At 37.0% G+C, this 67,213-nt stretch overlaps 12 protein-coding genes and 1 long non-coding RNA gene across 19 annotated transcripts; 8 read left to right on the top strand and 5 right to left on the bottom strand.

The window, feature by feature from the left end:
* The first annotated feature begins 4,058 nt into the window (after positions 1-4,058).
* Positions 4,059-8,122, top strand: LOC117624368 (gamma-soluble NSF attachment protein). The gene is made up of 9 exons (XM_034355565.1): positions 4,059-4,189; positions 4,680-4,747; positions 4,828-4,912; positions 5,021-5,179; positions 5,864-6,001; positions 6,395-6,473; positions 7,129-7,208; positions 7,316-7,445; positions 7,802-8,122. The coding sequence occupies exons 1-9, from the start codon at positions 4,143-4,145 to the stop codon at positions 7,901-7,903; spliced, it is 888 nt and encodes a 295-aa protein (XP_034211456.1). The 5' UTR covers positions 4,059-4,142; the 3' UTR covers positions 7,904-8,122.
* A 208-nt stretch (positions 8,123-8,330) lies between these two features.
* On the bottom strand, positions 8,331-9,012 carry LOC117624373 (60S ribosomal protein L27a-2-like). Its single transcript, XM_034355573.1, has one exon. The coding sequence runs from the start codon at positions 8,985-8,987 to the stop codon at positions 8,538-8,540; it is 450 nt and encodes a 149-aa protein (XP_034211464.1). The 5' UTR covers positions 8,988-9,012; the 3' UTR covers positions 8,331-8,537.
* Positions 9,013-9,267: 255 nt separating this feature from the next.
* LOC117624369 (putative proline-rich receptor-like protein kinase PERK11) lies at positions 9,268-10,282 on the top strand. Its single transcript, XM_034355566.1, has one exon. The coding sequence runs from the start codon at positions 9,336-9,338 to the stop codon at positions 10,188-10,190; it is 855 nt and encodes a 284-aa protein (XP_034211457.1). The 5' UTR covers positions 9,268-9,335; the 3' UTR covers positions 10,191-10,282.
* On the bottom strand, positions 10,239-18,280 carry LOC117624358 (lysine-specific demethylase JMJ18-like). 2 transcript variants are annotated; one of them, XM_034355555.1, is made up of 13 exons: positions 17,788-18,109; positions 17,207-17,288; positions 16,597-16,668; positions 16,145-16,222; positions 15,544-16,038; positions 15,218-15,442; positions 14,916-15,077; positions 13,803-14,171; positions 12,542-13,613; positions 12,318-12,421; positions 11,792-11,983; positions 11,062-11,471; positions 10,239-10,688 (listed from the first exon to the last, which is right to left on the bottom strand). In XM_034355555.1, the coding sequence occupies exons 2-12, from the start codon at positions 17,270-17,272 to the stop codon at positions 11,103-11,105; spliced, it is 3,204 nt and encodes a 1,067-aa protein (XP_034211446.1). In that variant the 5' UTR covers positions 17,273-17,288; positions 17,788-18,109; the 3' UTR covers positions 10,239-10,688; positions 11,062-11,102. The 2 variants fall into 2 exon arrangements, with proteins under 2 accessions (XP_034211446.1, XP_034211447.1); XM_034355556.1 differs by lacking the exon at positions 10,239-10,688 and having other exon boundaries at positions 10,752-11,471; positions 17,788-18,280.
* Positions 18,281-21,039: 2,759 nt separating this feature from the next.
* LOC117624372 (protein LSD1) lies at positions 21,040-27,634 on the top strand. 4 transcript variants are annotated; one of them, XM_034355569.1, is made up of 8 exons: positions 21,040-21,493; positions 21,583-21,655; positions 24,517-24,630; positions 25,663-25,773; positions 26,568-26,680; positions 26,902-26,982; positions 27,094-27,165; positions 27,289-27,634. In XM_034355569.1, the coding sequence occupies exons 3-8, from the start codon at positions 24,519-24,521 to the stop codon at positions 27,328-27,330; spliced, it is 531 nt and encodes a 176-aa protein (XP_034211460.1). In that variant the 5' UTR covers positions 21,040-21,493; positions 21,583-21,655; positions 24,517-24,518; the 3' UTR covers positions 27,331-27,634. The 4 variants fall into 4 exon arrangements, with proteins under 4 accessions (XP_034211460.1, XP_034211461.1, XP_034211463.1 ...); XM_034355570.1 differs by having other exon boundaries at positions 21,102-21,493; positions 21,586-21,655; XM_034355572.1 differs by having other exon boundaries at positions 21,102-21,493; positions 21,579-21,655.
* LOC117624365 (protein ROOT PRIMORDIUM DEFECTIVE 1) lies at positions 21,686-23,439 on the top strand. The gene has a single exon (XM_034355563.1). It carries the CDS (start codon positions 22,024-22,026, stop codon positions 23,227-23,229), a length of 1,206 nt encoding a protein of 401 aa, XP_034211454.1. The 5' UTR covers positions 21,686-22,023; the 3' UTR covers positions 23,230-23,439.
* Positions 27,635-29,106: 1,472 nt separating the features above from the next.
* On the top strand, positions 29,107-29,971 carry LOC117624323 (CASP-like protein 1B1). The gene is made up of 3 exons (XM_034355491.1): positions 29,107-29,345; positions 29,491-29,614; positions 29,753-29,971. Exons 1-3 carry the CDS (start codon positions 29,113-29,115, stop codon positions 29,969-29,971), a joined length of 576 nt encoding a protein of 191 aa, XP_034211382.1. The 5' UTR covers positions 29,107-29,112.
* A 789-nt stretch (positions 29,972-30,760) lies between these two features.
* LOC117626275 (coatomer subunit epsilon-1-like) lies at positions 30,761-33,536 on the top strand. The gene is made up of 6 exons (XM_034357948.1): positions 30,761-31,204; positions 31,345-31,496; positions 32,116-32,251; positions 32,341-32,496; positions 32,918-32,997; positions 33,164-33,536. Exons 1-6 carry the CDS (start codon positions 30,941-30,943, stop codon positions 33,255-33,257), a joined length of 882 nt encoding a protein of 293 aa, XP_034213839.1. The 5' UTR covers positions 30,761-30,940; the 3' UTR covers positions 33,258-33,536.
* Positions 33,537-34,198: 662 nt separating this feature from the next.
* Positions 34,199-40,727, bottom strand: LOC117624554 (UDP-arabinose 4-epimerase 1). Of its 3 annotated transcripts, none has more exons than XM_034355866.1 (11): positions 40,504-40,680; positions 39,453-39,615; positions 38,954-39,078; positions 37,863-37,976; positions 37,665-37,772; positions 37,480-37,571; positions 36,307-36,448; positions 36,106-36,200; positions 35,360-35,489; positions 34,879-35,023; positions 34,199-34,766 (listed from the first exon to the last, which is right to left on the bottom strand). In XM_034355866.1, the coding sequence occupies exons 2-11, from the start codon at positions 39,511-39,513 to the stop codon at positions 34,525-34,527; spliced, it is 1,254 nt and encodes a 417-aa protein (XP_034211757.1). In that variant the 5' UTR covers positions 39,514-39,615; positions 40,504-40,680; the 3' UTR covers positions 34,199-34,524. The 3 variants fall into 3 exon arrangements, with proteins under 3 accessions (XP_034211757.1, XP_034211758.1, XP_034211756.1); XM_034355867.1 differs by lacking the exon at positions 40,504-40,680 and adding an exon at positions 40,102-40,270; XM_034355865.1 differs by lacking the exon at positions 39,453-39,615 and having other exon boundaries at positions 40,504-40,727.
* A 6,168-nt stretch (positions 40,728-46,895) lies between these two features.
* Positions 46,896-48,619, top strand: LOC117625125 (60S ribosomal protein L8-3-like). The gene is made up of 2 exons (XM_034356722.1): positions 46,896-47,399; positions 48,046-48,619. Exons 1-2 carry the CDS (start codon positions 46,960-46,962, stop codon positions 48,386-48,388), a joined length of 783 nt encoding a protein of 260 aa, XP_034212613.1. The 5' UTR covers positions 46,896-46,959; the 3' UTR covers positions 48,389-48,619.
* Positions 48,620-49,201: 582 nt separating this feature from the next.
* Positions 49,202-55,290, bottom strand: LOC117625121 (pentatricopeptide repeat-containing protein At1g30610, chloroplastic-like). The gene is made up of 9 exons (XM_034356718.1): positions 53,987-55,290; positions 53,096-53,287; positions 52,501-52,582; positions 52,185-52,376; positions 51,512-51,625; positions 51,321-51,411; positions 51,077-51,234; positions 50,083-50,514; positions 49,202-49,637 (listed from the first exon to the last, which is right to left on the bottom strand). The coding sequence occupies exons 1-9, from the start codon at positions 55,006-55,008 to the stop codon at positions 49,212-49,214; spliced, it is 2,709 nt and encodes a 902-aa protein (XP_034212609.1). The 5' UTR covers positions 55,009-55,290; the 3' UTR covers positions 49,202-49,211.
* Positions 55,291-60,248: 4,958 nt separating this feature from the next.
* On the top strand, positions 60,249-64,182 carry LOC117625122 (protein CHUP1, chloroplastic-like). The gene is made up of 7 exons (XM_034356719.1): positions 60,249-61,408; positions 61,599-62,525; positions 62,774-62,905; positions 63,105-63,286; positions 63,369-63,480; positions 63,564-63,707; positions 63,805-64,182. Exons 1-7 carry the CDS (start codon positions 60,623-60,625, stop codon positions 63,883-63,885), a joined length of 2,364 nt encoding a protein of 787 aa, XP_034212610.1. The 5' UTR covers positions 60,249-60,622; the 3' UTR covers positions 63,886-64,182.
* Positions 64,183-64,258: 76 nt separating this feature from the next.
* On the bottom strand, positions 64,259-65,856 carry LOC117625128. Its single transcript, XR_004585417.1, has 3 exons — positions 65,741-65,856; positions 65,382-65,584; positions 64,259-64,458 (listed from the first exon to the last, which is right to left on the bottom strand). It is a non-coding gene; the product is annotated as an uncharacterized LOC117625128 (long non-coding RNA).
* Positions 65,857-67,213: the final 1,357 nt, after the last annotated feature.

Below are 67,213 nucleotides of genomic sequence, written 5' to 3'. Positions count from 1 at the left end.
GAGGGATGTGGATTCTTGGACATATCGTGACATAAATGAAATGTTTCGAATATAACAAAAGCTAATAACTCCGGTAAGATTAATGGCTTTGCACAAATACCATAGCCTTTTTTGGCATGCTACTCTAGACACATGCAATGAAGCATGCATGAAGAAAACCATTGTCTTCTTGCACCAGGATCTACGTAGTCAAACACCATAATGGCTTTCTTTTTTCTTTTTCCAGAGCAGAAATGTGTTCATTTTCAATTGGTTCGTTTGTGTATTGAGAGATGTAAAGTCATGTCACACATTTAATTATCAATAAGTGTTCATACGAGATTAGGCAGAGTTATGGCACTCATTTCAACCCATCCGCAGTTGCCGAATGCCGATTAGCACTTAATAAAATCCTGCCACTTTTGCCTTCAATTTCTAATGTTTCTGGTGCTTATAAATACTAAAGCTTTGAACTTCAAAACCCCATCTATCAATCTGTTTGTCATTTACCAAACTTCATTTCTTCTCCAAAGGTGACTTTCAAAATGGGTTTGGTTCAGTTTTGCATGTTGTTGAGTGTGTTGATAATGGCAGCCAATCTGGGGGTGCTTTTTGTTGAGGCACGCCAACACCCTGCAGGGATATCAAAATAGGCTCAAGAGCAAACTGGAAGAGCCACAGAAAGTGGGAATTATCTGAATGAAGGAGAGATGATGGAGCAGTTAAGCAAGGCCAAAATGGAGTTTGGTCAGATGAAGACTTTGTCACCTTTTCCTAATATTCCTGGAGTTCCAATTCCACAGTTACCATTTGCACCTCCATTTGGAATTCCTAAAATAACTTCAGTCCCACCACTTCCTGACTTTCCAGTCCCTCCTATCAACATTCCCAATATCCCTTTCCTTTTTCACCTCCTCCTGCATAAGTTTCTAAGTTAAACTATATACGCTTTATTATGTACTTTGGAAGTTTCAGCAATAAGTATGTTAAAAGTTCCTATGTATTTCCTTGTTAAGGGAACTTAATATGACGATAATTTGCTAGTAAAGTTAAATACAACGTTACTTTTGTCCAAACTAGAATTTCAATTCAACCATTTCATATTTGCACTTGAGTTGGGGCTAGCTAGTGTGCTTCTATTTGACTATGTTAAATTTGCAATGAATTAATATTGAAAAGTATTTCCCCCATCCAATTAGCCTTGCAACTTTTGCATTATTCCTTCCAAGTACACAATTATACCTTTCAGATCAGTTGTGGCCAAGTAGTTAAAAGATAACTTTTTCTTATGTCAACTTGTAGTAATTCATATGAGTGATTGAGGAACAATGACTGAATGAAAACAGCAAAAAAGATCATGACTGTATTTGTTATTGTTACAATGGCTACCAGCAACATGATGAAAGCTAAACATCATCAATAAAAACAGACTGCTAGCTATTTGAGACAACAGCATGAGCTAAGCTAACAAAAGGGCACTTCATGGGGAGGCTTTGGCCTCATTTCTTGAAATCATAGACTCTGAATTCTTAGGAACTGGTGGTTGAGGAAGAAAAGGATTAACTGAAGGCATGGTTGGGATAAATGGGAATTTGGGTATTGGAGGAATCTTGGGAATGGTTGGAAAGCCGGGAAATGGGAGCAATGTGTTCATGTTTTCAACTGGGTTTGGAAGATCTTGGAAAAATGGCAATGTTGGCTTCATTAGGTTGCTGAAGGGTGATGAAGGGTCAGATCCCAATTGCATGGTTGTCGATGGCTTCTTTAGCTCCATCATGAGGCGAGACGCCAAGCATAAATGAAAGCTGAAAAGTAGTGGACCAAGAAAGAGCAAGTACAAGAAAGTAGTGAGATTAGAGAAGGCCATATTAAGATCAACAGAGAAAAATGTGACCGATGGTGGAAGAAAAGGTTAGTGATATTGATGGTGACTGGAGGCTGGGGCTTTTAATATAAGGGCAGAACAGAGAGAGTGAGTTGTAGTTTGGTGTGTTCATGGCTTTCATGCTACTTCTACCTTCAACCTAATACTTGAGTCATGCAGAGAGTTTTGTTTTTGACTTTCACACCAGAAATAATAGGAACTGGCACTCTTGCATTGAGTTTTACTGGAGTGGGCTAGGTAGATTGCAGAGTCAATTGTGGTTTTATAACTTACTTTTACAGCCGGTAATGAACCAACAACAAAGCTACACCATCATAATTCATGTAAATCAAACTTGAGATCTTCTTCAACCAAGCCGAGACTAGTTGGTTCCAAATTTGGGACTTTTCAACAAGCAAAAAATGTGCTTCGCTTTGAGGTTTATAACCTTACTAGACTATTAGCCTTTTAATAATAAAGCAAATTAGAAGAAAAAAAAAACATGAAGCATATAAGTTGCAAAGCAGGAGTAGCGTAGGCATTGCCATATTGATCATGATGAAAGTCCTAAAAAACAACTAAAAGCTAACCCTCCTTTGGATGAGGGAAAATAACTCGAAATTTAGCTAAAAGTCGGGAATTTAAGAGGAGAAATTGACAATTCCCTTGTTTGGCAACTTAAGTGCGGAATTTACTAAATGACGATCGGAAAAAATCATGGAAATTGAGGCATCAAATTTCCGAGTTTGATTTCCAACAAAATAGGTGTCATTTCACAATTTCCGTAGTGCGGGAATTCATGTTTTCCAGTGTACCAAAACTTACATAAAAAAAAACCACCAAACTTTTCATGGAAAAAAAGAATAGCACCAAAAACCTATGAAACCCTGGACAATAGATTGCCTTGTTGCTTTACATGTCTCTCTGGACCAAGTTTGAAGGTTAGTCTTCAAGCCTTTCTCTCCTTCAATTTATATTTTTCTATTTTAGGGTTACCATGGTATCTGAATGGCTATCAAAATTGGGTGTTTATGACTAAATTTATGAATGTGTAGAACAGGTTTTGTGATCTTTCCAGCACTATGGCTAGATTTGGGGAAGTTTTAACAAAATACTCTATGCCCATAAGACTTAATCGTTTAACAAACTATTTTCGGTGGAATATAGCTATGGAACTTGAATTAGCTGATATACTTAGCGAGGAGCGCAACTTGGGTCACAAAGAAGATGGTGGATGGAAGGCACTGCTTACAATACTGTTGTAAATATATTAGCTGCACAATTTAATCTCCAAATAAGTGCTGATAACATTAGAAATCGTGTTAAGTCATGGAAAAAGTTCTATGGAGTAGTGAGTACAAGCAATACCAGGTCTTAGTGAAAATGAACAACTCAAAGCATGTGCTTGGCTAATAGAAAATGCAAACAATTTTAGATGCTGAAGGCACTCCCAATTTAGGAAAAAAAAAAAAAGAAGTATGTTGCTGATGTTTATTGCACGTGGTGAGTGATTTGGTTTGCTAATATGCTTTGTTTGTTTAAGTTGAGTTATTTAGTTCATCAAACGATATGTTATTTTATACTTCGAGGAATACCTTCTATGTCGGTTATCAGTTTTTTTGTTCTTTTGAAATATTTAATTTCTGTCATTTATAATTTACATAAGTTATCCAAACATTGAAATTTTCAATTCCTATCATTTATAAAATTTGACATACATAAATTCAAACACTGAAATCTTCAATTGCCAGAAATTAAAATGACGGAAATCTAAATTCCGTCATTTTAGAATTCTATGTAATTTGCAATTCCTTCATCCAAACGGAGCATAATTGTTTGAAAACATAAATAACCCAATATCATAAACAAAAATTGAAGACAATAGCATGCAGCCTAAAAATCTCAACATGTTTGCAGTTTAAATTAGGGGTGAATTTGAAGTTAGATAAGCTCTACTAAAAAAAGAATTGTTGATAGGCAAAATACATTTCAAATAATTAATCACTATCCTATACATTACAAAATACTCACAAATTCTTATTCAGAATTTTTTTTAAAAAAATAGGATCTTTCTTTAAATTAAAAATAAATAAATAAAGTTTCTTTGCATGTTTTTTAAGCTTGAAAAGGTAAAAAGATAAAATAAATAAAAGTAAAATAGTAAAGTAAAAATATAAACGGAGGCAGATTGGCTATTGCAGCGAGCTTAAAGGAAACGAAGGCCTAAAACAGCCCAAAAGGCCAATCAAACTGCGCTGTAAAACTAGAAGAGAAGAAAGATTACACCCAAAGTTCAGCCATGGCGGGTTCCGATCCAAACAAGTTGATGGCCAAAGCCGATAAATTGTCAGTATCTCTTTTCACATCCAATCATTTATTTATAAACATATATGGTATTATTATGAAGGTCTATGCATTTGATTCAGTTTAGAAGACCCAAAGTTTGTCAGTTAATTCTTAACACATAGAAACATTTTCCAATGATTTCGATTAGTTATGGTATTAATTGATTGGTAGAATGAAAAAGAGCATTCATTTACTTCAATTTTTGTTTTCTGGGTCAGTGTGAAATTGGATGAAGTTGTATAAATTTGGAATCTTTCAGTAATCTGCATATGAAGTTGGTATACTAACTCTAGAAGAGCATACTAAGAATTGAGTGATGAATAAATTATGGAATTCTGTAACCGACATTTTGATTTTGCTTAAGCTTTGTTTGTTTGTTCATTGGGAAGAGAAGAAGAAGAAGGCAAGCTTTGTCTTTTCTTTTTGAAAAGTAAATTTGATTACTTTCCTCTTCTGAATTACTGAATGCCTTTAATTTCTGTTATCTTAGAACGAGGCTCAGTCTTACAAGGTGGAGTGCAGATTGGAAAAGCGCTACTCTTCTGTATGAACAAGCTGGTATGTATGTTCTGTGCAACAGTAAGCCTTAATTACAATGGTTGATGGGGATTTCAGCCTAAAATCTGGTTTTGTTGTAGCTAATGGGTTTAGGATTGCCAAGGATTATGAGAAAGCAAAGGAAGCATTGGAAAAAGCATCAAAAGGACAAGAATTGATCTCTTCGTATCCTCATTCTCTTTTTCTAGTATGTTCTGTCCTTCGGGCGTTGTCTAATTTTGTCTGATGATCTCGATAACTGCACTCTTGCTATATCCTTTACAACCAACTCAGACCCTGGGATGCTGCAAAGCATATGGAGTCAGCTGCTGCTTTAGCAAAGGAGTTGGGCAAATGGAATGAAGTTGCTGATTTTTATAGAAGGGCATCTGAATTGTACGTTGTGTGTGGGAGATCACAACCTGCATCAGATGCTCTTGCGAAAGGGGCCCGGTAAGCACATGGTTCACAGTATTGCTTTTTGCAGCTACGAATCTTTCTTTTTTTCTTCTTAAAAGTTGCAATGTTTGGTGAAACTCTCTTGGCATTCACATGATCAAAATTCTTGTCAGTTCCCAGAGCTCCCATGAAAAATACATTCCTGTTCGGGTTAATAAATTCACCCATATTTGCAGTAAGCAATATAAAGTGTTTCATGTGAAGAATTTCATAAAATTCTACCCATTATTTTCAACGGCTCAATCTAAACGATGGTTTTTAATCTTCAAATGTTATGAAATATTCAAAAGTATTAATTTACCTGCAATTAATTGAATTGGTCATCCACATGCATGGAGTTGGGCAAATGGAATGAAGTTGCTAATTATTAAACTGTTAACCATAATTTACCTGCAATTAGCTTTGTTGTCTTATTTTTCTCATAAAGGAGTTTACAATTTTATTTTATGAAACTACACACACATGTAGAGGACGTTATCTGAACTTTTCTTTGCTAGTAAAAATTTTGATCGGTTAGAGTTTCCAGTGTGAAATGAAACTGTTTCTCTTCTTTTCTTTTCCTCTTTCCATGTGTTGTTTTTTTTAGTTGCTCTTTTAGTCTGTATATGCTTGAGGTGGGATTACAGCTTTAGAGAATATTTGAAATGCTAACCTTTTGAAATGATAACCTTATTACAGAGCTCTGGAAGATTCTGTTCCTGATGAAGCTATTCAACTTTACACTGATGCTTGTGTTCTTCTTGAAGATGATGACAAGGATCAAATGGCCTTTGATCTATATCGTGCTGCCACTAGTGTTTATATAAAACTTGAGAAGTAAGATCCCAAAATGCATTCCATATGTTATTTAAATTATGGCAATTTATCATTTTAGTTATTGGGAGGATGATGCAAATTATGATTATTATCATTTTAGTGGATTGAGAGGATGAAATACATTATTTAGGCAAACAGATCTGATTGTGTAGAATCCAGTTGTAGCTGTTTTCTGGCAGCATTTATAATCAGGCAATTAACTGTTATTCCTTATGGCTTAATTGAGGCTAATGTTTTGGAAGACTGTGGGTTGAGGTTTAAAATCTATTAGAAAAGAGTAGTGATTTGCGGTTTGAAAATAGTCATTTCTTTTCCCCAGTAAATACTAAATTGTGTGCCTTTGAGTGGCTTTTCGCTATATGTTTAATGATACCCTTTGAGCGGTTCTTACAGGTACACAGATGCTGCTGCTTTTCTGTTGAGATGGGGCTTAGCAGCTGATAAGTGCAATGCTACCAATAGCCAATGCAAGGTGTGAAAGGATTTCTTGTTGGATGTATTTAATGAGATATATTATCCTGGACTAGTGTAGAGGTATTGGTATTTGATATGAAGACAACATTGAAATGGTTTCCTTGTTGAAGTGCCCGTGCTACATGAGGTACTAAGCATGAAAATTCACTCGATATTTTTTTCTCTTTTTGAGCAAGAGCATCTTCAAACAAAGAACTTACAACTAGTAATATGTATTTTCTATCCCTTCCCCTTTCATTTCCCTGTGGCTGCATTAGATAAGGAGGCCTAGTTTTGGTTGCATCTGTAGTAATTAGCATTTCTCCTCTCATGAAAACTTATAATTATTCATCTTGTATCCTTGTTTTACAGAAACTCTCATCCTTGTGGCCCTTTTACATATTCCCCAAGTCCAGACTATTCCACTGTGAAAAGTAATTTTGTCACACTCTTTCATTTTAGTGTGCAAGTACATGTAAAACTTTGTTTGTTTGATTACTCTTGTAATGAATCTGTGCTTTTGTTTGTGTGCAACTAATCTTAAGTTCTTAACTAGCATCTGCATTTGGAAACATCTTTTGGTGTCCATCTTGCTTTTGTGCATTACTCACTCTTTTTAATCACTTTATGTTTCATGTTTAAGAGAAGTAATTTTACAACCATTGTTGATACAGGCATATCTTAGTGCAATAATTGTTTACCTCTATGTTCATGACATCAAACAAGCAGAAAAATGCTACAATGATTGCTCCCAGTAAGTAAAACTATTGAATTCTTCTGATTTTCCAAATTTGGATGGGGCTACTGCAACTCTGTTTGTAACTCACGTAATATTGGCCTTTTGCTTTTGGTTCTGTATAGGGTTGACACCTTTTCGAGAAGTGATCAATGCCGTTTTGCAAGTAAACTTTTTTCTGCTTACACAGAAGGTGACGTTGAAGAAATTAAACGGCTTTCTCAGTCAAGCACGGTTAATAATCTTGATCACATGGTATTATATATTTTGTTTGCCTCCTTTGTTTATTTGAATTTGTATTAACCTAGGTATGATTAAAAGATATAGGCATGTTATCAGTTAAATCTGTCTTTTATATACAATGGATCTTGGGCATGATTTTGCTTTTCTGATTATTGAATGCTTAAATAGATTAAATCTTAAGATACTGAAATTATTATCTGGCTTTGTCTCATGAATTTGGCATGACATAACATATTGAAAAACTCAGGAGACAAGTTGACCCTGTTGCTTGATTAACCCTAAAATATTGGACTGAAATATAAATATCTTGGATTTTTTTTATTCTGCCCTGTTTGACCATGCCATATCATAAACTGAAATGGGTGCAGGTCATCAGGCTCGCCAGGAAACTGCCCACAGGTGATGTGAGTGCACTGAAGACCCATGCTTCCGACGAGCAAGAACCACTGGACGAAGATGACCTTACATAGATTGCCCCATATACCTTATAATGTATTGATTTTGGTACATTAATATACAATGAAAGAGAGCTTGTTTTGTAAACATGTAAAAACAACACTCATCACTCTTTGGAACACTTTGTAATCTCAGTTCTTGATCTTTGCATTTCATGCTCCAAAATCTTTTGGATGATAAAAAACAGAACCAGAATATTATTAGGATCTTCCACTTGATCCAGAAATTGAATCCCTATGCCCCAAATATAGTTCAAATTATGATGAAAAAGGCAATTGCGTAGGATTGTTTTCTCTGCATCCAGAAAGGGGGCAGAAATCTCCTAGTTTTTTTATAATGATAGAATCATATAATAATGCTCACTGTGGCCTTAAAAACACCATGCAAAAATGCTTTGTAGGTTATCCATGAATCAAAAATGCACAACCAAAAACTTTTCAATTAAGTTTTGAAAGCAATCAAATTCTCATATTAATGTTGACAATAAAGCAACGCATTGCAACAAAAGTTTCAACCTTTAGCATTCAAGAAGCTCAATGACCCAAAATAACATGATGTTCGTATTAAAAAAAGGCGAAGAAAAAATCTACCAAAACCCCAATTCTCCGAAAATAAGCGAAAAACCCCCCAAATCTAAACCCTAAAATCCTAGGCGGTGAGAACAACAGCGCCACCAGCTTCCTTAATCTTCTTCTCAGCGGTCTTAGAAATGAGCTTGGCCTTCACCACAACAGGCTGGTTCTGAGGCAACGCCCCCTTCCCCAACACCTTAAAGTACCCAAACTGCGTCACGTCGATCAACGGCACGTCATTTCCTTTGTTCGCCGCCGCCTTGTGCTTCGCCTCCTGCGGCACCAAAGACCAGAGCTTGTCGACGTTGACGATGGGGCAGTAGAACTTGTTGCGGAGCTTGTGGAAGTAGCGCATGCCGACTTTACCAAAATACCCCGGGTGGTACTTGTCGAACAAGATCCGGTGGTGGTGCATGCCTCCGGCATTTCCACGACCACCGGGATGCTTCCTGTGCTTCCCGATTCGGCCGTGGCCGGCGCTGACGTGACCTCTCTTCTTCCGATTCTTCTTCAAACTGGTCGTCATTTTTGGCCTAGGGTTTCAGTGGCTCGAATTTTGGGGTATTTATATGAAGACGATGAAGGTTTTGGGGTTTCGGCCCAATTATCTGGTTTACTGGGCTTGGGATTGATTACTGAAGCAGCCCAACCCAATCAATAAACATCCCCAAAATACCCTCGTCTTGATCATTTAATTACAAGCATTATCCTTCTGTCTTCCTCCAAAGGGATTTTGGCGCTAAAGTTCGTTACTTTCTTCACTATTCTAACAGTATAACAAACCCATCAAACCCAGAAAGATTCTCAAAGTGCAAAACACAATAAACGAAGAAAACATTCTACCAAGATCTCAAAGCTTCTCTCTTTTTCTCCCATGGCGTCCAGCCACCATTCTTCTCTGCTCTTCATCTTTCTCACCACTCTCTTCACAGCCATCATTGCAGCCTCTCCCTCACCACCATCACCCCCACAACCCCCACAACCCCCATCGCCATCACCATCATCATCACCACCGCCACCGCCGCCATCATCACCACCGCCACCTCCGCCGCCATCATCATCGCAACCTCCATCTCCGCCATCCCCAACCTCCACACCCCAACAACTCAACAACATAATCGACGCTCTAATCGGAGCCGGCGACTTCGGGAACTGGGTCAACATCATCACCGGCGTGAACCCACTGGTCCTTCCTCTGAGCGCGACCCTCTTCATCCCTCAAGACGACGCCTTGAACCGCATGCCGACCACCGACCCCTTCATGTTCCCTTACCACGTGGTCCCTCAGCGCCTCATCTTCTCCGAGCTCCAGCTCTTCGAGCCCAAGTCTCGCCTTCCCACTCTGCTCCCCGGCAAGTCCATTCTCATCACCAACGCCTCCCGCTCCAACTTCTCCCTCGACGGCGCTCCTCTCACCCAGCCCGACCTCTACATCAGCGCCACCGTGGCTGTCCACGGCGTCGGAGCCATTCTTGAGTACTCTGTTTACGGTGACGGGCTTAACCTTTTGCCCAAGCCCAATTCGCAGCAGGGGCAGCAGCAGCCTCTACCGCCGCCTCCGCCGACGCCATCTCCAGGGTTGTTTTCCCCCGCGGGAGAAATCGTGGGCGGCGGGTGGAGGTCTGATGCAGCGCCGCCGTGCCATTGTGTTGAGTTTCCGGTTGGTTGGTTCTTGGTTGCTTGTGCGGTTTTGGGGTTCAAGATTCAGAGGAACTACTCGGCTTGGTAGTTGAAGATCGTCTCTGCTAATTCTCATTATCGGATGGGGTTCTCAAACATTTGGCACATCATCTTGATGAGGATGATCTTGACTTCTTTATCAAGATTAATTGGGATTTAGGATTCTTTTGCGGCTACTACAGTTTGTTAATTGTGTGAGTTTTGTGTTGATGTTCATCAATTTCTTGTTCCAAAATTGTGCATTTTGCTGTAATTCTGATCTCACCATGCAATGGTGTTCTTATTGTATTCTTTGCTTATGAATGCAACTTAGCTATGTCCTCAATGATACATACATTGTTTTTGTTTCCTCCTTCAATTAAATCAAGTGCGATTTCATCCCTCTGTTTTCTTCAAAGAAGATTCGGAATGTAATTATGGATTTTTGTTTTTTTCAGATCAGTAAGGGTTTTTTTAATAGAAAGAAAATCAGAGGGTTATATGATGAGAAATGTAGTTCTTTTTTAATGCTTCTATTGGCAATCCTTTTCAATCACCCTTCTCGTTTCTGCAAAACAAAACATAGGAAGAAAAAAAGAGTTGCATGTTATCAGTTAATTCAAGCATTCAATTGAAAGATATGAAACAACACTTTTATTGTGTACACTTATTTTTCAATGATTAATGAAATAAGATCAGAAAAATTAGCTGATTAAGACCAGATCCTATCACCAATCAAAATTTCTGATGAACCGAAAGACTTTCTGTGACCGATTGAAGGCATTGGCCTCACCAAATCAAAACTCTAGATTCAGTCACGAGTAGCCACATTACAAAATTTTGTGCCCAACTCAAGACCCAGAATCCCTCTCTTTCCCTGTTATGGATTTTTTTAAGCAAAGAATAGGCCTAAAGAATGACTAAATAGGAAAAGAAGCTACCTTGAATGAGAAAGAATGAGGGGACCTATCATAACTTTTCCTTAACTATCTACATTTCTCTGGATCTCTTCAATCAATGATGTGAATGCCACTCTCCATTTTGAACTTTGTGACTCACTGCACAATACTCTCTGTAATGTCCTCAACTCTTCGGAATCTGCCTTCTTTAATAGTCTTCGCAACACTAACTGCATCTCTTCGGTTGGATGATCTCCTTCCACCAATGGATTATCCCGGTCCTGCCTTGTCAAAGTAATACCAAAAATTTTCGTATCTGTTTCTCCTAGACTTCTACTTGATTCAAACGAATGCTGCTTGATTTCACTAACATTGCCAAACGCCAATGGGACAATACGCCTGTAATTCCAGTACTCCACACATTGATGGTCGGGATCGAGGGCCTCAATAGCCTGGGAGGAATAAAATCCGAATTAGATACTGGATTGAATTTTTATTTTTGAGAATGGAGCACAAATTCTTTATTGTTCATCATCAATCACACACCAAAACAGAGAATATAGTTTTGTGCCAAGGCAATTAGCATGCCCAGTAAAAGCTCAGCATTTAGGTTTTTCCTATGCATATTTCTCACCGTCTATCTCATGATCATACAATACTTTTTAAGTTGTATAATTTATTTTCTTAGGCACACAAAAAAAATAGTGACATAAACAACATAGCTTTCTGCTTGCTACAGGGAGAGAAGAGAAAATAATATAAGTTACTGTACCTCAATAATGGGTTGGGAGAGAAATCCAAACATTTGAAGGCCATTAATGCTAGGCTGCAAAGGGGGCAGTCCACTTTCCCCTAGACTACTCCGTCTCTTTATTTCTTGGTTTAGTCTCTGCAGTACCATATCCCAGCACTTCTCGGCCGATACATTAGCAAAAGCCACACCAGGGCATTCTTCCAAAGTAACCTGAAATTCATGAAAGGAAACCACTGAAAAATGCACAAGCTAAATAAAATGAATAATTTTATAGAGCCTTTCTTTTGAAATATAATCGTATTTTATGCTCACTAGTTTAGTACAGTAATAAACTGTGGAATTCAATGCAATTGCAAAGAAGAAATGGCTAAACATGTTGTGCAATAGAGAATAGTTTTAAAAAGAAAAGATGGTTTTACTGGACCCAAATCGTATAGAAATGATATGAAAAATATTCGAAGAAATAATAATCAGCTGTAGCTCTGAAATTTAGATTCCCCCAATCTTTGATTTTATTATATTTTGGAGGTTGAGAGAGACAAACCTTAAATAGGGGCCCGAGAAGCCCAGCAGCGAGAACTTCTGAAATATAGCTACAAACTTTTGTTGGGTCAAGCACACTACAGAATTTAACTCGGCTTTTATACCCTGCAAAAGGTAAGGTAACCATTATGTAGAGAAAAAAAAGTTAAAAGGATTCCACACAAGAAAGGAAAGGAGAGGAAAAAATTTAGAATCCAAGAAACCATTGCACTACAGCCAGTATACCTTTTGGATATATGGCCTGCTTACTGCACCACAACTTTCCAGACACAACAGCTCCAAAATCTATAGGCTCAACCGAAGGACTCAACTTCTGTAATTGACAGCTTTGGTCAGTCAAGGATATGTTTACACCTGAGTCCTTGACAATTTCAGTTTTTGAAAAGTTTATTGATTGTTTGTTTGAAGAAGGATGGGGTAAGCAAAGTTCAACACCAAACAGCTTATTGCCATCACTCGCACAACTATTCCTGATGTTCCTTGAACAGGCAGGGTAGCCATTATCAACTTTCATCATGTCTGGGTCTCTGGCTACATCTGAACTACAAACTTTCTCTTGATTAGACACGGAAGTAGATGCATCCTCCTCAATTGTGACAGCCTTGTTATCAAAGTCATCAGATATGTGCATCGTCCTGCTTTCACGTTCATCAGACATATAATTAAGATTTAAATCAAAACAGCACTCATTCCCCATCTTTTCCTCATCATTCATGGCCAGAGTTTCATCGTCATTTTGCCTATCCATAGTGATGCGAGATGCACTTAAACTAAAAGCTCCATGCTGTGACCCTGACTGGACAACCGCAGAAGAAACTTGACTAGACGAACTGCAAGATGCATTTATGTTGACCTTCTCTTCCGAAACAGGACAACAAGATGAAGTTTCCCTTGGATTACAAGACTTGACTCTCTTATGAGACATGCTACTTTCTTGATCCAACTTAGTGGTACGCCAATCAGTACCGTCTATAGAAACTACTACAGGGTCCTTGGATGCCCATACTTTCATGGCTTCTACTCTCCCTTCCAATGCTTCAACCAGCATATTTAATTCACTGATAGTATGGCGTTGAAGGACATATTTATGACTGATGTCACATGAACAAAAATGCTTTGCATGTTTGAGACATGAAAATCGATCAGGAGAGCATTTGCAGCTGGCAGCAGATAAGTGTAAGTCATAGAAGCAAGAAAAACATTCTCTCTCGTTCAAATCAAAGTCTCTTTCCATCTTTTGCAACTTCAAACAAATTGGAAGACGATCTAGTCTTTCCTCCTCCATTTGCACTCGTGTCTGTGAACAGTCATTGTCATACAAAATATGGTTTAGTTTATCTACTCGTAAGGGCACAAGCATGCCAGAGTTCATGTAGCTATTTCTAGGCTAAGTGGTAGAAAGGGAGAGGTAAAAGAGATAGAGATAGACAGACAGATAGATATTATATATATATATATATATATTTAGATAGAGAGAGAGATTTACCTTAACTGCTCTGGTGAGGACACCACCTTTGCCACAAACATTTTGCCAGCTCAAATTTCTTGTAGTTTTCTTTCCAAGAACTGATAGCTCCCAAAGAGCCTGTACAGCTTCCTGTGCTGATCCCAGTAACAATTTGTCGTGTGAGATTGATGTCTTGCGACACTGCTCACTGTATAGCTCAACTGCATTTTGCCCATGTTCTAACCAATCGACAGGGGCCACGTTCACTGCCTCGGCGCAGTTAAAGCCACAATTAAATCCAGAATGGTATGCCCTCGGAAAGGTAAGAATAAACTCCCCAGAATGTTGGACAGCTCGATACACAGGTACACCTTCAGACTTTAAAACTGAAGGAGATAGCTGAGTGACCTGACCCATGAAAGCTGAAATCTTAGTGTCTGAGATACCCACAAAAAATTTAAAAGCAAAGTTGAAACAAAGGATGTCAGAAGCCCAGTGACGTGGGCAGACATGTGCAGGGAAGTGATCGAAACTGATAAATGATATCACCAGGATAAAGACAGAACAAAAATAGGGAAGGAATGAGATCAGATATATCAATCCATGATAACATAATTCAGAGTCTTATCAGACTAGGACAATAATTAAATTTAACATTAGGCTGCTTTACAAAAGCAACTCTACACTTAATGTCCACTACCTTAACAAAAATGATAGGCTGTAGTAACTAGACTTTTGTTATATGTGTGTGTGTGTGTGTGTGTGTGTGTGTGTGTGTGTGTCTAGTGGTGCCAGAAAACCATTGGTCAGTACCTAAATATTCACAGATAGGTTTGACTCTTGCACCTATATACCAATTAGTGTGCTACAACCTGTTGGCCAAACAAATATATTCGCAGATTTCCTTATGACACTTCTTCTACTGCTTAGAAAGGACTTCACATTACTTTATTCTAATGCCTTAGCTAATTTTAACAACCATTTATTACCAAAAGTTAAATTGAAAACCAGAGTGAAGCCAAAAAAATATAACAACGTAAAATATTTATTTCATCACTTGGTGTGTGATTAAAAAAAATAACAAAACAACAATCACAATAAATTATTGCATAGGTTGACAAAAAAGTTTGTGGATAGAACCTTTCTTCTTACCAGTTCATTGAGTAAATCAGGTTGTTCCTCGAATAAATCCGGCAAATGCTTTCTCATTGCACGTTCCAAAGATTGAGCATGACTTCCAGACACTCCATACCATACTTTTGGGTCACCCCAGTGCAGATAATTTAGGGAATAGAGGTGGTGGTCCTCAACATGCTGTTACAAACCACCAAAAAAAAAAAAGAGCAATTAAGCATAACAGTAAGCCCAAAGATAATGCTTTCTTTTTGTCTAATATGGAAGCAATGACAAAAATTGGAGGGTCGTGTTTTGACCATGGTGATAGCATGACATACCCAACAAAATGAAGAAAAGCACATCCCAACATAAAGCCATGGGACTAGAACTCCTGAGATGTCGCTTGCTTCAAAAGACAGTACAGAACCAGGAAGGCGTGGGAAATTATTTAGATTCCAACCAGACATTGCATACTGATCCGAATCACTTTCGGTTACCATAGACGATGCCTTAGGAAACCCACTTCCAAATACTCCTGTTTCCAAGTCAGCTCCATAGTAAACCTGAAATATGAAAGAAAAAGGCATCCACCATTTATAAAGATAAGAGTGCATTCCATAATCATAAAGTCAGTTAAAGGCACTGAAAAACCATAGTTACATACCTCAACCTCGTCTGTTGGTTGCTCAACTATTCGCCAGTATTCACCTTCAATATCTTCCACAGAGGGTTTCCATATTTTGCTTCTAGTTTCAACAGAATTTGAACCCTCCTTAGCATCCTTTGATCTGAAGTAACTCTCCTTGAAAGTATAGGCATATCTCTGAAACTCTTCAAATGTAAAGTCTGATCCTGAATGGAACCCAAACTTCTCATCAGTCTCGGACGCAACATTAGCTTCTGAACGTCTTTTGGTTCCCATTCTTGAGTGCCTTCTTCGTTTTCGCTTCCGACCTCTACTTTTCTTTTTCATGGCTTCTCTGTTTTGAAGCAAGTCAACTTGCTGAATACGTGTGGAAAATTTAGCATGCTCCCACATCTCTTTATCCTTAAGAGGACAGGGAGGGGTCCAGGAAGGTGGCGGGACAATCCGACATATACCATAAGATTCAGCCACTAGGCGTATCTTTGCTATGTAACCAAGTGTATCTTCAAACTCCTAATAGACGAGGGCAACACATGAAATTGAATAAATAAATACAAAGAGTCCATTATTGTTTATAAAAAAAAATCCTACTATCCACAATATAAAAATGAATGAATACCTCAATAGTTGGATAAAATACAGGTGCTTCATCAATGGCAGGCCTGCATGGTTCATCCGGATCCCATCTAGCTGATATCTGTAACACAAAGGACCATATGTTCCATTTAAGCACATGAATCCATTTCTTACAAAAGCAATTCAAATGAGTGAACAAAGAAAATTAATATCCTAATTTGATGTTGGTCATTCTTAACACTCAAAATGCAGAAAATCTAGGATTTGATGACACAAGTGTTTCTTCCAATTTTATTTTCCAAGCAGAGGGAAAAAATTTATTCATATATGCATATGGGTCCACGGTATGAAGTGGTGTATTCCTTTTTAATTTGATAAAACAAATTGGATGTACTTCATAAAGCTATGAAAAGACTACCCTAACTGACTTTTAGTGAGTTATGCATAGTCCATCAATTACCCAACATAACAACTAATAATAAAAACGTTCGGTACCTTTCGACTTCGAGGACTGCCTGAGCACTCATGTGCGTCATCACTTCTCTGGTTGCCCTTAAAAGAATGATCCTGCAATGCATTGTCCGTAAGAATAAAAATACTTGAAGGTTTAAATTTAAATTCCTCAAAAGACCAAGGCATTCAGTTAAGAAAAATAACATTGTAATATGAATGATCCTTTAAGAGTCAAAATATCTATTTAAAATCTTTTCTACTCTAAATTTCTCTACCTAGAGTAGCATTCTCTAAGTTTCAAACTGATGCAACTTCCCATCATGCAGAAACCAAAGGGGTGGAAGCAGGATATTACGCAGAAGGCAAGGTTATAACAGAAGGTTGATTGACAACGTTCTCAAAGCAATCGATGATGGACAAAAGTTGGAAGAAAAAGAAAAAACAGAGTATGTATAGCTAAACATATTCTTTTACAATAGATAAGGAACGGATAACACAGATCTGCAATTTCTTGCGAGTCAACAAAACATATGGTTCAGAAAATATGAACAAAAACTATAAAATCTTTTCTTTTTGGCCTGAAATTGATAGTCACCACCACAGATAGATGACATAATGGAACAAATACAACAGAAGGGATTAGAAATCCAACCTCTTTTGGCTGAGATTCTGCCGCTAATTTCAACTGTTCCATTGACTGAAATTGTTGTGAAAGCATGTCTAACCAACGATATCTGCAAAAGAAAACCCTTTTACTAACCTATCAAAATCAATACAAAGCCAATCACCACAGGCAAATTTCCCACTTCTGCATAACCAAACAAACTTAACCAAAGAATGCAAATTATGTATACCTAATTCACCAAAGCAGCAAAGGCATTCCCCAGAAACATTTTCTTTCTACTTTCTGATCAAACCAAACCCAATTGCATTTAACCAAAAACGAAAACCCAATTGCATGTATCTAACCAGGCCTAAATTCTTACAATTTTGGTAAATTATTTTCCACACGCTAAAAAATTCAACCCTATTCAGTTTTGTTTCCTATTAAAGCCAAAGAATTGACTTGGTAAACAGAAAAATATTTGGAAATTCAATCAAAGTTAAAAAGAATTGCATAGTCTAACAACAATGAGGATGAAAGCAGACAAAAACCCAAGACATAGTTTTGCAGGAATTAAATATTGAATATTAAAATATGGCAAAAAGTGGATTGAAAATTCAGAAGGGTACCTTAAGAACACGCCTAAGATTCCAGGTAAGGTGATGACTTGATGTGTAGGCAATAGGTGAACTTAAATATATGCAACCCTCTCCTCTCCTCTCCCCTCCTCTAAATACTAATATTCACAATAAAATGTTGGTATTTTAGATATTTATTTGGCCTCTTTATTATGGTTAATAATAGGAAGAAATATATATAATATAAGAGAACAAGGAAATGAGGTGGAAATTGGAATTAAGTTTTCCTGCTTGAACGAGGAAATTGGATCTAATGATACTAGGAAATGGAAAAGGAAAAGAACAAGGAAATTTCTTATTTTTCTTAATTTATGAAATAAATATTTAGAAGGAGAAGAAGAGAGAGAGGGTCAACCCGCTCAAACGCACGCAGTTTTAACGGAAAGCGGTGAGTCCAGCGCTCCATAGCTCAACCAACCGCACAATAACTTGTTTGTAAGTTATACAAGCTAAGTGGGCCCATCTCACAATTCTCTTCTCTTTTGCTTCTTTCTAAATTTTTTTATTTATAATTTTTAAGTATGTCTTTGAAAAAAATAATAATAATTAGTCTCTTGACACACGCTTTAGGCATGATTAGGACTTTTTTGTTATTTCATATCTTGTTTACGTTTCATATGGTCTCTCATATAAAATCTTTTAACATTTGTAATTTTTATTTATGGAAATACAATTGTACGCAATATTTGCGACATAAGTCTCTCTGTCGTTGATAAAAATAAGAGACCCAAGTTCTTTTTTTTTGTAAATTTTTTAGAATGAAAGATTGGATTTATGAAAGTTTTGGCATTCTTATATAAGTGAGGGTTAAGATGTATGAATTTTATGATAGAATCAGGATGCTCTTTTTGTACATTTGTGTCAGTTTTTTTTTTTCTTTTTTTCTTTTTAGGTCAAAGATCAGGATGCTTTGTGTTCAATACAAAAACACCAATTCACATATTTGGGTCCAAAAATGGTGGCCCAAATTCTCTCCAATGCACATTTTTGGGTTTTGAGTCTAAATTCCATTGGAAATGGTTGGGTCGAAACTTAAATTTGGGTTTTGCACACTCTCTCATCTTTTTCTTCTAGGCCCACAATTTGAGTTTTGACTTGAAAACAAACTCGAATCAGAGACCGACTGTTTAGGTCAGTTGAGATGTTTTGCAATACACACAGATTCTAGTAAAATCCGCTAATTAGCAAAATTTCTATGTAATGCAAAAAAAACTCTGTGAGAAAACTTTTACATACTGGGAGCAATCGATGTATCATTTTTATGCTTCTTTCACATCATGAATATAAAAGGTAAACAATTGCAAAAATTTAGATATGTCTAATTCAGAAATTGTTGATTTACATAGTTACAAAATAAGCTCACCTTCTCTTTTTTTCTTTTCTTTTTAAACACAAACTCTCTTTCATTCAATAAAATGCAAAAATATCACATTCTAAAGACGAAATGTTTTTCACGTATTTTAATGTATCAAAATCAACACATTATATAAGTTATAGAGTCTTTTACAAGATTAAAAATAACTTAGTATCCTGACTAAATCGAAAACACACCTCTCTCACTTGATATTTGTATTCACAAGCCTATGACCAAACTAGTTATACTAAATGAATACTAAATGCAGCTTAAGCTCATTGATTCCAATTTTTACCATGAACCATCCTTAAATATGAATTGATCAATGACAACATAAAATAAAACTAACATAAGTAATATATAACTCGTGAAATCAACAAGCTATAAGAATTATAATTGTCACTAGTATGGTATAGGCTAGTTTCAGTGAATAAAAATTGTGCCATGTGACACATTCTCAACAAATCAGCTACATTCATCTCCTATTTGATCTTATTCAAACTTTGTACAGTGGTTTTCACACTACAATTGGTGGGTAGCCCTCTCCATTGGAAGTTAATTAGGCACATACTGTAATGGTAGCTTACATTGCAGTCACAGAGAAAAATTTCCAATATTTTTAATTTCCTCCAATATCTTGTGTTTTTGTGTGTCTGTGTTTATGTCTATATAATTCACTATCATATATAATTAGAGACCGACAAATTCATGTTAATTTTATTTTAACGATCATGCAAAACTACAAGTTTTGATTTTTAGTTATTAATTTATTTCAATCATATTGGAAGGTATGAATCAAACAACATTTACCTAAATAATGAATCAGATATCTTGTGACTAAAAACGCATGACCACACTGCAATCTGTCACATTTTCTTTGCTTGTAATTCTTTAATTCAATATAACTAAATTTCTGTAACAGAAAAAGAAAAAAGAAAAAACTAAATTTCTATTATTCTATTTATTACATAAAATGAGTTGAGTGAAATGTCCATTCGGCTCTGATTGAGTTTTATGGAAATGTTGAATTATGGCCCAATTGTTCGTTGATTTGGACTACACGAGAACTCTTAGCCATTGAAGAAGCCAACCCAACGAGGCCCAATTGTGTCAACTACAATCATACTCGCTATTTTTTAGTTAAAATTTAGTTAAAAATGTATAAAAGCTATTTTAAGAGCTCTATAAAATTTTAACTCCAATCATACTCTTTAGTTTAGGAAGTCATAAATGCTATAACTCTTTTTTAATTGGTCCACCTCTATTTAAAACATAATATAAAAATAGTTAGTATTAATTAAAGATTTAAAATACTTATAAAATAAAGCAGCATTAATTTATAAAGAGTCACTAAGAGTCCTTTTTCTCTTCTCAGATTTAGGCGCTCCTAAAAGTCTCCCTATTTTAAGAGGTGGATACGGAGAATAGTTGGATTTGTATTTTCCCTTTTTTTTTCTAAAATTTGTCTAAAGATATGGTTTAAGGAGCCTATTAAAGTTTTTCCCCTTTTTAGTTGGAGTTGTTTATTAGGGTCAACCAAATAAACCCAACATGTTTGTGAAAATGATGAGGGTTAGGTGTATGGTACGGAGGGAAATGACATTTTTACCGTTGCATAAAGTCAAATCCATGTGTTGTGTGAAGAAATTAACCAAAATTTACAAATGGCTGCCCTGGGATTGAAACAGTTTGTAAATTATAGAGAATAAATTCAATGTAATTAAAGCTACTTAATAAAAGAAATTGGCTTTTTTAAAAAATTTCAATTCTAATAGTGCATGTGACAAATTTCCCGTCTTGTAGTTTACGTATTTGTATTAAAAACTTTATCTATCCATTAGATTAGGCTATGTCCCATGATCCCATCCCCTTGCACATTTAATTTTGTTAAATAAATAAAATCGCCAAGCACACGTACGAATATTTATGGGACAAAATAAAACAAATAAAAAAATCGCCGGATGGTTTTATTTTAGCCATAGTAGGCTCTGGTGTATGAGTTTTCGGATCCTATTTCACACTCTAGAGGATTAACAAGAGAGAAACGAGCTGTCGAGTTTACAAATTAAAAAAATAAGGTTGTCCGTTGAAAATTATTTCGATATCTCCCATATTCCCAACCCATTACAACACAATCTCAAACCAAGAAAGGAATTTCAACAACGACGACCAAAACCTTTTTCCTTCGACGCTTCCTTATCATTTTCCTCAAGAACCAGACAACCCCGTTTCTTGCTCTGAGACCCAATTCCTCGTTTTCGATCTGATTCCAAAAAACCCCCCAAAAGTTGTGATTTTTGGTCCTTTGCACGGCCTTCGCTTTTGTTCTTAGGGCGCCTTCAGGTATTAATTTCTATGAATTTTATTTCCTGTTCGCTGCATAATCTATATGTCGTTGACTTGGTCTGATTGAAGCTCTTGGTTGGAGACAGCAGTCCGATTGCGTCGTATACAGCTCCAGTTGCGCGAGGGGTCGTGAAGTTTGAATTTTTGGAACAAAATCAGGTATCGTAGGAAAATAATTTAACCTCTTTCATGAAAAAGATTGTTAATTTGAATTTGGTTTGTTAATGTAATTGTTGCTGCCTGATTGCTTGTAATGGTTAGTAGGGCTTTGCTGCATATTTTGCGTGTTTTCAATGTATCATTATGGTTGTAGTTCCTCAATGTTTTGTATTGGGACTCGGTATTAGGTTTTGAGGTTTTACCTGCCAGAACTTATTCAGGTTTTGATCTTCTTATATAGAACGGCCTTGTTCATCGATGCTTGCGTTTGTTTGGCTGAAGACTTGACATGTTTCTGCTTCAGTTAATGCCTATATTCTAGGAGGCTGATTGTGTCAGAAACATAGAAAATATCTGTTTGAGTTTAGATGGGAACCCAATTTATCAGATGGATAATGAAACAGCCCCATCAACATTTCTTGGCTGTCCGGTTGAAAACAACCTCATCTCAGTATGTAGCATCAAGAGCCAGAGATCCCACGTTTGAGAAACTAATGGATAAATACAAGAACCTTCTCAAAGTCATTGCTGTCCAAGATCTCATCCTAGCAAACCCCATCAAGCCTGCAGTATCCCTTGATTTTGTCTCCAGGCTCTCTCAAAAGCTCCATCTCAACCATGGTGCAGTCGCCTTCCTCCGCAAATACCCTCACATTTTCCACATTTACCATGATCCCATGAAGTCTCAGACCTTCTGCAGATTAACTGATGCTGCTATTCAAATTTCTAAAGAAGAAGCAGAGGTCATCAATGCCTCGTTGCCGCTTGTTGTTGATCGATTGGTTCGACTTCTATCAATGTCTCGTTCCAGGATGTTGCCACTCCGTGCCATTTTGAAAGTTGGCAGGGAACTTGGGCTTCCTGATGATTTTGAGGATTCTGTAATATCCAGAAACTCCCATCTTTTTCAACTCTGTGATGCTCATGAGCCCAATACTCACAACTTGAAACTGTTTGATGTAATTCCTGAAAAGTTTACTGCAGCGGTTGAGAACTGGAGGGTAGAGGAATTTTGCAAGGAGGGTTGCAATGTTGATAGGGCTGAAATTCAGTTTAGTTTTAAACATGGGTATCCTCCAGGGATGAGGTTAAGAAAGAATTTTAGGGCCAAGGTTAAGGAATGGCAGAGGTTGCCATATGTGGGACCATATGATGAGTTGTCTGAGAAGAAGAGGTCATCTAAGGCAGGAATGATGGCTGTGGAGAAACGGGCAGTTGCAACTGTTCATGAATTCTTGAATTTGACAGTAGAGAAGACAGTTGAAGTGGAAAAAATCAGCCATTTCAGGAAATGGTTTGGCTTTGATTTGAATATAAGGGATTTGTTCTTGGATCACCCTGGGATGTTTTATTTGTCGACCAAGGGAAAGAGACACACCGTTTTTCTGAGAGAAGCTTATGAGAGGGGGTGTTTGATTCACCCAAATCCGGTTTATCATGCAAGGAGAAAGCTTCTGGATCTTGTAGTTTTGGGACGTCATGTCTTGTTAACTGATGAGCTGAGGTCCATTGCTAGTAACAAGAAGGCTGAGTCACTGGGACAGTACGATGGAGAATCCTGTATCTCTGATTAATTAGTACATTTTTCCCTTCCTGTGAACCTGATAAAGTTTAAGACTTTACTTGTCAGAACTTATTCAGTTTTGATCTTCTTATAGTGTGACCGTTAATGTCGATGATTCACTTTTATTTGGCTGAAGAGATGATGTGATTCATTGTATTAGTGTGTGGCCTTGAAGAAATTTTGCATTTATTTGGACATGATTCTTGGTGTTTCTCTTTTATGCTTCCTGTTTACCTGTTTTCACCTTTAATTAAATTTTACCTTAACTTACGGAATTTGTTTTTCAAAAAAATATGATGCACTTACCCTTTAAACCTATAAATCAATGCTTGTCAGAGGCAGTGAGTGTCTTAGCTTATTTCTAAAGATGGGATGATCTGCACCTATCACCTATTGGTGTTGGCTTTGTACTTTTAAATTTTAATGTATATAGTCTTCTTTAATTTCATAATGAAGCACAATATATGACGTGCTGCAAGAAATACAATCTTGTGTTTTAAATCAGGAAATTCTGGAAGCAGTATATTGTAGTCTAGAAACACAAAGTATTTTCTCCTTGATATATCTACCCACCTCTGGTTAGGCTTGTTTGACTTAATAGCTTTTTCTCTTTATACCTATATCTTGTTCCCATGATACAATGGCTTACTTCAGTCCCAAGGCCTGACTTTTTAAAGTAATTGTTTTGCATCGAGGAAGTGGGCCTTATTCTGTGTATAGGGGTTCATACCCTTTCCACCAACAGAAGTGTTAGCATATCTATGAGTGTTGATATTGTGAATGTTAGGTTGTGCGAAGACATGAGAATATCAAGTTTGGTTGGATTGTGGGAAGACTTCAAGGAGCCAGAGTTTCATGAAGAAAGTTAGTTTGGGCTCGTAGTAGTATTGATTTGTGTTCACAAAATAAGGTCTAGTGTTTCATAAAGAAAGTTAGTTTGGTCTTGTGAGTTTCATGAAGACAGTTTAGTCTTGTTGCTGTGATTTTCTTTATTAATACGTATTTTCTTTTTTGGAAGTAAAGAATACGTCTTTTGGATATGCTTAGAAATTTTTGCCATAAGCTTTAATACTTCTTTTGCTTTTGTTATTTAGTCCATTTGGGAATAAATATTTTCAAGTATTCAGGTTCTTTTTTTCCAAAGTTTATTTCAGTTCTTCAGAATTTCTAATGGACTGCAATCTGTCACTGTCTAGCATATTGGCCATTTAAGTTGTGGAGTGCTATAGTTTTCTCTATTGATGTCTGATTCTGTTGGTAAAGCCTCATTTTTTATGTGTGTTTCTAAACGTTGCAGGTATGCAGAGCCAGCTTGTGTGTAGTGGGTGTAGGAGCATTCTTCTATATCCTAGAGGAGCTACAAATGTTTGCTGTGCATTATGCAATATAATTACCCCAGTCCCTCCTCCTGGTAATATCTCTTTTCCTTATCCTTTTTCTTAGTGGGTACTGGTTATGTGAATACTTTCTTGTTCATGTTCATTATTCATGAAATTTGTTACATTAAAACGAATTGGCTTGTGAATGGTGTCAATCACATGGTTTTTGTATCCAAGGTAAACCAAATGGAGAATAAACATTATCATTTTGTTTTTGTTTTGTTTTGTTTTTTTTTTCCATAGTAACTTTGATCAGTGAGGTTGTTAAAGTGTTGATGCATGGCCAAACCAGATGCAGCCTGAAGATAGAAATTATGTGGAATAATGTAGAAGTTGAAGAGAAAGTTATCAGGATTCTTAATTAGAAGATGAAGGGTTGAAATAAGAATTAAACGGGTGAAGGAGAGAAGACTTTAAGATAGGAATCAGTCTCATCAATTCGCCCTCAGGCAGCAGGTCCTCAGTTGTGGAGTATCCTGAGGGCAATCTTGTTGAGTTGTTGTTATCATTTGAAGTGCTTTGTTTCAATGGTCATTCTGTGTGGTGGGTACCTAACATGTGGGCAATTTTTTTACTGGAATTGTCAGAGGGCTAGTAAACTTATGCATTGAAGTAATAGTTCTTTGCTTATAAAGTGAATATAAAAACACTATATAAACATAAAAGCTCAAGATCAACTTTAATCTGGATTAGGAGTTGCATTTGTCCTGGTAGTGGCCTAACTGGTACGTGCCACTTTTCATGCATTGTGCATCCAGCGTTGTGGCTAATTTTTGCCTTCAGCATTTGTCAAGATTTGATGTTCTATGTACTTTAAACAGTGTAAATTCTACAATGGTTGATGTGTGGATAACTGCTATGAATGGGGAACCGTCATATCAGAGTGGATGTTGTAAACAATACAAATTAATTGTGAGAGCACCCTCCATTGGCTGTCAGTATACATGTCAGGGCTAAGATAATTGTGCTTTGTGTTATCACCATTGGACATTTATTTAACCTAAGAAGTATTTATTTGGAAAGTCATAAGGTTTGGTTAAAAAATTTGTGCAATGACCTTGCAGGTACAGAAATGGCTCAACTTATTTGTGGGGGTTGTAGGACGTTGTTAATGCATACACGTGGGGCAACAAGTGTGAGGTGCTCCTGCTGTCATACTGTGAATCTTGCTCCAGGTACTATATTAGCTCTCTTGCATATAATATGAAGTTTCAATTGTTAAGTCAGGGCATTGTGAACCCCCCTCCCCCTCAAGTCACAAAATGAAAAAGGGAAAGAAAAAAAAAAGGTAAATTGTTAACTCTTGTAATCTGCAACATAGTAGAAGGTGATCATGCAGCCTTAATGTTTTCCTTAGTAAACAATCTTAGGGTAGTGACCGGCATTCACATGATAGATAATGCAGAGGAGTTCAGCATTGTGTCTGTGCATGCCCATGCATGTGTGATTGTGGATCCGTTTCTGCAATGTTGTATACTTCTGTTTGGAAGGTTCTGGATTATATCTAGCTCACTTTTAGAAACTTTACAGTTTAACATAATGGATAGAGAAAAATTTAAAGATTGTAAATTTGAAGAAAGGATGTCCCACCTACCTTCTGAGTACATACTAGTCATTTGTGAAGAATAATTGGTTTCATATAAACTTTTTTATTAAATGAAAGATCATGAGGGAGAATTCCCTTTCTACAGCATTGCTGTTAATTTTGCATTCATGTTTGGTTTAGAAGCACACTTGGCAGCAACTTTTTCTGTCAACAACAGAGCTTGAGATTTCTGTTGTTTTGTAAACCAATTACTGAACTTGTCTTTGGTTTTATTCAGTAAGATCTTAGAAAGTTGATAGTAATTAGAATATTTTATGATTGCAAATGTAGAGCTTTAAGTTTCTTCTATGTTGGATTACTGTTTTACTTCATCAACCTGTTATTGATTTCTCCTCTCCTGTGGGTTTTATTATTGTGAAAAAGCATCCAGTCAGGTTGCCCACGTCAACTGTGGAAACTGCCGGACAACACTTATGTATCCATATGGAGCTCCTTCAGTCAAATGTGCAGTCTGTCACTATGTAACTAATGTTGGTGTAAGTATAGATGAGTTTTTTGAACCTTTGGCATATCACTGTCACTCAATGATTTATGTCAATATAACACATGGGTGCAATATAACTGATGTTAACAGACATTGCCTCTGTGTGTGTGTGTGTGTGTGTGTGTGTGTGTGTGTGTGTGTGTGTGTGTCTATCTCTCTCTCTTGATCTCTCTCTCGATCTTTATCTCTCTCTGGTTTTTGAACATTTTACAGATGACCAATATGAGGGTTCCAATTCCAGTGCACAGACCTAATGGGACAGCCAATTCAGGAATGGCGCCCTCTACTTCCACAGTAAGTTCTTAAAAGCATACCATTTATATTTCCCAGATGAGACCACGTTTGTGGTAGTGACATTTGATGCTTAGTGAATCTGTTGAATATCTCTCTTGTTATTTTCTCCAGGCAATGCCCCATTCTCAGAGCCAGACCGTTGTGGTTGAGAACCCTATGTCTGTTGATGAAAGTGGCAAATTGGTAAGTTTGTTCAATTATACATCCTTTCACATGCCTTTGTTTTCCCTGTAAATTCCCTTCTTTCTTTTTTTCTCTTATTGACCAACCAAACATCTGCTGATGATAAAACTCTTAACCTCACAGGTGAGCAATGTCGTCGTTGGTGTCACAACTGGGAAAAAATAATACAGGGGATTCTGTCCTTATTACACATTACTTGGAAGATAGACATCAAAATTGGTGTATATTTTATTGGAGTTGTTCATAAACACCTGTGCGAGAAATGATTTCACATATGAGGCGTCAGATAAATGTATCATGTACTATTAAAGAGACTTGAATTGGAGAGCACATTCCTATATCATTCTTGTAATTGCTGTATCACCCGCGTGTTCAAGTTGAGTGACTGCACATAAAGTATATATGATTTCAAACTACAAATCCAATTGTCAAACATTTATTTTGTATTTAAACAATTTATTTTGTTTAATTGTTGTTATTTATAGTGCGAGGACCATCTCTTCTATTCGATTTTAAACCTAGTCGATTGATCGGCAGTAAATCGAGTTCCCGTGGTGGTATGGTTGCTCATGAGCTGACCTATATATATATATATATATTTTCAAACTACAAAACTACTCAACTTGGAGCTTTGATGAACGTTTTGATCTTGCTGATTAAAGTATTAATTATCAAGTAACAGTAACAATTTATAAACTAAAAGGATAATAACAATAATAAGGGTGGTGTTAAAAGAATTATAAAATTAATTGAGTGTACCTATGATTTTAAGTACATCTTAATGTTTAAATTAAAAAGTTAAATTAAATAAGTACACTCTATTTTACTACCAAAAATATCGTTGGTATATCTTAATACACTCACACAATACCAAATTCATTCAAGAACTTGGTTTATAACAATTTTGATAGATAAAGAGTGTGCAGGCTGTAGTATTCAGAATGGCTTCAAGTTCATGATCATGCATGAAACAGAAGAGAAATGAATTTAGATGCGTAACTGCTGCCAATGGGCATGATTTGATGTGCTAGATATCACATATAGACAGGTATTGCAAACTTCTCGGCATTTATGTGGTCTGGAGAACATGATTCGTCCATTGGTGGTTGCCTTGATGCATTACACTGTAGTTGTCTTGAAGGTGTTGTCAATCTAACAGCTGCCGATTTAGTTGATGTATGTCCTCATTAATTGAGGAGTACCAAAAGCCATGAGCTTAAGGTTAATATTAACGTCCCATCTATTGTCCTCAAGATGAATTTAACTTTATTTTGTTCTTACGCTGTGAATCGCTAATTGATTCGAGGAATTGATTTGATTAGAGTTAAATATAGCGAGTATGGTGTACTTATTAAAATTACATTTGTTTCACAATTTAATATATATTTTTGGTCATTTTATATAAAATTAATAAATTAATAATTCAATAAATAATTTAGTAATATAGTGTACTCAATTAATTTTAGAGTTTAACAACATCCTAACAATAATAATTGAAGGAAATAGGAGCTCAAAGTGAATATTGTCAAAATTGGCGATGTCTTGCGCAGGAACAAGATTAAACTAAGGTTGGTAAATTTGTTGGCCCAATGGATCTGCAGTTTAGCATTATCTCATAAGCAGAGGGGCCTTTGCTTCTTATTGTAGTTTAGACCATAAGCATCTTCCTCAGACAATCACATATATTACCAAAAGGCATTTAGGGTTAAAAGGTTTTCCAAACTGAGGGCAAAAAAAAAAAAAAAAAAATTTCCAAACCACCTACACCAACATACCAAAAGTTAGTGGATAGTTAGACAACTCAAAGAAACTAGATATATGCTTCACTTGGCTTCTTAGACTTAACAACTGATTTTGTTGGTCTATCCACCTTCCTCTAAATACTATAAGAAGCCCCTCTATCTAGCAGCAACAAAATATTCACTTCTCTCTGCCACTCATTCAACCATGGCTATAGAAAATGGAGAGAAACCACAGGATGCGTCGGCTTTTGTGGCGGTGACAAAGCCGACGGATTGGACCATTGTCATACTGAGGGTGGTGGCATTTTTGGCCACAGCGTCTGCAACTGTTGTAATGGCACTCAACAAAGAGACCAAGTCCTTGGTGGTTGCCACCATTGGGACAACCCCGGTTAGAGCCACCCTCACAGCCAAGTTTCAACACAATCCAGCAAATGTGTAAGCCTCAGCAGTACTCTCTCATTATCTTTCTCCTCATGAATTATAACTAAGTTGGTCATTGTTTATGAGAGAGTTTGTGTTTTATCTGACTAAAAACAAACCGAAATGAAAAAAAAAAAAAAAATTTGATTCGATGATACAGGTTCTTTGTGATAGCTAATGGGATGGCCAGCCTTCATAACCTCTCCATGATCATAGTGCACTTTTTTGGAGACAAGTTCAAGGACAAAGCCCTTCGCCTGGTGATGGTGGCCATTTTAGACATGGTATTATATCAAAACTCGCACCTCCCATTTCTATTCTTGATCTTAATAGTAGCCAAACTTCTTTTCTTCACTTAAAACTTTTATGTAAAGCAATATTAAGAGCTTAATCCGAATACGAAACTAATTTGTTTTATGCAGATGACTGTGTCCCTGGTATCTTCAGGTGATGGTGCAGCAACCTTCATGGCACAGCTAGGGAAGAACGGTAATTCGCATGCGAGGTGGAACAAAATATGTGACAAGTTCCACAAGTTCTGCAACCACGGCGGCGGTGCCCTCATTGCTTCCTACGTGGGGCTCCTCCTCCTGCTGGTTATTACAGTGTTGTCCATTGTCAAACTACTTAAAACAAAATAGACAATGTTGATGCCGTAGCTTTCTTTTTTTAATGTATTAAATGTATTGCTTGTGCTGTGTGAGTGTGTGTTTGCTCTTGAAATGAAATGAAATGAACTTTCTTAAAATTACAGTCTTGAGTATATTATCTTCAAGAAAATCCATGCTAAATTTAGAGGGAAGAGCAAATAAAAGATGAATAAGGTGCCAAAGTTTGGCTTTTGTTCATTTGGAATTTCTTCAGCCTGTTACCTGCCTCCCTGACCACTAAAATTGGGAGTTGGCTCTCCAAGAAGGCTTTGCCAAGAAAACAACATAACAGTGCCTTTTGATTCTGTGTGCCCTGAAGTTATCTTGCTTTGTGTACTGGGACTGGAGAGTTTCACACCAATAACTCACCAACCTAAACTAGCTGATTTGAATGATTTTGCTACATAAACCCAAAAAACTTAAGAAAGAGAGAGAGAGATTGACATAATATGTAAAAGTTCTTCAAACGAATGATCATTTACCTAACTACGTTGATTGCACTTTAAAATGTAATTGTAAACGTAAGATTTATCGAGTTCATTTGTGAGTAATTGCATGTATTCAGAGTTTACTTTAAAATTATATAAGAAAACGAATCGTGAGTTTTACTCGTTACTCAAAAGTAAATCAGAAATAATAATCTTTATTAAAATTTCTTAATGAATATAACAACTTGTTAGAGTTTAAATGGAATCATGCTCTGAATTTTTAAGATGAATGTATTGAGCTTTCTTAATTTCTCTTTCTCCCAAAAAAAAAAAAAAAATTTATATTTTAGAAACACCCTCTTCACACACATTGGGTTTAAAAGTGAGTTTTGGGTTGGGCCATTAAATCTCTCTACATCGACATAAATTTCATAACTTCAAAATAATCGGCCCTCTATAGCCTTTGTTCACCACCCTCTCTCTCAGATCTGTAACTGCAATCTGCAAAGCAGAGCAAATCGAAATCGAAACAATGGCAGCAGTAGCAGCAGGACCAGACCACCTCTTCAATCTTCGCAACAACTTCTACTTGGGCGCCTACCAGGCCGCCATTAACAACAGCGAGCTTCCCAATCTCTCTCCAGACGACGCCGTCGAGAGAGACTGCCTCGTCTTCCGCTCTTACATAGCCCTCGGCAGCTACCAACTCGTCATCAATGAGATCGACGCCTCCGCCGCCACGCCTCTCCAGGCCGTCAAGCTCCTCGCTCTCTACCTCTCCGGCCCCGATTACAGGGTTCGTCCGATCGTCTTCATCTTCAATTTTCCATTTTTGATCCCTAGATTTCTGTTTTAGAATCACAAACAATTGAATCGAATCGAATCGAATTGGATTGGATGGAGATGTGATGAAATGAAAGGCGTCGTGTTTTGCAGGAATCGGCGATCTCGAGTCTAAAGGAGTTGTTGGCAGATCCGGCCATCGGAAACAACCCTATTCTGAGGCTGATTGCTGGGACAGTCTTCATGCATGAACAGGACTACAATGAAGCTCTCAAACACACCAATGCTGGAGGCACAATGGAGCTGTACGTATAATTTTTAACTTCACATTCGCTTGGGCCGTTTCATACTCTAATTTCACTGAAGATCATGTTCGGATTAAAAATCGTAGTTCAAAAAGATAACTTCACTGTTAGATTTGTTCTCAGCTTTGCATTGTTATTATCTTTAAAACGGGATGCACAGGAAATGCTTCACATTTTAGTTTCTTTAGCTTGATTTGTGATTATGTTTCTGTTCGTTCAGCTTTTAGCTAGCTGGTCCCATTAGATCAAGAAAGGAAGTTAATTAGAGGGTTCTACCAAATAATTCGAAAACCCTTTTCTTTTTTTATTAAGGAAAAAGTAAACTGAAACAAACTCTAAGGTCCCTAACATGTGAACTATAGAAACCAGCATTTGCATGCTTGTAAATTCTAGATGGCTTATGCAATATACGCCTTGCCTTCTGTTGGATAGTGCCTTCCAGACCTAGAAAATTAATCTTTGATGTAATTTATACTGAGGCTATTGATAAGCTGTGCCTTTACTTGTTAATGCATTACCATGTAGTCACCTGTTAAGTGTTGAAGCGGGAAGCAGAAATATCAATACTGATGATTTTGCTATTCTCTGAAGCTGATACATGCTGCTTATGCTTTTTCAGGAATGCATTGAATATCCAAATATTCCTTAAAATGCATAGGTCAGATTATGCTGAGAGACAGCTGAGGGTCATGCAACAGGTTGACGAGGACCACACACTAACTCAACTTGCGAATGCATGGTTGAATCTGGCAGTGGTAATTAAGTATTTTCTTTTCCTTTTTAGTTCGTCTTGCAGACTAGACATCATAGTGCACTTTTGTAATTTCACATTCTTCAAAATCAGGGTGGTTCAAAGATACAGGAGGCATATCTCATCTTCCAAGATTTCTCTGAGAAGTCTCAGGTTACAAGTTTGATCCTGAATGGAAAGGCTGTTTGCTGCATGCACATGGGAAACTTTGATGAAGCTGAAAGCCTTCTTGTTGAAGCACTGACCAAGGCAAGTATCTCAGTAATAACTTCTTGGGTTTTCTAGAGATCTTAAGGTGTGTATAGTTTGTATCCAGTCAAGTGCACAAATTTCATAAAGTTTAGGTCATAGTAAACAAAATTACATGAAAACATCTTATGCATACTCAACTAAGATCCGACTATGTATGCATATAATCAGAATTCTTATTTCACTAGATCTAGTAAAAAGTGAGTTCTACCACCACTTTGTTACATTGCGCTGCTTTTCTTGTTTCCCTCTATTTATATTTTCTCCATGTTCATCTACTTTCCCATCAACTCCCAAGTCATGGATTTTAGTGTTGTTCTATTAATACATTTAAGCATTCTCATATTGCGACTGTGGAGATGGCATTGGATTGTATGTGTTTCTTTAAGATTTTGAAGTGATAAAGTGTCATTTGTCACAGGATGCAAAGGATCCGGAAACTCTAGCCAACCTCGTTGTATGCTATCTTCACCTTGGAAAATCACCTTCTCGTTTTCTCAGGTATTGGCTAATGTATCCTGCCACTAGAACACAAAATTTCTTTTTCGTCTCATCCATAAGTTTTGTTATTTCATGAGAGGACTGGAATTATGAAGTTGTATGTCATATCAACTAGGTGCTACTATAGAATATAATGCTGAATGATTGGATTTTCACTGTTTTTCAGCCAATTGAAACTTGGGCACCCAGATCACGTGCTCGTCAAACGGGCCGCAGCTGCAGAAGAGGGATTTGACAGAGCTATCCAATCAGTTGCTTGAAATCTCTGAAGTGGTTTTTACACAAGAGCTGTTTAATGCTATTGTATACTCGTTACAACTTTCGTGACGGCACTTCTTTTGATTTTTAAGCTGATAATATATAAATTTAATTGGAAAGATGTATTTGGAGACACGGATCAAATCTTTGTAGTGTTGGTTCTTAATCTCATTGTTGGATAAGGTACCTCATATAAAAATGTCAATTATGGGTTTGGTTTCATGATTTCAACAATGTGTATTCCAAGTTTGTGATTAATTGCAACTGCTTTCTGTTTTTTCGGAGTGTTATTTGTATATATTGTGGTAAGCATGATTCTTGCCATTGTTGCATGTCAGAATTTAATTGATGGGATAAGTCCTACATTCTTATTATCTTTTGAATCGTAATCAAAGGTGGGTCTCCTAGCCACAGTTGGCTTTGCTTGATCTCCTTGAAACCTTGCATCTTTTTGTGGGTTTTGTGGATTTTGAATAAGTGGAAGCTCCTTTCTTTTCTGTGCTAAGACTACTGCTTTCACCTCAGCGTTTCTTTTCTTTACATTTTTCCAAGAGAAAATTGAGTGGTTCCAAATTGACGATTACAAGTATATTGATTTCCAGCCCTTACAAACGACCAACCTATCAGCCTTCAAAGGTTAACACAAGCATTCCTTCTCAAAGAAAATAGAATGTAAAGAACCAATCAACTCTTTATTCATACTTGAATTTTATCTATATTATTTTTCAAAACGTGTACTTAATTTGAAGTGTATAATACGTGTGTATTCTTTTGTATGATTGAAAAGTGTACCAAAAAATTTAGTATTTTTAAAAAATAACTTTGTACATGTATAAATACACAAATCTACTAACAAGGCCGTAGACAATGGAATCCCTGAAGATCTGGATGGAGCAGGTGTCAAAATTAAACCACTACGAACAAGCATTGGATACCAAGGAGAGAAAAGAAAGACAGAGAGATAGGATAAAAGCTATACTGCTCCTGGGCATCATTATTGAACTATATCATCATTCGAATACATGTAACAGATAGGCTGCTCCTTTTACTAAAGAATAAACATAATACAATGAGAACAAAAAATTAATATTAATTCTGAAACCCCTCAGCCTTCTCTTTTTTGGTTAATGGGGAATTCTGAAACCCCCCCTCTTCTAACTGAGCTAAAGAAGTGTGGCTTGAGTCATGCACTGCAAGGGATATTGTGTCTATCTTCATGCTATGCAATGCCGTGACCATTTCAAAAAGACATTGCCAACGGGGTTCCGTTCAAGAATACATCACCAAAGGGGTTCCGTACCCATCACGGTGTGACTTTTGCCATCTCCACGCAACCTGCAAACTCTCTTGAAGATTGGTGTGTTGAGCTGTCCAGTTGAGTTCACGCAGGATCTTAGATGGGTCACTATAGACCTCAGCATAGTCTCCAGGCCGACGGGGAAGGAAATCAACTTTGATGTCCACCCCAGTTGCCTTCTTGCATGCCTCCACGAACTCCTTTACTGAACTACCTGGTAATAGACAGCCACATACAAGCTTAGGACCAAATTCTGCCATTCACTACAAAATCTCTTGTACAATAAGAAATGCAATTAAATTTGTATTGATTCCATTTACCCCTACCTTTTCCAGTGCCAACATTGTAGATTCCCACTTTACTGGGCTGTGCATGCTGGAGAGCTTTCACATGAGCATCAACCAAATCAGTGACATCTATATAGTCCCTTATGCAAGTGCCATCAGATGTTTTATAATCTGTACCTCTAACCTGCAAAGCACTTTCATTACTAAAATTCCAACCACTTCAAAGATCATTGGGAAAGATGACTTGAGAAAACTAACTGTCCATTGTCCAAACATACGAAACATCCCAACTTTACTAGTGAGATGAAGATGATGAAAATCATCTTAGATATATGTACATGCTTTTAAATCCCAAACATCTGTTTTCTTTTTCCCCTTTATGGCATGTAACAATGAGTATGAATTTTTTTTTTCAAATGATTAATGTAGGGTTTCCATAATTAAATACGGTGGGCTAGTCATAACTTTAATAACCAAACCTATAACTTCATCTATATCAGTTAATTACACAATAGCATACCTTTAGCCCAGGAATAATGCCGCGAGCTGCATCAAAACAAGCACCTGATATTCGTCCATGCTCACGAAGTTCAGGTCTGGGGGCTTCGCCTAATCTGCCCTCTGGATCCGACCCAATCACATTGAAGTACCTGAAAGATTCCAAAATTTGAAAGAAAAAAAGTTTTGTGAGAAGTTGCTCAGTATACAGAAAATATCACATGGGCTTGAAGTTTTATTGTGCTCATTATACAGGAAATGAGACAAGTTGCTGACCTTCCCTAATCCAAAGAAATATAGACAAAGATGAACATAATTGTGAACAAAAACCTAAGGAAACTTGCAACTAAAAGAAAAAGTAAAGCATACTAGCTTTGCGCAGAGAGCCAATTTGTAAAATGGAATAGAGCCATAACCATCAGAAATCACGCAAAGGTTCTCAAGTTCAACAAAATCCCCATCCAAACCCCCGCATTCATTGCCACCTAAGCCAAAGCCCAGGTGGCGCACCAAGGTTTCAAGTCCAACCGCCACATGACTTTATAGAAGAAAAGCAGGACTTAAGCTATGAAAAGTTCAAGATGACAAAATGGTCAAAAATATTGCCACGTGATTCATGTTTCACTGGCAAAGGAAGATAACTTCAAACCAATGGTGACAAAATGGTTACTAAACAAGGTTACTCACAGGAAGGTACCATGGTTAAGAACAATTCAAAAAACATCAAAAGGTGTGGAAAAAAAAAATATTTGTTATTAGGAAACCAACCTGAGGACCATGACTGCCATGTCTGAATTCTTAGAGAAATCCAAGATAATATCTTCTGCCATCTTCTTAGCTTTTCCATATGGATTAATTGGGACCTAAATTATGCAGTCATGTGAATTTATTGCCAGACCATCAAAATCAACAACTAAACAAGTTTATTTCTTGGAAGCAAAACAAAAAACAAGGTATAGGGCAACCCACCTGTGGAGTTTCTTCAGTAATAGGCATCTTCTCAGGTTCCCCATATGTTGCACACGTACTAGAATATATCAAAGTCTTCACACCATGTGCAGCCATTGACTCCAAAACCACCAAGGTATTCGACGTAATATTGTGGTAATACCTGTGCAAAAAGCCAAAAATATCATTAATAAGATTATTTGCAAATGTTATAGCAAAAAGCACCATTTGACTTGCTTATATCAAAGGATAGCCATATAGGAAGTCTTTTCTTTTTCTGGATAGGTTATATTAGTAAGGTATAAAAGGGAGTAGAATCAATGTGGACCAGCAGTCCACAAAAACTTAAGAACCACCCACAAGAAAACAAGCCGCCAGAAACAATGCAAATGAAAACAACAAGAGGTCATCAAAGAAACAGAAGAGCAAACATCAAAACCTCAAAACTGAAAACAATTTTTAACAAGGAAGTTAACACCAAAAACAATATGATTCAAGCACAAGTAGAGACATTTTAAAAATTTTAATGTGGAAAAAGTTGAATATTATTAAGGAAAGCTGAATAGATTTCTTATTAAAATTTTAAAAATAATGGTGCAGCCCAGTGAAAGCAATTCAACAAATTCCAAAATATCAGTGTTTTTTGTCACTTAAAACTTCTATAGGCGCCCTCTTGTGGACTAGAATGAGCTACAATTCCTGTAACCCTTAGCGCTACAACTCCTGTATTCTTATCCTTGCAGCAATGAGAACAAAAATCCAAAATTTCTTGAATCAAAGAAGTTCCACTGAAACTCATTGAGCCTTACTAGCTAGACAGATCACACAAGTAAAACAAGCATGCTTTTCAGAAATTCCAGAAAGTCAGGCTTTCTGTCATCTAAAACTTTTATACGCCTTTTTGCCTTGTAATAAAGGAAGCACAAGACTTTTCCTTTCTGTCAGCGAGAAATATAAACTACCATATCAACATCCAACATTACCCCCCTAAGTTCCTAACCCTAAGCTGCAATTCATGTATTGCAATCCACATAGCATCACCAGGGGAAAAAATCAATAATTTCTTGAATAAAAAGAGTTCCGGTGAAAACTCATTCACTTTTACCACCTCATGTACAAAAAAACTGCACAAGCAAGACAAGCATAATTTGAAAAATATAAATGGTCCTGCTCTAGTTCATGCATAGTACTCACTTAAGCGGATCAAGGGTGCTTTCCCCCACGTATGCAACAGCTGCAAAATGCATCACAGCATCAAAAGCATTTTCTGAAAAAATTTTGTTAACCTGGAGTATTCAGTTAAGGGCTACATTGGAACTTATCCTTTTTTATTTGCATAATTTTTTTGAAAATACTTATCAAGGACATCACAAGGATACGGATTTTGCATCCCCCAAGTCAGCATAAATAAACTGAAGCCTTCCAGGTTCAGGAAATAGTTCTTGGAGAACCTTGATTGCACCTAGGTTTCCCCGTGAGAGGTTATCCTGTCAAAAAAAACATATCCATAAAGATATACAGTAATTATCAAGTTAAATTACAAAGAAGACTCGCAACTTAATCCAAAAGAAACCTACCACGATAGTTACACGATATGAATCCTTTAGAAGTCGAAATGCAGCATGTGAACCAATATATCCAGCACCTCCTGTTACTAGGACATGGGTTACGCCTGATTCATGAAGGGAGAACTGGACAGAAATAAATTGTACATGGTAAGAAAAAGTTCATAGAACTTCCTGATTCTTGTATCCAAGTTTTCATATCTAAGTATTAAAAACAAACAAAATACGCAGAATATGTGGCCAAACCAACAAATCAAAAACAAAAAAAATATATATATGTGCTATCACTCTGTCAAACGACAAGAAGATTGCAGAGGACACTTCAATTGAACCCAAGCAGGTAATAGACAAAAAGCGAAAAGAAAACACTCTGGATCAAGTTTGATAATCCCAACCAGAAGCAAGATGATAAAATGATGATAATGATTTCTCCTGTGAGGATGACTAAAATTAACATCATCTTCTGATCCCTGTTATGATGTCCTAGAAAACAGGGAGGCTATTTGGACCCCTTAATTATTCAGAAAGCCTCATCTATTGTACTATGTCCTTGGATGCATGGTTGCCATATATTATGGCAACTTTCATTAACTAGACAGCCACAAAGACACTTTTGTGCTGTTTTGGAGAAATGCATTCAATATCTCTAGACACATAGGAATCAGAGTCCCATACAACTTAACAAAATGTGAGATGTCCTACGTATCTTAAGAAGTAATAGTATTCTTCCACATTTAAATGCTCATTCTTCAAGTTTAAACAATAAAAGCAAACTATTGTATCATTAAAACTGTTAAAAGCAAAGTCAAAGTAACCAAAGTGTTATGCCAACATACACAATAAGCATATAGGACAATAAGAAAACCTTCACAAGTTTAAATTCATGGAAGATTGCTTTTAGCGGCATGGTAGATAAAATAAATAAACAAGCGATAAGTGTGCTACAATTGAACTGAAACAGGTATACCAGCAAATGGGGCAAGAGTAGTAAAAAGAGATATTGAAAATTATCTAATCAGGAAGGGATAATATTGCATTAAGAAAAAAAGGATCATTAAGCCGATAATCACTTTGATACAAAAATCTTAGGATTAAGGGATTACCATGCTTGGGGTATTGAAAGATGGGGACTGTTTCAGCATGATAATGCATAATGCTGTAAGGGTAGCAGCCAGAAGAATTTTTCCTACGAAATTGTTCTTCCTCTTGGGATCTGGATAATCCATGCCTACAAGCACAACAGGGTTCAGTACACAGGCTTAAAACTTTCATATAATTCAAGCAGAAAATTCCTATCCAATGCAGTTAAAAAAAGAAGAAAAAAAAGGGGGTAAATTAGAGTATTCTTTGAATACAAAGACCTACATAATAAACACATTTCGAGGACTCTTATTTCAGTTCAACCTCCTTCTAATCTCCTTTTATCAGAAGGCACGGTGATAATAACAAAATTCATTCTTTTTAGAATGGTGAAATTGAAAAGCTTAAACTATAAGGCAATAAAAAAAAGCTGTATATATACTAAAATAATGTTAACCACTTGACGAAATTGAATTAACATGACAGAACAGAAAAGATTATCCAAGGACAAGGAAATGTCACCTCCAAGAGACATAGATCTATTGGTCCTTGACTGACTTCTGGCCCTGCCAAAATTTAGCATTTGGAGAATGTCCTCAATGCTTATAAACAGGAATCAAATTTTATGCCTCAATGTCAATGACCAAGTATAACCTATCCTTGAATATGCTTTTGGTGTAATGAACTGCAGCAAACCAAACACAATCAGCAAGAAATTCAAATTCATGGGAAAATTTATTAAAACTCAAAAGTGGTCATAACTGGGCCCTCTCTAGAAAAAGGATCAAACGAGAAAAAGTTCAAATCCCAAAGGGAAAAATTTTTTGAACAGAAAGACACACATAGGAGCCCTGGAAATTTAACCAGTCATCTTCAAATTTCAAAACAGAAGAAAGAGACGAATTCCGAATTACAAGATCCAAGGAGACCCAAAAGAACGCACCCATATAAGTTTTTGGAAAAAAAAAAATATATATTTTCAACAGGCCCAGCATTCCCATATATATACGGGAATCACATGCACATCTTTGATTGTCATAACATGTCTGCCAAAGGAAAAAGACGAACTTTAAAGGACCATTTTTCAGAGGTGAAACCGTTGTCCGGAATCTGATATAGCTGAAAAAAAAAACAAACCCAATAAGGTAGAGAGACCCAGAACAAACCCCACCGTGAAAACTCGAAATTTCGAGATCCAAATAGACCCACCGGCAATAAGCACCACAAATTTTACTCAACAAGGGTAGAAAATCAAATAGGTACCCAGTTTCTCTGTGATGATCACAGTTACTTATTATTATAAACAGTTACTTATTATTATAAACAAAAGTACCTGAAGGCTGAAGCAAAAAAAAAACAAACAAACAAACAAACAAAAGCATTAATAGGCTCTGATGCACAGAAATAGAAACCAAAACTAGAAGGACCCAGATGCAAAAACATGACAATGAGAACAAAAAGCTTGCAAATTTAAGGGCAGAGATGCATGAATCCAATAGAAAACAGCAAAAGGAAAATTGAAAACGTACGAGAGAGAGAGAAGCGAAGAGAGAGAGAGAGAGAGGAAACGTACAATGAGCAAAGGAAAAAGAGAAGAGGGTCACGAGCTGAGGTGTCGTTGTTGTTGTTGTTGTGGGTGGCCTTGGCGTTTGAAAATAAAGAGAGAGAGAAAGAAAAGGAGAGGCTTGTAATTCTAATGGGCGGAGATTTCTCAGCGAGTTCATGTCTGTGAGCTGTTGCGTTCCTATTTGTTTTTGTGCACAGAGAGAGAAGAAAAGCACAAAGAAAATCCTAGACTTTGAACTTTCTATAAATAAAAAAATAAATAAAGATTTACAATTTTTCCTTTATTTTTTTTAGAGTTTTGTTAAATTAAATCGCTTTCAATTAACAAAACAGAAGAACATTAAAACACTTCACAATATTGTTTTGTTCAGAATCTAATCTCTCTGTTTCCAATCGTCTGCTTTCCTATGAATGTCTCTTTTGCGACGAATGCGGGTCGAGTTTCTCTACGCCCACCAGTAACATGCCACCACCTCCCTTCCTTTTTTATTTATTCTAATCTTATGGACCCACCACTTTGTAGGACCCGTTTTCTCCATGTCTTGAGACAGCTTCTAATTTTTTTTTGTTCTTTTTTAAAGAGTTTGATTATTGGTTTTTTTTTTTTTTTAAAATAAATAACTTTTCTCAAAATTTCTGTTTTGGTAAAAACAAAAACAATCAATAATACTATCCAAAGATAGGAAAAATAATAAAATGAATGTAATTATGAGATAAACTGTACCCACAATTATTGTGTTTCTTTTGTCGGGGTGAAAAGACAATTATTAATTTACTCTTCTTTTTTTTCAAAATTTATAAATGAGAAAAAAATTTACACAGACGGGTATGATGGGGGTTTGAACCCAAAGACTACTTAGGAGAACACCAAAAGCGGCCAATCCACCCAATTGGTATTGATTTACTAGTTTAATAATATTAATATTCCTAGCATTGGAAGATATCTGAAATTCTTGACAAAAGAGAAAAGAAATCTGAAATTCTTGACAAAAAAAGAGAAAAGAAATCTGAAGTTCGAATTTTTATCTCTCATTAGGGAAAAAATATATAAAAGATCATACTCAAATGATCTAATTAATTGGTAGTGGAAATTTTACTATAATTTTATGTAGAACTAGGGTTTTGCACTTTATTAACTTTGGATGCGTCTCCTTGGACCAGCCTTGAGAAGCCAAAAATTCATAATTCTATACCCAGAATCTCCTATCTGTTTGGCCACGTGTCGTCAAAATAAGGTCTCAATTATGTTAGAGATCAACTGATATAATTAAAGAATTAATTACGTAATTAATGGATTGTATTATATGATATATTGCGACAAAACAACCTCAAGAGCATAACAAGGGAGGTAAACTATGCTGATAAGAGTAATGCTACACTTACTACATTATTATTCCACATTTTTATATCACATGATGTGGCATATTCATATCATATGTCACATCAATTAAATAAATAAAGTATATTTTAATAAATAAAATTAGAAAAACAGAAACTAGTATTTTTACATGATGTGGTATATACACATCAGCTGCCACATCATGTGGTATAAAAAATGTGGTAAAACTAGTATTATTCATGCTGATAATTACTAAGTACAAAGATTACAAATTATCTTAGGTTTAATCACAACATGACAAGAACCAACTTGAATTTAACCTAAGTAAGTTTTCATTGTTACCTTACCTATATCTACATGATTGTTTTTTTTTCCTCTCATGAGGTCAAGGACTTTGGAATCTATTATTACAGGTCGGTTTGACCATTGTCGTTCAGAATCAACATGAAGCCCAAGTTTGGCCAGGCATCTCCATGATCACCCGTACTCATTTCATATGATGTTTTAGAAAGTTGATTGTTGCCTATTACTCTGTGTGTGTTGAGTCCTCTCTAGGATGATAGGATAGATGAAGTGATGTTTAGAGCGACATTTGAATTTTTGCCCGTCATTTTGTAACACACGATAAATTTTTATATTTCTAAACGCTCGAGTTTTTATGAAAATAAAAATACATCTTTCGGCAACTAACATTAAAATAAATAACTGATCTTATTCTAAATTATAAAGCTTGACGAAACCACATCAAAACTTGATTATGAGAATTCCAACATGAAGAATTAGACCAAAAATATTAGTTTAAATATGAATGAATTTTTTTAGCACTCATGCACATGCGAGCATATGGAAATGTAAGTGAGTGCAACTTTATATGTCTGTCACACTTGTATTTGAACTGGAAAAAAATATCATCAAATCAAGTACTCTCTCAACTTCCCTTCCCTGCATATACATTCCATATAAGTTTTTTTAATTTATTCAAATACTCCATGTTTTGCCTCGATAGTCGTGTTTATTATTGAAGATCTTTATATTCCTTAATATTCCCTTAAGCTTAATTAATTAATTACTTCGTATATAGTAATTAACTGAAGAAAAATATGTAGAATTAATTCCCTCAACCTTGCATGTCCTGAGAGAAAGTAAACCTCCATAAATATCAGCCCTATCATTTTGAAACACATCATTCATGAAATTTTAATTTCTGGGGCCTTCTGTTTTGAATATTCCTTAAAGGTGACCCTGCCTGCCTCTCTATAATTATAACTGGCATACCAAACCCTCTCTCTCTCTAGAGATTCACAGAGTGATGATGGTGGGCCATAATCTCTCACGGGTTGCTACAAAATATTGTATGTGGCGCTCCCCATGAATGAATGATGGAAGCACACTCTGAGCTTGATTACTGCAACTTGCCGACAGTATTTATCATACTTAATCACATTGTTTAGTTCATCTAATTACGGAAAGAAAAAAAGAAAAAAAAAGAAAAACTTTTGGTACCATGTAAAGCAGCTTTGTGGGGTATATATATTATTGGTGATGTTGTTTGGTGCCCTTATAATTTTGGTACCGAAGTTGATGTTTACTTCTGGTCTGCAAACTCTGTATCCACCGCTCAGGTTGGCTTAGGAATTACTTATTAATCACATTCGAGATTGCTTCACATTTGCAGAAAAAGGTTGCTTCACATTTACATATCATTCTTAACCTCAATTTGTGATTACTTAAATTATGTAATCTCTCTCTCTCTCTCTCTCTCTCTCTCTCTCTCTCTCTCTCTCTCTCTAATATATATACACACACATGAGCATGTGGATGTGGCCTTTTTCTTTTCTTTTTTGTTTTAAAAGTGAAAACCCTCTGTAAATAGCATGGAAACCCAACGCAAAGTGAAGCAAACCTCATATGTTGTCACTTTAATCACATTACAGAAGACTATATTATCAAACGTACATTGACCTGATTTTGGAAACTTGAACACCCATCAAATAGTAAGGAAGTAGTTTATATCTAATGTGTGAGGCCGTGAGTCCGGCTTAATTAGTGGTGAGTCCATTCAATTAATTAGTAGATCTTATGGTATAATTCTCGGGTTGAATTGTGCTTTTATTGAAATAGAATTGTCGAGTACGTATGACTTTGAACAAGAGAGAACTATTTCGAATCTCCATCTCTAATTATGAATTTTTTAAGCATAAGATAAGTATTATGTCATTAAAGATGTTATAAGTTTGTTTTTTCTTTAATCAGAAGAATAAAACAAACTTTAATTAGTTAAAGTGTGTAATATAAGCAAAAGGTCAGATTAAAAAGCTAAAGACCAATGAGCAAAGATTTACCACTTTTCCACGTCTACAACCAAAGGAATTAAACCAGAGTTGAGTCAGTCGAAGCCAAAGCCATCGTGCATGACAGGTCAAAAGCTGTGAAAGACATGCAGCAAGCCGTCCAAAATGGGATGCTAAAATAGAAGTCTAAAATAATGAGAAACGGGGTGGAGTGGAGAGAGATTCATCTAACTTTCAATCAAATTCATGAGGACGACTTTACGGTTGAAATGACATAAAAATGAATGTATGGTTCGTACTGGGGAAAACCTAACCAGGGCGGCTGCTGTTGCATGAATAAATAACAGCCGTGCATTTTGCTTCCATTCCATGGAGTACATGGACCATGATATACTTACCATTACCATACAGGCCAATTGAGTAACATTATATTTTAAGGTCTTCAATTATGGGATTCGTCAAATGAAATCATCCGGGTAGTGCTCATGTCTTGTATTTCAATAATACGAACACATGACTATTTGAAATAGTACACCGAAGGTCTGGACTAATTCAACTAACACTCTACTGATTTAAAAATAAAAAATAAAAAACTATATATATATATATATATATATATATATTTTGTATGCAACATACATTGCCCTAATTGGAAAATGTCAAGGCAGCCCCTAATGCAATGATGAGTGACCCTAGGGTTGGACTTAGTTTAGTGCACTTGAACAAATTTTGGCGTGATTGATGAGGATCTAAAGTGTTTACCTGTATACATGGCAAAGAATTATCTCCTAGTTGTTGCTTTGCTTGTGGATGTTGTTTCTTTATTAACAAATAAAATGTACCGATTTCGAAATTAGAACAAACTAAAAAAAATGCATGAAATGGAAAATTGTACTTTTATTAGGTTTAATTCTAAGACTGAAGTTGGAAGTTCAAAGCGTGGCATGGTGTTGAATTCGAAACAAACAACCATATAAAGAAGATCTGACAGCGAGGGCCACCAATGTTTTACAGATATTTATCTTCGGTATCTTTCCTATTATAGGAGAGTCACTTGTGTGAAAGAAAGATAACACTATTTTATTATTTTTGACCAATCACGACATATCACGTATGATAACGTTTTTATGTGATATTTTATTATTGATTGTGAATGACAAAATAATATCATCTCCGTTTCATACAAGTTTTTTTTTTTTTTTTTTGCTATTATAGGCATTAATTAAATGAGTTGGTGCCCATTGATACTTTAAAAAGTAAGTTTATCTGTTAGTTTTCCAAAATAATGTATAATTATAAGTTTATGAAAAAGCTTGTGAGGTTTTTTGTTTTTCTTTTGATGTCAACTTTGTGAGTGAATATTAATATACATATAATCTAATTTATGCTATTATTGTAGTAGATTATATAATATATATTTAAGTCCATTAGAGATTAATTATATATTTTTTAATGATATAGATTAAATATTTAAATTCATAAAGCGTCAGAATTAAGGAGATTTAAGTCAATGTATATATCCATCTAATAATGAATATAATGCAGACAGAAATTAATTATATAAATTCGGCAACTAGCTAGTACAATAGTCAACATAAATTTGGTATGCATTATTGAGTTTTCTTTGGACCCATAGACTTTGTCTGCATGGATGATGCCTCCCTACCTTTTTCCACAGAGGAAGGCCATCTGGCACTCAAAAGTTCAGTCAAGTTAGGCTCTTTCTTCTTCGGCTCAGGTCGGCTATGAATACAAATTACAAAGTTAAAAGATCCCTTTGTCGTTGGGTTGGGGCCTTTTCCATATCATTCTTTATCCCTCTCATTTTCATTTTCATGGTTAGCTTGGGAGGTGACTGAGGCTAAAGATTAGATCCCACATTCACATTGATCTCAAGTTTTCAACAAGCCTCATCTCTCGGAGAAAAACTTGCTTACACCCGTTTCATTAAAACGGTTATCTCACACTTACTATATTATGAGAAGGACACGTTATAAGATGCTTATTTTATAAAATAGTTATCTCACAGTTCTCATATTATGTGAATAACAAGTGAAACAATATACAATATGCCGATTTCATAAAACAGTTATTTCACACTTACTATATATTATGTGAATGCCACATGAAACCAATGTTGTTGATAATCTTTTTGTTGAACTGAAGTAAATTCTCATTGACTGAAACACAGCTTAAATAACACGTACAAAATAACTAACCCATATAAAGAAGGAACAACTAACAAATAACATAAATAATTTCTAACAAATGTATTCAAAATTTTCCCCTTTCTCCAATATTGCCGCTCCTCGTGAGTCACATCTTGAAAAGAACAAAAGATTTTGAGAAAGAGTGGCATCCTTTAATGATGGAGTTGTCACCACCATCGCAGGAAAATTATTGATGACGACAAAAAATTATTTTCCCCAACAAAGGGTAAGTAAAAACTGACATTCAAAAGAAACAATAGCGGAAAATATATTTTATTTTTGAATGATATGTTTGTTTATCCATATCATAAAATTGTGCTCATGTTTGTTCATGTGTACACAAAATTGCTGGGCCTTAAAGTAAACACAAAGTTGCTCTTTGGGCTAATTTAAATATTCCCATTTTACCTCTTAAGCATTAGGGTTCCAAAATTTCAAAACTAGGCCCAATTTGTTATCGATCCAAACACTAACATTTTGGGCCAATTGTATGTCATTTATCTTTTAGGGTTTTAGATAGTTTTGGAGGCTGATCTCAAATGCTATAAATTTGCAATTCTAGGGTTTGCGGAACTTCATTTCGTGGCCGCTCGCAGAGCAGAGAGACATCTCAGCGGGAAGCTATGGGAAGAGTCATCAGAGCTCAGCGTAAGGGTGCCGGGTCCGTCTTCAAGTCCCACACTCACCACCGCAAGGGTCCTGCCCGGTTCCGGAGCCTCGACTTCGGCGAGCGCAACGGCTACCTCAAGGGCGTCGTCACTGAGATTATCCACGACCCGGGTCGTGGTGCCCCGCTCGCCCGAGTCAGCTTCCGCCATCCTTTCCGATACAAGAAGCAGAACGAGCTCTTCGTCGCCGCTGAGGGTATTTACACTGGCCAGTTCATCTACTGTGGGAAGAAGGCCAATCTGGTCGTTGGAAATGTGTTGCCTCTCAGATCGATCCCAGAAGGAGCTGTCGTCTGCAACGTCGAGCACCATGTTGGTGACCGTGGAACCCTTGCTAGGGCTTCTGGTGACTACGCTGTTGTTATCAGCCACAACCCTGATAACGATACCTCCAGGTATCTCTCTATCCAATCGTTTTGTTTTCGTTTGATTAATTTCTTTGGTATTGCGGAAGTGTAATTATATTTTCTTTGATGAAATATAGCTTGTTTTTCAATAATGAAGCATGAAAGATGACATTTTTATTGAAAATCCCACTTGGGTATATTCAGACTCAGTTTGAGATTAAGGGACAGTAGTTGGTGTTTTGTTTCTTGGGTTTTATTGATTTGGGTGGCATTTTGAGTTATGCTTGTGGTGGCTAGTCATAGTGGTGTGGATATGAATCAATGTAGTAGTAAGATCGGATTATGAATTTTAGATGGATTGGGTCTCAACGATTCATTTTAGATGAATCAATGAATCAATGTGCTTTTTCTGATAGAGATTATGATTGGTTTATCTTATTGTTCAGAAGATTGTTGAAATAAGGAAAATTAGAGGGGGAGAAAGTACTTGTCAATAAGAAATAAGAAGATTGTCCAATGTGATCATTCGTTCTTTCACAACGTCTTTTGCTTGAAATGGTATACATTGATGATTGTAAGGTTTTATGTTGATTGTGTTTGTCCAAAGATGGTATTTGTAATTTGCTTGCTGCGTTGTTTTTTATTTATTTGGTTAGGGACTAACTGATTATGTCTGTTTACATGTTCTTAACAGGATCAAGCTTCCTTCTGGTGCGAAGAAGATTGTGCCAAGTGGCTGCAGGGCAATGATTGGGCAGGTTGCCGGCGGTGGTAGGACTGAAAAGCCAATGCTCAAGGCTGGTAATGCATACCACAAATTCAGAGTGAAGAGGAACTGCTGGCCAAAGGTTCGTGGTGTGGCTATGAACCCAGTTGAGCATCCTCACGGAGGAGGTAACCACCAGCATATTGGACATGCAAGTACAGTCAGACGTGATGCTCCTCCTGGCCAGAAGGTTGGTCTCATTGCTGCAAGGAGAACAGGAAGACTTAGAGGACAAGCTGCTGCCACTGCCTCCAAGGCTGACAAGGCTTAAGACCAATTTTATATTTATATGTTCTGTTTTTGGACCGCCAAATCTTTTAAGAGTGCTCAACATTACCATTTTTCCTTTTTCTGAATTTGCTATTTTGGTACTGTTTACTTTATGTACTAGTTTTTATCAGACACTAGTGGGTTCATTTGGCAGAAATTTTGTTTGGTTGATCCTTTATGCCCAAATGTTCAATAATTTCAAGGCTTTATATAATTACAATTTAAAACGTTACTCAAATTCTCATCTTAGAGTTGGTGAGATGAATACTTTTGAGCTAGATAGTATCAGTTTAGGTCCAACTCAACGAGTGTGTTGTGAGGTTGCCAGTTTAGTTCCATGGTATATGTTAACAGGCAAGGTTCATATAGGAACATGAAATTTATTTGAAGTTATGGTCATATTAGATTGATTGTAGACCTGTGGTCTCAATGGTTCATGTGGGTAAGTAATTCCAAATGACCAAATGTATTTCTATTGAGAGTGGGTAAGTAATTCCAAATGACCAAATGTATTACATCCACTACATGGATGCTAGGATTCGAACCTAGGACCTTTCTTGAGGGAGCATTTGCTTTAAAGTGTAGTGAGTTCTTTGCCCAAATGTATAGATTTAGATGACATTATAATGCTAAATTGTTTGCAAATTTAGCTTTGTTGACAAATTCAAATTCTTCTTTTCATATACCTCCATTCAAATCTCCCATTCCTATATTTTGATTTCATGCAATGGACATTCTGGATATTATTATTGTGATAGGTCGGCAACTTGGGATTGCTTCACAAGATAGGAAACGTTTTTATCAGAACGAAAAAGAAGATTAATTTAAATATGAATACTATTCATCAAAGAATTCATAGCTGGTTCAGTATGAGTTGTACATACAGTTTCACTTGGTTTAAAATCAACTCCCACTAAACAGGTTCTATCAAGTTCCCCACAAGCTGCCATAAGATTTTGAAAAACAGGGTTCGACCTATCAGTTCTGTTGATAAGAATGCTACCCTCATGAACTAACCGTACAAAAGTGTCTTTCTGAAACCTTTCTGCATTTTCCTTGAACAACTTCAACCATGCATTCTTTGAGAAGAATGTCTGCAGCTCACCGAGATTTGGATCCGTAATACAGGTGAGAGCAGCAGCATAGTCATCTTTCTCTAGCTTTGTGCAAAACCTTTCCTTGACAAGAGGAGGAGGTGGACTCCGGCCTGCCTCCATCAAGTGCATCCAAGTTATGTCCAGTAGCTCACCCTGAAAATCATGAATGGATCCCATTTGTGAATAAATTATAATTGTAAATCCCTTATTCTGGGTTATTGGGGTAAAGAGAAAAGTTAACCCAAAAACTACAACCATGCATCACCCAAGAAGTTTTATATATGATAATATTAATGTAAACATTCACTTCCTACACATTTCGAAACAAGTGCTAGCCATATCCCAGGAGGTGAAAGAGAAAATACACCCTGAAAATCATGAATGGATCCCATTTGTGAATAAATTATAATTGTAAATCCCTTATTCTGGGTTATTGGGGTAAAGAGAAAAGTTAACCCAAAAACTACAACCATGCATCACCCAAGAAGTTTTATATATGATAATATTAATGTAAACATTCACTTCCTACACATTTCGAAACAAGTGCTAGCCATATCCCAGGAGGTGAAAGAGAAAATATTAAGAAAATAAATGATACCTTTCCAGCTTCGCAAGCATCCAATATCATCCGAAGATGGCGTTTAGCATTGAAGTGATACCCATGGTGTAGCATCATTTTGTAAACAAATTCGAAATCGTCCCACCTCTTTTCTGTGATGCAGGCATCTAACAAAGTGTTGAACGTGTAGCTATCTGGTATCACCCGAACCTTACAGTCAGATTTGCTGCTGATATTATTCCCATTATCTAACATCTTCAGGAACAGCTCTTTTGCTTCTTCAAACATCCCATGGTCCAAATAACCTTTCAGCATTGTGTTGCAAGTAACAAGATTTGGGGAGCAAAAGTTCTCCATTTGTTTGAAAACATATGCCCCATTTTCAATGCTTCCAGCGTCCAAACAAGCTTGAATTAAACCAGTGTAAGTCACTACTAGAGGCTTATTTGCAACCTTACATATCTTCTCAATCTGTTACAAGAAAGAGACACAATAAGTGATCCAACTGTTAACTATGGATCAATTATGAGAACATATTATGTATACTACCAGGTGGGTCATAGTTGAGCCACATCCAATTAATGTAAGCATACTTACACAAATACACAAAATATTAAGAATACAGGGCAAATAATTATCAGCACATCATAGCATTGGCTTTATACAACATGCTGGAAAACATGCATCTTCTCCTTTACATCAGATCTGTATAATTTTAGAATTAAAAAAAAAGAATAATATTGCAGTAGTTGGGGGAAGGGTGATGACTTCCTGGCCATTCCCTCGCTAATTGATAAATTAACATGAAAAGGTAAAATCACTATATGACTTATTTATTGGACCCGAATTCTTTTATGATTGACAAAAATCAGCATTGCAGCATGTTGCAAATCAATTCTTGGAACATCATATCAGTATAATGCATGCTGAAGTGCCAATGCAAAAAAAAAAAAGAAAAAAAGAAAAAAAGAAAGAAGGCAAAACAATAACCCAATTTTCACTGATATAATGAAACAGACACATTTCAAATTACCTGCATCAGTGCTTCTTGGCACCGTCCAGCACTACAAAGACATCGAGCAAAGTCATAATAAAGAGCTGCAGAACCTACTATTCCTCGTCTTTCCATGTTCTGAACAACCAATACAGCTTCATCTACTTTACCTTCTCTCCAAAGAGTGTTCACAATAACTGTATTCATAAGGAACCATCAATATTTATCCCTCTATAACAAAATGCAAAGTGAGACAGTAGTCCTGAAAAATCCCATAGAATACCTCTGTAAGTTAAAGCATTTGGTATAGAAGATTTCTGCACTTTCTTGAAAAATTCGTGAACCAAGTTGTACTTGCCACATGCTAACATCACCTGATTCAGTGAAAACATTGTCCGGTGTGCATAACGCGAAATAGATATTCAGGGTAATCTAGCAGCGCGGTACAAGAAAGAAACTAGAGGTAACTCATACCTCCATGACAAGTCCATATGTTGTAGTTGCAGGCTGTAGGCCTTGTTGCTGTAACTGCTGCAAAACCCAAAATGCTCCTTCCCATTGTTTGCGCTGGACACAAGCATTTAATACCTGCACATACATACAAAATATTATACCAATGTATACAGAACTGCACTAATTTTTACAACAACTACCAAGCTCTTCAAAGAATTTAAATCAATCAGAGGAACCTCTTCTATTAGCAATATGAAATTAAAAAGGATGAAGTTAAAAGACATCCTTTTTAGCTTAATAGGTGTCATACGAAGGGTGAAGATGCAATGAATGGGAAAAACCATGTATGCGTTTCTAAACTAATGTGCACAAAAACTCTACAATTATGTACTGTTTAAGAACTTTAACGGTAACTATTTTAGGGGTCCAACTGATTGTAGGCTGTGCAGCACACTGGTTGACACAAGTGTCACAACCTGACATGTCCGACACATCAAAAAAAATTATTTTAGTATTCTACAAATGACAACTATTCAATCATTCTGATCACAAATCTAGAAAAGGCTTCGAAGAGAGACTTAAGATTTGAATGTGTCAGCCAACTAATAGTCACTTGGGTTCTGAAATCACAAAGCAACGAAGTAGTTATAAATCATAATCTTCCGAACATATATTATCACCAAGTACTACTTACCGCATGGAAGACAACAATATCTGGTTCCAACCGAGGGTCCCACTTCCCAAGTGCCCCTGTTTTGAACTTCTTCTTGGGAGGAGATCTCATAGTATCAATCACATCAAAAAGTTCCCTCATATGTCCCGCTTGTCCAAGAGTTACGGCAATAGAATGATAAGCTACCAAGTCAGGATATGAGGACATTTCTTGCTGGAGAGAAAAGAATAAGTAAATATAATATTGGTCGGTGAAAGTGCTCTTTCTCCCTTTTACTATAAATGTCTTTCATGAGCAAAAAGCACACTGTAGATAATAATCAATTTTTGTGAATTACCAGCATCGCATGAAATACATTAAGTGCCTCCACAGGTCTCCTTGCCTTTCCAAGTACATCAAGGGCAGTTGTGTATATGTATCTGAATTTTAAAAGGGAAAACGCTTCAAATTTCTCTCAAATGCAATGATTAATGACAACTAACAAGAAATACACACACCACTTGATTTCTACCTTGCATTACAAGAAGTACAATCCCAAGCAGCATAGATTATAATGCAATGGAATTATTCTTCAAGAAGTATTCCATATCCCTAGGAGATGTTACCAAGACATGCACTAAGTGAAAAAGAAGTCACCATAAATGACAGATGATCTGTACAGGATTCAGAAATAGTATTGGTGATACCTAGAATTTAGTCCTTAAAGTTCCATCCTCTAATTGTGACTTTTTTTTTTTTTTTTTTCTCCCTTCTGTAGAAACTGGGTTGCAGCACTAAAATTCAAGCCCGCAAAAATTGACACAGAAGAATGAATCTAAATGTTGAAATGTTGAAAGGGAGTCTAAAGCTCATGAAAATTCCTTACTTTATTAAGCAGGAGTGCATGCCAATCTTTATATTTAATGCTCTAATCTTTTCGTAGGCAAGAATACCTGAGCTTGTGGGATTTGAAACGCTCACGCATTTGAAGCCACTCAATGACTTGTAACACCCGTCTCCAGTTTCCTAGTTTTCCCAATAGCTGGATAACTCTCAATATTGAATGATCTGTGAATCTGATTTGTGCACTTCGCATCATCTTTGAAAACATCCACTCAGGCATGTCAATGTCTGCACCATTCAGCCTGTTAAAATAAACATTAATGAGATAATGAGAAACCCTAACTACAAAACACTTGACATGAGATATTAAGTTTGGTAAATTAGACAAAGGAAAATAGAGAAAAATCCAGGACATGACAAGCAAAATTGCTTATGAAGATGCCAAAGCACGACCTCCCTAAGTAGTTATAACAGGAAAGAATGCTGTATCAACTGATAATGACTTCTGCAGTTATATTCAGGAAAGAATGCTGTATCAACTGATAATGACCATTCTGCAACCCAGATTCGTTAATGGGTATATTTTCCCCTTAAACAATTTATGTAGGAATTAAGTACAGAAGTAAAGTGTAGAATCCATGACTTCCATGTTGCATAAACTCCGGACTGGCGACAGTCTTTAGTTACTTTTACTGAGTGGACTGATGAAGAAAGAAACTACAGACAACTTGTGTAACATAATACATATGGCTAAATAATGCCAAACTGAGCTTCACTTGCAAGCTGCTCTATACCAAAGAAACTGGTAATATTAATATAGCCGAACAGAAGAACATAATAAAAACATCTAAACCATTAGGTCAATTGAAGTGAATGTCATCTTTGTTTGAAAAAAGAAAAAGAGTAGCAGTAAATTGTCATCAACAAGGTAAAGCTAATGCCATCGATCAAGAAATTAATACTTCCGATATAAGAAAAGGAAAAAGACATAGAGTACATACCATTTTGCTAGCTTCTGGATCCTCTCCTCCATTTCCATTTGTGAAACTCGTGGCTTGTCCATTATATCACCGAATTCATCAAAATTCTTAAATGCAGCTCTTTCCATCTCCATGCTATTGTCATAATTTTTTTTGGGGAAATCCCTACCACTCTTAGTTAACTTCTCACTTCTACGAGAAAAACCTCTACCAGTGGCATTCTCAGCATTGATGTGGTTCCTCTCAAGTCCACCTTGAATTTTAACACCAACTTTCCCTCTGTCGAAGGATTTATCTGTTGACTTGTAAACTCTTAGGTCATCTTTCACATTTCGTGCCATTGTACTTTTACCTCTGAAGTTCAACTCTGGTTCTAGCCTACCCGAATATTTTGACCTTCCATCTCTTGCCTCTCCCCTTATCTTCTTCTTTTCCTTTTCATCCTTGTTGCTCTGTCTGCTATCATATTCATCCTTAAATCCTTGAACTCCTTGCCTTTTGCTTTTTCCCATAATTCCGTTTCTATTTCCAAGTGCCTCATTTTGCTTTGCAGCTTTTGACGCCTTCTCTTGATTAGAATGCCCTTCAGACTCCCCCAATTTTACATGCTCTTCATTACCCTCAGACACCAGACTCCTGGAAACACCTCTACTCCTCAAATTATGCTTTGGATTCTGCTCTTTTGAGCTGTCCTGCTTATCTCTATCACTTCTAAGTCTAACAGTCCCCATAACCTTCAAGTACTGATCAAATGATGGCTTAAATTCAAACTCTTTCTCTAGAATTTCACCACCAACCGACCTGTTATCAGACCCTTCCTTCGACACAGCACTAATAACTGTTCTTCGATTCGGAATTTTAATACCAAAACCCCGATTCTTCTTCACATTCTTCTCATATAAGCCAACACAGAAGATGGGTCTCCGAAAAAGCGAAAACCCAGATAAAGGACCTGGCTTTGAGCTACAATTCGCAACGAAAATATCATTTCTTTGAAAATTGGAGACGCCCAGTTGAGCATTTGTCATAATCATTCCCACCATTTTCAATTTATCCAACGAACCCAAGTAACATGATTTCAAACTTTCCTAGGCCATGTTGAGCTATGAAGCGAAACAATTACAGAAATACATAAAAGAGAAAGCATACAGCGAACGAACAACGAACTTCAAGTTTAAGTAGGAGAGCAGCTCAAAGAGGAAATGGCTACCGTGAAAGCAGACAGACAGCCACGGACTCTGTTCTCCTCAGAGCAGGAGGACCCTAATAGCTGGAGAAGAGACAAACCGATTATGCTCTGAAGAAGAAAGTGATTGTCGCTCGTGATATCGATTGAAAACCCGGGAATGAAAATCAACGAATAACTGTTGGACTTGGAGGTTACTACCGGGGCAGGTTTAGGCCCAATAAGTGTATGAGTTAAGGCCCATACCGTGTTGTTCTTTAAATTGGGCCCCTATTATGTGTTCGGATGATTCAATCGGGCCCAATATATTGAAACACGACTCCTTTTATTTTATTTTAATACAAGCAATATTAGACGTAGAGGATTCAAACACTATGCATGTCGAACCAAGGCAAATTATCTTCCAGTATGCTGAAGAGTGGTATTCTGCCAACAAACCAATTACAGGAACCTCTAATCAAAGACTCAGTTGTCGTTGAACAGTCCCAGTCCTGAAGTCTGTAAGATTAACTCAGATGGTAGTCGGAATAACACTACTAGTCATATTGGCGCTGCATGTGTGTTAGGAGATGTGAAGAAACTGATTTTCCATTATATTATTCATATGATCATTATACAATATATATAAAGTCTGTAGAAAATAATCTACAGTTACAACAAGTCATTATCACAAACATAGATATGGAGTTATGGCCTAATAACAACGTAACTGACAACTGACCATTTCCTATCATTAGTAGGGTTAACTATTGTAACTGAAATACTATTGTAACTCCATAATACTCCCCTGCAAATCGAGCGCGCATAGCATAGCAAGATTTGAATGAAGAAACTGTATGGTGATGGAGATGGTAGTAGCAGTCGTCTGTAGTAGTCTAGTAAGGGAAACAAAAAAGAAGAACTCCAATCTCCAGAGTTGCGACAGCGGCATGAGATAAACAAAGTAAACATAACGCCCATTGAAAGGCAGCAAGTGAAGGAGAGCATGGGCTCATGGAAGGAAGGAATAAAATGACGGGCTGACATACAAATCAAATGTACCTAGGAAACAACTCTAGGCACCTGAGAAACATAATGCTACCTAGGAATCACCCTCTAGGTAGGATAAAGAGAAATAGACAATGTTGTAAAAAGGAATGAGAAAGAAAAATAATTCAGACAAGTGCATTTTTTTATTTATAAAAGGCTTATTATCACAAAACGTCCCTAACGTTTGCGAAACTATTACATTGCATCCTTAAAGTTTTTTTGTATCACTCATGGTCCCTAACGTTAATATAGGTGCTCTTAAATAGTCCCTCCGTTAAAAAAACTGTTAAATCCAGGGATATAATAGTCAAATCAATCCAAAATTATATTTAAAAAAATATTTTTTATTTCCTCCCTTCTCTCTTTCTTTTCTTCTTCTTCTTTCTCTCTGCCCGTTCTTTTCTTCTCTTCTTCTCTCTCCCTGTTTCTCTTTTTTTTTTCTTTTTTTTCTCCTTTTCTCTCTTTCTTCCTCTTTTCTTCTTCTTTTCCTTCACATGGCTGTTTCTTTTTCTTCCTCTTTCCTTCTTTGTTCCTCATTTCATCTTCTCTCCAAAAGCAACTAGATTCATCCTCTCAGAAGGAATGCTGGGTTTGATGAAGTGAAGCTGGGCTGCTGGGTTTGTTTGCTGTCAACTTAGCATAGAAACTACCAACTACCAACTCACTCATCTGAATCTGATCATAGGAGTTTGACGAGCTGCATGCAACTCAATCGAATTTCAGTTTTGACTAGTGGTGCTGGAAATTGGGTCTACTACTATTTTCAACGAGAGGCAGAAGACTGGATTTTTGGGTTGCTTTTCAGTTTCGAGGCTGCTATTGGAAAAGTGGAGGCTCTCTCCCATGATACCCGTTTACAAAATCTCAACAGGAACAAAGCTTGTGCTAAAAACATAGAAATCCAACTCATCTCAAGGGAGAGTAGTCTCACTGTCAAATTCTCTACGAATCAACGCGTTGTTATAAGAAGATGAATCTGGTTGCTTTTGGAGAGAAGAAGAAATGAGGAAAAAAGAAGAATAGAGGAAGAAAAAGAAACAGCCAAGCAAAGGAAAAGAAGAAGAAAAGAGGAGGAAATAGAGAAAAAGAAGAAAAAAAGAGAAACAGAGAGAGAGAAGAATAGAAGAAAAGAACGGGAGGAGAGAAAGAAGAAGAAGAAAAGAAAGAGAGAAGGGAAGGAAATAAAAAATATTTTTTTATATAATTTTGGATTGATTTGACGATTATATCCCTGAATTTAACAGTTTTTTTGATGGAGGGACTATTTAAGAGCACCTATATTAACGTTAGGGACCATGAGTGATGCAAAAAAACTTTAAGGATGCAATGTGATAGTTTCGTAAACGTCAGGGACGTTTTGTGATAATAAGCCTTTATAAAAATAATAAAGATGAGGAATGGAAACCAAAAATAAAATAAAAAATTCATCACATGGAAAGCAGAAAGATATGCGTGCAGAGAGAAAAGAAGGAATATTTGAAGGGAATAAAGAGGTTAAGAGAGGATGCAGCACAATAGTAGAGGATTGGAGGTGAAACCAACCTGGGACATAGAGAAAAGAAAACGAGAGCATGAGTAAGTTTGAGTTTCAAGGCACCATAGAAACAATAAGGTATGAGGAATAAAACTACGGGGGAACAGAGAAGTAATAAAGAAAATATTATCACAAGAGGATAGAGGCCCATATAGATTAAAATATAGAAGGATGATTGACCCAAAAAACAATAATAAGAAATAAAGGAGGAAACCAAGTGAGACAGAGAAAGTAGTCAAGAGAGGGAGAGAGAACAAGATGCAAGAGAGAATCCATGAAAAGGAAAGGAAACTCAAGATTCCGGAGACAACCCATGATAGGGAGAGAGAAAACACAATTGAAAAGAAGAGAAGAGAATACCCTAGTAACATAAAAGAATTATAAAGAAAAGAAGATAATACCCGAGTAATAGAGAAGAAGAAAGGCAGCGCAAGAGAGCATTGAAGAAGACAGAGACCAATAGTAAAATCAAAGAAAGAGATTGGGCTTAAGAGGGGAGGAGAACACAGGTTGAGCATAGATAAAGCGTGAGAGGCCAATACCAAGGCAGCAACACAGTGATAAGGCTTGAGTGGCCGATACCAAGTCAACAACACAGAGGAAGAAACAGGGGCTGTACAAAGGGAACATCGGCTGTGTAGCACGGCAGAGAAGGCTCGGTAAGCGTTGACAAGGCTCACGGAGGAAAGAGAGACGGCTCGATGAGCGATGACAGGCAGCATCAACAAACAAAGGGAAAGTATGGAAACCACGATAGAGAAACCATCAGAAATACATGAGTGAGAGAACCCACGATTGCAGACTAGGATAAGGCTCGTGGAGGGAAGAGAGACAGCTCGGCGAGAGAGACGAATAAGTGGAGAGAGATTTCAAGTGGAGAAACCAACGATAGAGATGTGTGATCTTTAAGGGAAAGGAAAAGTTTTTTTTTTTTTGCTTGGTTTCAACAGAGAGCAGTGGCCCAACATTGATGGATAACAAGGGGCTAGCGAGCCAAAAGAGGGACAGGCAGTGGCTGTGTAAGAGAACAACAACGGTAGGATAGCATGACATGAGAGAGATAAAAGCCGGCGAGGAGAAGACTCAGTGAGCGGTGACAAGGCTAGCAGAGGAAACAGAAATCTCGCCATCATGGCCAAGGGAGATAAATGGAGCTGCCATGGGTTGCCACAAGAGAGCTCGATGGAGGAGACGGTCCACAATGAAGACGGCGCGACGGAGACACAAAAATAACGAGCTAACAGAAGAAAGGGTTGTAGTGGTAAAATAAAGGTGCGGCTACAACTAAGGTGGAAAGAAAAAACATATTCATCTTTGAGAAGAAGAAAGGAAAAAGCACTATACATACAAACACCCTTATGGGTGAGGAGTGAGGAGCGCCAACGACTCTCAATGTTGGCAATTGGAGGATCGCTAGTCGGCGTTAGCCATTAGCTCTGATACCATGAGGGAAGTTGAGGTTCCACCCCAAAATCAATTGGCAATGGAGGGAGTAGCCCAACTCCTTATAAGTCCATGCTAGGTTTCTCAACTTTCCAATGTAGGACTCTTTATCTTCACATTCTCATACGCCCCTGCACGTGTGGCGAATTTTCAAGCCTAACACGTGGACAACACATTTTGGGTGACGTGGAGCACGTGTGGCCGTTAGGCTTTCACACGTGGGCTAACCCGCTTTGATACCATGAGGAAACTGATTTTCCATTATATTATTCATATGATCATTATACAATATATAAAGTCTGTAAAAAATAATCTACAGTTACAACAAGTCATTCTCACAAGATGCAATTGGTGCTTGGCTTAAGGGCTATTCTGTGAATTTGGGTATTGGCTCTGTCCTTGAGGCTGAATTGTGGGATATTTTCTGGGGACTTTCCCTAGCTTGGGATTCTGGGTTTCGAACTGTGGAAGTGGAAAGTGATTCCAAGTTTGCAGTGACTCTTCTTAATACTCTCGCTATTTCTACCCACCCCTTGTTCAGCATCATCAATTGCTGCAAATTAAAAATGAGTACTGATTGGAATTACTCAATTAGACACATTTTTCGTGAACAGAGCTGTGCAGCTGATGCTTTGGCTGCTAAAAGTTTTGATTTTAATCTAGGTCTGCATATCTTTGATGGGGTGCCAGCTTGCATTACTGACATCTTGGCTGCTGATACAAGGGGAGACTCCAAGCCTCGTCTTCTTTAATTGGCTTTCTTGTTTCCCTAGGCGTTAGCCCCCTCTGTTACTCCAAAAAGCTACATGCCTCTTATTTAAAATTTTAAAATTTTTAAAACTTCTATTTTATTAAACAAAGGATTTCTTAAAATATTATTAAAAAAATAATTAAAATATACAAAATTAGTGAGAGATAAAACCGTAATTTCATTAATAAAATTAGTAAGCGTTTTTGTCGGTGTAAATAAAATTAGTCAATTTTTTATTTTTGGTAGGAAACGCAATTACAACTTAAATCCCCAACCCTCGGGTGTGGGACCCGGGCGCTGAATTAGACCGTTGCACGCCCACCCTCGTATTCTTTCACTCTTCACGGAGAATGGAGAGATTCAAATTTCAAAAATTCAAAGTTGGCCAATAAAGAAAAGCTGCCACTTTACCCGCATAGCACCCAACTGATCTTGGAATCGGAGCTTTCATTACTACTACAAGTCCATAAGCAAGCGCCATTTCAAGCTTTACGCCTTCCTTTTAGTCCCAACAAAAATATTTGAACTTTCAAATCCCATTTCATTGCACAACACAGCTCAAATCATGAGCTCACTCTCTCAGTTCAGTATGTTTTTCAGTGTTATTTAAGGCCAGTTTGTGAAACCTCAGCTTGTGGTTGAATTTAGGACCACCCCTATTTCAGTTGAGTGCCATTTTCTAGGCCCTTTGTATAATCATTTTGGTTTTTCACAATGAGAGAAGAGAACCCATCAGAAAGCAGAGCAAGATCGATCAAGTTTTCTGACCAAAATCAGATACCAAAGTGCCAGAATGTGAAGGGCAATAGCAACGCTTCAAAGTTAAGGTCTGCTTCTTCATGGGGTTCTCATATTGTGAAAGGGCTTGCAGGAGACAAGAAGACCAAGGTTCAACCCACAGTGACAAACAAGAAACCGCCGCTAATGGGCTCTGATATGGCGAACCAGAAGAATTCATTTGTGCCTTCTCATCCACGCGTCAAGCGTTCGCTCATTGGAGACTTGTCATGCTCAGTCAATGGTAATCAAGTTCATCCTCAAATGCATCCCACCCATCGGAGACAGTCCTCTAGGGACTTATTTATTGAGCTTGATCATTTGAGAAACTTACTTCGAGAATCTAAGGAAAGAGAGTTCCAGTTGCAAGCTGAGTTATTGGAGTGTAAGCGAAACCCAAAAGTTTTAGAGCTTGAGAGGGAGCTTGAGGTGAAAAGGATTGAGCTTGATGGCCTAGCTCGAAAAGTTGAGTTCCTGGAAGAAGAAAAAACTAGCCTCTCTGAGCAATTATCGGCATTAACATCGATTTTGGACAGGAATGAAGGAGTGACATTGAAAAAAGAAGAACAAGAAAGTTCAGTGGCATCAGCATCAGGGAGTGTGGAAATGGAGGTTGTGGAGTTGAGGCGCCTGAACAAGGAGCTACAGCTTCAGAAGAGAAATCTTGCTTGCAAGCTTTCGTCTGTGACATCCCAGTTGGCTTCTCTAGCAAAGGCTTCTGAGGTACTATCATATCAACTTTACTGATTGATTACTTAAATTGGGTAACTAAAGTTTTATGCTGAGCTTGGTAGTATAACTTTTAGATGATTATCTTTTTCTTTTCTATTTTCATTAGCTTTACTGGATTATGTGAGTTAGTTGTCCTGGTTTACTTTGTTTACTTACTGCAATTTGTATTGGTTATTATCAGAGTGATATTGTTGAGAAGATCAAAGCTGAGGCATCTGCGCTAAGACATACAAATGAAGATTTGTGTAAACAAGTTGAAGGTTTACAAATGAGCAGGTTGAATGAGGTTGAGGAGCTAGCCTACCTGAGGTGGGTGAATTCGTGTTTACGAAATGAGTTGCAGAACTCCAATTCATGCTCCACAACAAATTCTGATAAGCCATTAAGCCCCGGTTCGTTTGAGAGGAGTAGTAAATCTGCTGGAGCATTGCCATCTAGAAGCAGCGAGTACTTAGAATACGGTAGTGTAAAGAGATTGAATCTAATAAAAAAACTAAAGAAATGGCCTATTGCTGATGAGGACCTGCCCAACCTAGAATGCCCAGATCGTCTCTTGGATAAAAGTTGGGTTGATTCAGAGGAAGGTAGAAGTCCTAGAAGAAGACACTCAATAAGTGGATCTAAATGCTGTGCAGAAGAGTTGGTGCAGAGTAATAAGAGAAGGCAATCTGACGGTTTTATGTGTGCTCAAGAAATGGAGAAGGATACAGAGCCAGTAGCTTCTGAAAATTTTGATTTATTCTTTGGAAATTGTCATGAAATTAACAAAATTCCAGCTTCATTAGATGTGGAGAAAAGGGCCTTGAGAATTCCAAATCCCCCTCCAAGGCCTTCATGTTCCATTTCTAGTGGAACCAAAGTGGATGGTTCTGCCCAAGTTCCACCGCCTCCACCGCCCCCGCCACCTCCTCCCAAGTTTGCAATGAAGACTAGTACCACAGGAATGGTACAAAGAGCCCCACAAGTAGTTGAGTTTTATCATTCACTCATGAAGAGAGATTCTAGGAAGGATTCTTCAAATGGAGGAGTTTGTGATGGCCCAGATGTTGCAAATGTTCGTAGTAGCATGATTGGAGAAATTGAGAACCGATCATCACATTTGCTTGCTGTAAGCGTTCGCTTGCCAGTTGTATTTTTCTGCTTCAAGTTCATTTTCTACTAAATCTATAGTTTTCCATTGTCAAATGCTTGCAACTTCCAAGCCTTTTTGGTGATTGAAATCTATCCATCCAACTGCTGACAAGAGATGGAGGAAAGAAATTTAATGCTCCCATGTCTCTCAGTAATGAGAGGGAGTAGGTTCTCTGGTAGACTAATGCAAATTCTTATTGATTGTAATCACCATTTCTTTTGCAGATAAAGGCAGATGTTGAGACTCAAGGAGAATTTGTGAATTCGTTGATCAGAGAGGTGAACAACGCAGTTTATCAAAACATTGACGATGTTGTGGCCTTTGTGAAGTGGCTCGATGACGAACTTTGCTTTCTTGTAAGTGTGATCTCTTTCATGACCAGGAAAACCATTTCATAGCTTTGTGTGCAATATAACTTGATCTACTGTAATATAATGGTGGATGTGTTTCAAATGGCACTGGGAAAGCTAAGCAAATATGAACAAGGCAAAGTGCTCAATATTATATGTCTGATCTTGCTGATTTGTACTATTATGCTTGCATTCTGTTGAAAAGGTGGACGAGAGGGCAGTCCTAAAGCATTTTGATTGGCCAGAAAAGAAAGCCGACACACTACGAGAAGCAGCATTCGGTTATAGAGATCTCAAGAAATTGGAGTCTGAAGTGTCTTCATACAAGGAAGATATAAGACTGCCTTGTGATATTGCACTAAAGAAAATGGTCTCATTGTCTGAGAAGTAAGAACCTTCATTGGTGTTTTTGCTAGTAATTAATCTGTGGTAACTACAAACTTATCAAGTGTTTCCTTACCTCTTGCAGGATGGAGCGCACTGTTTATAACCTTCTCCGGACAAGGGAGCCCTTGATGCGTCATTGCAAGGAGTTTCAGATACCCACAGATTGGATGCTTGACAATGGAATTTTAAGCAAGGTAGACTTCTGTTGTTGTCTTGTCTATATATGAAATACTCAACGCCTTTGCATCACATATATGATTCACTGCCAATCCTGCAGATAAAGTTTGGCTCAGTCAAGTTGGCAAAGATGTACATGAAGAGGGTGGCTATGGAACTTCAGTCAAAGGCGGCAGCGGAGAAAGATCCTGCTATGGATTACATGCTGCTTCAGGGAGTGAGATTTGCTTTCAGAATTCATCAGGTTAGTAACATAAGAACTAAACATAGTAAAAAGAAGTGTGCGTTTATTCCTTTTGAATATGTAGAAGGTTGAGATATGTTTCTTGATTGATATGCAGTTTGCAGGGGGATTCGACGCAGACACGATGCACGCGTTCGAGGAACTTCGTTACCTTGCTCATCTTCTTAACAAAAAGTAAAGAGGGAAAGGCGGTGGAAGGGGAAGGATTTAACAGAACATTTTTGGCTTACCATCTCAGTAAGCTTCATACGGAAACGTATAATACATTCCGTAGAAAGCAATCTGGCCAGACAACGTGTTTTGGTGTAGTTTTGAGTTTGGCTGTTAATGAGCTTGGTGTGAAAAATAGGAAAGGATTTAGGTTTGGGTTAATACTTAAAATTACCAGAAGTGAAATGATATGTTGCATGTATTGCAACGCTTCTTGTAATATGTAAGTTCAGAATTATACAAACTTTTAACCCTTCAAATCCCACAAACTTTTAATCAAGAATGGCTCATCAGGTATCCAGTAAAAAAATCGACAGATTTGCTTGGCCAACACTCAGAAGTTCAGAACTCATTTTCATTTAACTATTTGCACCAAGTGCACCAATGATTTTGCAACATAATGTGACAAATTTGTACATTCTCACACTATCAACCTTTAATGGTCTAGTCATCATCCTATGGATCACAGTCCCTAATCTTCGCATCTAATATTCTCCATAGTGTAGGCCGTTGTCAAATTTGAACCAAAACGTTCTGTGCACTGCAGAAGTGAACAAGACAAAGTTAATCTTATGTGGTTACCACTCAAAGTCCATACTGTTTCTTCACAGCATAAAATGACCTCAAAATGCAAAACAGGAATAGAAGCAGATACATTCCCCTGTACCCTCAAATAAGATAAACTAAGACTAGCACCCATGATGACAAAGAGTAAAAGGTCTTGAGAAGAAAATGGACACATAGTTGTAACTTGTATACAACCGGTTATATCTGGGCTCAAGCCGAAACAAAAAGCTATTAAATTTTTGGCTTCATAGAAGTGTTGCCTCAAAGGACCGCCTGGTATCAGGATAAAATGTTCCTGACCTTGACTGCTCAGGCACTAGGCATGAGTGAGGGCTATATGAACTCACCAGAGCAGGACGTCCTAGTATCACGGTAAATGCAGTCACACACTAAGCAGGACGTCCTAGTGTTCCCTTCCTACTCCTCACATCTGATTCAGAAAACTCTTACACACATTCCTCTTATAACAAACAGAAGGTCAAGAAACTAATCCAACTAGAGTAATGTCGAGAATCCTGTGACACAATAGATCAAAAGGCAAGTCGACGAGGGAGTTTTAGCAGCTTCAGTGCTCCCCAGTCAATCAATATCTTAATTAGCTTTGCACACTAAGAAACTATCAACATGGAGTAACTCAAGCTGGACAATTGCCAGCCTAAAACTATCAGTTTGAATGAAGATGCATAAACACTAGGGCATCGAAGGTAGGTTACTTGCTCTAGAGGAACGGGGTAGATAACCAACAATAAATGGAACTAGACTGACAACCAGTTTTTGGGCAAATACCATTTGATGAATATATCAGAATAAAACATTGCATTAAAAAATAGCCATTAATTCAGTCATGAATGTAATTATATTTAAAAAAACACAAATATTCAGTGATTTGTGAATCACCATTCTAGTGGGCCAATAACCAGTTGATCATCAACAACCCATCGCAGCTCCACAAACCCTAATCAAAGTGAGCATCCGCAGACAAAGTAAAAGATTCGACAGGAAGCAAGAACTGCAACGGCGATATACGCAGAACACCAAATGCCAGCCGCCAACAACAATTTCAGCCCATCACAGTAGGCCATAAAAAATACCCCTCACACCTGAACCATCAATATCACATAAAAACCACCAAATTATATATAACAAATCAAGCAACATACAGAAAAAAAATCACCTAAAAGGAAATATTTTTTTTGTTGACAAAATCTAAGGCGAGCTGATCAAAAGTTCATCGCACTGGAACGCAATATACATACATCAAATTGCTTGTAATCGATTGCCGATTCTTCTTGATATGACACTCTGAATGATTCAATTTAGAAAAGCGAAAGCCTTGATGCAATTCCAATGCAGCAATCAGAGAGAGAGAAAGAGAGAGAGAGAGAGAGACGTTTTATTTTATTAACTTATCAACCTTATAATGAAAATGAAAGGGTTTACAAACGAAGTGGGCTTGCAGACGTATGGGAAAGCCGCAATGTTGAAAATTCAAATATGGGCCCATACTTGGGCTTACTTTGTGTGGGCCTAGATGTAGATGATTATTTTCTCCCTTAATATTTTGTTTTAGGGCTATCATCATTTATCCCCTAAGGTTTAGGGTCATTCTTGAAATGGACCACAAAGTTTCAATTTTGTCAATTTACTCCTTAACATTTTCAAATTAGACCAATTTACACATTCTGTCAATTTGACAGTTTGATCTTCTGTTAAATGATAACGTGACAAACACAGGGTCCATCTTTTAGGTTGGGAAAAGGGGGTTTAGTGAGGAATCAGGATGAAGAAGAAAGGGGTCAGGAGGATGGGGTTTTGGTCAGGATATGGATTTGGGGGGCAGGGGTGGATGTGGTTTGGTTAGGATGAGGGATAAGGGAGAAGGGAATGGAGGGAACGGTGGGTCGGATGGGGGTGGGTGTGTGGCCGGTGATGGACTATGAGGATAGGGGGGATAGAGAGGTGGTCTGTGGTCATGTATATAGATAGAAGAACAAAGTTTTTTTTTTTAAAATTAAAAATCTTAATTTGTTTTTTGGTAGTTGAGTGTTGAGAGAGAGAGAGAGAGAGAGAGAGAGAGAGAGAGAGAGGTTTTTTTTCTCAATTTTTTATAAAAAAAATATTTATCATGTGAGAGAGGAGAGAGAGAAAGGAAACCCACCTTTGCACTTAACCGAAAACCAAATGGTCGAATTGACGGAACGTGTAAATTGGTCGAATTTTAAAACTTTATGGCGTAAATTGACAAAATTAAAACTCCGTGTCCCATTTTAAGAATGACCCCAAACCTTTAGGGTGTAAAATATTGTTAGCCGTTTATTTTATATTTTAACAAACAATAGGATATTTACAAGATACTTTTACAACGAGCCAATACACTCACAACAACGAGGCTAGCTACAATTAAGTATCGAACTCATCACAAATATATATCATCATCGCCATTCTATCATGTGAATCGAACATAAGATCTCCACATACCAAATGGAGACAAATACTACTATATTAAAGGGTAGCTGGTAATTTAATTTTATAATTGGAGTAAATAAATGTTTTGCTGGAATTATAAATAAGCATTATTGTTTGATTATGAAGTCTAAAAATTGTCGACCGGCTAAGTCCAACTGTCCAACTGTCCAACAAACACAACAAACAAAATATTTTTTCTAGCTCGACAATGAAGAGTGAGACTATAATGAAGACATTGACCAGCGACATTTTGCTCCTCATTT

The sequence above is a fragment of the Prunus dulcis genome, chromosome 4 (genome assembly GCF_902201215.1).
Source record: "Prunus dulcis chromosome 4, ALMONDv2, whole genome shotgun sequence".
Lineage (NCBI taxonomy): Eukaryota > Viridiplantae > Streptophyta > Magnoliopsida > Rosales > Rosaceae > Prunus > Prunus dulcis.
This window is presented reverse-complemented; position numbering and strand designations above follow the sequence as displayed.

Coding starts and splice junctions, on each gene's coding strand:
- LOC117625121 (XM_034356718.1), bottom strand. CDS start 55,008: ATGGTGGGAATGATTATGACAAATGCTCAACTGGGCGTCTCCAATTTT. Junction 53,288..53,986: donor ATCCAGAAGCTAGCAAAATG/GTATGTACTCTA, acceptor TTATTTTAACAG/GCTGAATGGTGCAGACATTG. Junction 52,377..52,500: donor ATGTATTTCATGCGATGCTG/GTAATTCACAAA, acceptor TTTTCTCTCCAG/CAAGAAATGTCCTCATATCC.
- LOC117624373 (XM_034355573.1), bottom strand. CDS start 8,987: ATGACGACCAGTTTGAAGAAGAATCGGAAGAAGAGAGGTCACGTCAGC.
- LOC117624358 (XM_034355556.1), bottom strand. CDS start 17,272: ATGCTTTCACAACAATTTCAGTCAATGGAACAGTTGAAATTAGCGGCA. Junction 16,223..16,596: donor GCAGTCCTCGAAGTCGAAAG/GTACCGAACGTT, acceptor TTTGTGTTACAG/ATATCAGCTAGATGGGATCC. Junction 13,614..13,802: donor TCCTCACCAGAGCAGTTAAG/GTAAATCTCTCT, acceptor GACTGTTCACAG/ACACGAGTGCAAATGGAGGA.
- LOC117625122 (XM_034356719.1), top strand. CDS start 60,623: ATGAGAGAAGAGAACCCATCAGAAAGCAGAGCAAGATCGATCAAGTTT. Junction 63,287..63,368: donor ATGGTCTCATTGTCTGAGAA/GTAAGAACCTTC, acceptor TACCTCTTGCAG/GATGGAGCGCACTGTTTATA. Junction 63,708..63,804: donor TTGCTTTCAGAATTCATCAG/GTTAGTAACATA, acceptor ATTGATATGCAG/TTTGCAGGGGGATTCGACGC.
- LOC117624372 (XM_034355569.1), top strand. CDS start 24,519: ATGCAGAGCCAGCTTGTGTGTAGTGGGTGTAGGAGCATTCTTCTATAT. Junction 26,983..27,093: donor TGGCGCCCTCTACTTCCACA/GTAAGTTCTTAA, acceptor TATTTTCTCCAG/GCAATGCCCCATTCTCAGAG. Junction 27,166..27,288: donor TTGATGAAAGTGGCAAATTG/GTAAGTTTGTTC, acceptor TTAACCTCACAG/GTGAGCAATGTCGTCGTTGG.
- LOC117625125 (XM_034356722.1), top strand. CDS start 46,960: ATGGGAAGAGTCATCAGAGCTCAGCGTAAGGGTGCCGGGTCCGTCTTC. Junction 47,400..48,045: donor CCTGATAACGATACCTCCAG/GTATCTCTCTAT, acceptor TGTTCTTAACAG/GATCAAGCTTCCTTCTGGTG.
- LOC117624554 (XM_034355865.1), bottom strand. CDS start 40,654: ATGAACTCGCTGAGAAATCTCCGCCCATTAGAATTACAAGCCTCTCCT. Junction 36,449..37,479: donor AGCACCCTTGATCCGCTTAA/GTGAGTACTATG, acceptor CTTTTTGCACAG/GTATTACCACAATATTACGT. Junction 34,767..34,878: donor CAATGTTGGCACTGGAAAAG/GTAGGGGTAAAT, acceptor GTCTATTACCAG/GTAGTTCAGTAAAGGAGTTC.
- LOC117624323 (XM_034355491.1), top strand. CDS start 29,113: ATGGCTATAGAAAATGGAGAGAAACCACAGGATGCGTCGGCTTTTGTG. Junction 29,346..29,490: donor CAACACAATCCAGCAAATGT/GTAAGCCTCAGC, acceptor TCGATGATACAG/GTTCTTTGTGATAGCTAATG. Junction 29,615..29,752: donor TGGTGGCCATTTTAGACATG/GTATTATATCAA, acceptor TGTTTTATGCAG/ATGACTGTGTCCCTGGTATC.
- LOC117624365 (XM_034355563.1), top strand. CDS start 22,024: ATGGGAACCCAATTTATCAGATGGATAATGAAACAGCCCCATCAACAT.
- LOC117624368 (XM_034355565.1), top strand. CDS start 4,143: ATGGCGGGTTCCGATCCAAACAAGTTGATGGCCAAAGCCGATAAATT. Junction 4,913..5,020: donor GGACAAGAATTGATCTCTTC/GTATCCTCATTC, acceptor CAACCAACTCAG/ACCCTGGGATGCTGCAAAGC. Junction 5,180..5,863: donor GCTCTTGCGAAAGGGGCCCG/GTAAGCACATGG, acceptor ACCTTATTACAG/AGCTCTGGAAGATTCTGTTC.
- LOC117624369 (XM_034355566.1), top strand. CDS start 9,336: ATGGCGTCCAGCCACCATTCTTCTCTGCTCTTCATCTTTCTCACCACT.
- LOC117626275 (XM_034357948.1), top strand. CDS start 30,941: ATGGCAGCAGTAGCAGCAGGACCAGACCACCTCTTCAATCTTCGCAAC. Junction 31,497..32,115: donor GCTGGAGGCACAATGGAGCT/GTACGTATAATT, acceptor ATGCTTTTTCAG/GAATGCATTGAATATCCAAA. Junction 32,497..32,917: donor TTGTTGAAGCACTGACCAAG/GCAAGTATCTCA, acceptor CATTTGTCACAG/GATGCAAAGGATCCGGAAAC.